Source organism: Nyctereutes procyonoides, unplaced genomic scaffold (genome assembly GCF_905146905.1).
Source record: "Nyctereutes procyonoides isolate TBG_1078 unplaced genomic scaffold, NYPRO_anot_genome, whole genome shotgun sequence".
In the NCBI taxonomy this organism is placed as follows: domain Eukaryota; kingdom Metazoa; phylum Chordata; class Mammalia; order Carnivora; family Canidae; genus Nyctereutes; species Nyctereutes procyonoides.
Window position 1 is genome coordinate 70,989,631 of NW_026575146.1, and position 72,089 is coordinate 71,061,719.

The 72,089-nt window shown below is 41.4% G+C and overlaps 3 protein-coding genes across 3 annotated transcripts in view; 2 read left to right on the forward strand and 1 right to left on the reverse strand.

Annotated features, from left to right (window-relative positions):
• Positions 1–343, forward strand: part of LOC129500207 (proteasome maturation protein) — a 598-nt gene extending 255 nt beyond the window's left edge. The window contains exon 1 of the mRNA XM_055310387.1: positions 1–343. This exon is cut by the window's left edge and continues 255 nt beyond it. Within this exon, the coding sequence (XP_055166362.1) occupies positions 1–228 (228 nt within the window). The 3' untranslated portion in view covers positions 229–343.
• Positions 344–6,233: 5,890 nt separating this feature from the next.
• On the reverse strand, positions 6,234–21,839 carry LOC129500200 (zinc finger protein 347-like). Its single transcript, XM_055310377.1, has 4 exons — positions 21,804–21,839; positions 13,041–13,113; positions 11,424–11,550; positions 6,234–7,820 (listed from the first exon to the last, which is right to left on the reverse strand). The coding sequence occupies exons 2-4, from the start codon at positions 13,053–13,055 to the stop codon at positions 6,307–6,309; spliced, it is 1,656 nt and encodes a 551-aa protein (XP_055166352.1). The 5' UTR covers positions 13,056–13,113; positions 21,804–21,839; the 3' UTR covers positions 6,234–6,306.
• A 3,946-nt stretch (positions 21,840–25,785) lies between these two features.
• Positions 25,786–48,185, forward strand: LOC129500202 (zinc finger protein 677-like). The gene is made up of 4 exons (XM_055310378.1): positions 25,786–26,147; positions 36,517–36,586; positions 39,832–39,958; positions 45,857–48,185. The coding sequence occupies exons 2-4, from the start codon at positions 36,572–36,574 to the stop codon at positions 47,332–47,334; spliced, it is 1,620 nt and encodes a 539-aa protein (XP_055166353.1). The 5' UTR covers positions 25,786–26,147; positions 36,517–36,571; the 3' UTR covers positions 47,335–48,185.
• The last annotated feature ends 23,904 nt before the right edge of the window (positions 48,186–72,089 follow it).

Here is a 72,089-nt window from a genome sequence, read left to right on the forward strand (position 1 = left end):
CTAAGAAACATCCAGGGTCTGTTTGCTCCACTAAAATTACAAATGGAATTCAAGGCAGTGCAGCAGGTTCAGCGTCTTCCATTTCTTCCAAGCTCAAACCTTTCATTGGATATTTTAAGGGGTAATGATGAGACTATTGGATTTGAAGATATTCTTAATGACCCGTCACAAAGTGAACTAATGGGAGAACCACACTTGATGGTGGAATATAAACTTGGTTTACTGTAATCTGTTGTGCTGTTCATGAAAATAGAGGGGCTGCATGTTGTTTATAGTCATCTTTTTACTATAATTTGATGTATACAACATTAAAAGTACTGACACATGAAAAAAATTATTTTAAAAAATCCTTTCTTGGAGAGAAAATGAGGGGGAAATATCAGTGAGGGTGACAGAACATGAGAGACTCCTAACTCTGGGAACCGAACAAGGGGTAGTGGAAAGGGAGGTGGACAGGGGGACGGGGGGACTGGGTGACAGGTACTGAGGGGGGCAGTTGACGGGATGAGGATGAGCACTGGGTGATATGCTATATGTTGGCAAATTGAACTCCAATAAAAAAAAAAATCTTTTAGAGATTCTAAAAGGTTCATTTTGCAACAATATCACAAACTTTCAAAAACCATAGGATATTTTATAATTAGATGTTTATCCTATGTCAAATAATAGTATATGGAAAACTATACTTTCAGAAATTTTTAAATATTAAAAACCTAAAAGATAGTCACTGTTTTGATAACTAGTTTTTGTATATGAAAAGACAAGAAAATTCTTGTACAAACTTGTGGTATTTATTTAATGAAAAAGTATTTAAAGGGAATAAGTTAGCCATAAATTTACATTAAAAATTACATACATCACTAGGCATTTTATGTTGTACAGGTCCAATTCAAGAGTTTTAAAAAAGATATAGTGTCAATCCAACAAAGGCAGAAATGAGAATTGTAGCAAATATAATGGAGTGTAGAAAAAGACATAAAACTAATGTCTTATCAAAATTGATATAATAGATCTTCTGAAATACTGTGCAGACACATGAATACTAAATAAGAGATTTTCAAAGCTTGTAGAAATTACTAAGAACTATATCTTAATTTGAAAATTGAGAATAATTTCCACAAATATAGATTGCTAAACTAGAATTTAAAAGAATTAGAAAAATGGGGGCACTTGGATGGCTTTGTCAGTTAAGCGTCTGCCTTCTGCTCAGGTCATGATCTCAGGGTCCTGGGATTGAGCCCCATGTTCAGCTCCCTGCTCAGCAGGGAGCCTACCTCTCCCCCTTCTCTCTCTCTGCTTGTGTGCGCTCTTCGTTAAATAAAATAAAATCTTTTAGAATGTTCAGAAAAACATAAATAACTTGAAAAATTTGAAATATTCAACACCTTACAAGAAACGTTCCCACTTCTTTGGAAGTATTGCCAGTTCTCTTCATTTACAGATTTTTTCAGTACAGAAGAAAACATGAAAGTTTTGTAGTATTGCTAGTATATCCCTCATAGACATAAAAAATAAAGCAGTTTGACTTCAGTTTTGATGCAAAATGAATCATTATATTATACAATATGACTAAGCAGGTTTTACTCCAGTAATGCCTATATTTTAATAGACTGTGGTGTAATACACTCTACTGTGATGTGATTAGAACATATCTCTATTATGCTAACATTTTTAGGAAAGCACTTTAAATATTTCAACACTCCATTATATTTAAAATAGAAATGTATGCTCAGTACATAGGATGAGGAAGAAAGTTAATCTGATCTATAGATTAACTGCAATGAACATAGGGCCTTCTGTTATTGGCCAAATGTTATAAGTATTTCTGTTAAGGTCAGGAATAAAGAATTGAGAAGTGATCCCTTATATCACTCCTTCTACCTCAAGAATATACTGGAATGTGTAGCTATTTAGAGTTAGTAGGTCAGAAGTACAGGAAGCCCAGGACTTGGGATTGGCATCTGAAGTGGAGTCAGTGTTGTGAGACCAAGTCCTTAATCTCTGGGATCTGTGCTAATTCCAAGCAGTTGGTTTCAGAATTGAATTATATGACACCCACCTGATGTCAGGAGAGCTGGAAAATTGGTGTAGAGAAAACCCCACACATTTGGTCTCAGTAGTGTTGTGGGTGAAACAGCTCACCCTACTGTTGATGATTAAAAATTATCTTAAGTGTGTTGGTAGCTAAATATAAATGGAGAGGCACCTGGCTGGCTCTGTTGGTAGAGCATACAACTTCATCTCAGGGTCATGAGTTCAAGCCCCACATTGGGCATAGAAATTACTTTAGAAAAACAAATGAGCATGAAGAGAGGGGGTAGAGAGAAATGGCACCAAGGGAATTTTCTGATGGTTTGTTCATTCGCATTCACGACTTCTATTTTTGACACGTGGAGCAACCCGTGGACTTCCTAGGAATAGAAGACTTGGTGCTACAAGGAACTCTTAGAACATAGGTTATAACAACAGAAGCAACAAAAACCCTACAAATTCACTTACCAAATTTTAAGTTCTTTGTACTCCTTTATTTGCATCTAGGTGCCTGGCAATTGATGGGCAGGAGCAACCCCCCACCAACCCCATTCTAAGCAGTTCTGAGAAAGGACAACATAAGGATGAGGCAAACGGGAGGGGTGAGAGAGCCCAATTCCTTAAGGCTATTTTAGAGGGAAACTGGACTGATAATTCTCTATTAGGTCCTACAAGACCCCAGCTAGACAGGGGAGAAATAATCTCACATATTTACAGCCAACCGATCTGCAAAACTGGTGCCAAAACACACACCAGGGAAAAGATAATCTCTTTGATAAATGGTGCAGGAGGAATTGGATTCTTTATCCACATGCAGAAGTTGAAAATGGACCTTTATCTCACCATACATAAAATCAACTAGAAAAAGTATCAAAAATGTAAAGTGCAAGACCTGAAAACTGTAAAACTCCTAGAAAAAAAATGGGAAAAATTTCTTGACATTGGCCTGTGGAATAATTCTTGAATTTGACACCAAAAGCACAGGGAGAAACAAGCTAAAATGGATGGGTGTGACCACAATGAACTATGAAGTTTCTGCACAGGGGTGCATGGGTAGCTCATTCAGTTAAGTGTCTGCTTTGGCTCAGGTTATGATTTCAGGGTCCTGGGATGGAGCCCTGTGTCGAGCACTGAGTTGGACATCCTACTCAGCAGGGAGTCTGCTTCTCCCTTTCACCACTTGTGGTTTCTCTCTGGTATGTTCTCTCCCTCTCTCAAATAAGTAAAAAAATAAAATAAACAATTCTTAAAAGTCTCTGCACAGCAGAAGAATCTATCAAGAACGAAAAGGCAGGGCTGTTCAAGTGGCTTAGTGGTTTACCACCGTCTTCAGCCCAGGGTGTGATCCTGGAGACCCGGGATTGAGTCCCATGTCGGGCTCCCTGCATGGAGCCTGCTTCTCCCTCTGCCTGTGTCTCTGCCTCTCTCTCTCTCTGTGTGTCTCATGAGTAAAAAAAAATCTTAAAAAAAAAATGAAAAGGCAATCTCTAGGCGAAAATATTTGCACACTATATATCTAGGGTGTTAATATTCAAACTATACAAGGAACTCAACCTATAGAGGGAAACTTCCTCCACTCAATAAAGAACAGCTATAAAACCTTATTGTACAGTGAACATCAGGCTTAATGGTGAAAGACTGAGTAATTCCTCCACAGAGATTGGGGATAAGGTGTCAATGTCCTGTTATCACTGCTAGTCAATATAAGCTAAAGCCAATTAAATTAAGGACAGAAAAGTGGAGACCAGAAAGTAAGGTGTAATAGCGTACCCATTCATGGAAGGTTATGTGGTTGCAGTAGGATGAATGTACCCCACCCCCCAACACACACAAAAGATAGGTATATCATCTCTGTAAACGGTGAGGATTACATTCTTTGTCAAAAGGGAGTTTGCAAATGTGCCCTAGTTAAGGATCTTGAGGTGGGAGATGATCCTGGATTATCTGATAGACATGATATAATCAGGATGTGACAAAGATGCCAGTTGGAATTGGAGACTTAGAGAAGTTGTTGCTCTGACAGAACCAGGATGGACAGATATCAAGATACTACCTTGGTAGAAGTAGGCCATGAGGCAAAGCATATAAGCAGTTTCCAGAACTTGGAAAGTGCAAGAAAACATATTCTTTGCTGGAATATCAAGAAGTTTAACAGTGCTGTGGATCCATTTTAGAGGTCTTAAATTGAATAGTGTAAGAGAATTTTATTGTTTTTTTTTTTAATACTTTTTTTTAATTTTTATTTATTTATGATAGTCACAGAGAGAGAGAGAGGCAGAGACACAGGCAGAGGGAGAAGCAGGCTCCATGCACCGGAAGCCCGATGTGGGATTCGATCCCGGGTCTCCAGGATCGCGCCCTGAGCCAAAGGCAGGCGCCAAACCGCTGCGCCACCCAGGGATCCCGAGAATTTTATTGTTTTAATCCATTTAGTTTGTGGTAATTTCTTACAGTCACATTAGGAAACTAATGAAACAGTATACATAGAAAAGCCCAAAGAACCTATAAATCTATAAAGTGACATTAGTCAATTCTTTTTTTTAAAGTTTATTTTTTTAGTGAGCTCTACACCCAATGCGGTACTTGAACTCATGACCCAGAGATCAAGCATTGCATGCTCTTCCAACTGAGCTAGCCAGGTGCCCTGTGAAATGAGTAAATTCTGAGGACACAAGACCAACATTAAAAAAAATTCTACCTTGGGGTGCCGGGGTGGCTCAGTTGCTTAAATGTCTGACTCTTGATTTTGGCTTAGGTCATGATCTCATGACTAAGCATGACATGGGGTGACACTAAGCCCCATTTCAGGCTCTATGCTCAGTGCAGTCTGCTTGAGATTGTCTTTCTTCCCTTCCCTATGCCCCTCTCTCCATCCATGCTCTCTTTAAATAAATAAACAAATAAATAAAATCTTTTAAAATTCTTATTGCTTCACAGTAGCAATTAACACATGGAAACAAATCAAAAACACAATGTGTGTGATTGCTCAAAAAGGGAAAAGTACAAACATAGGTTAATTTAAAAAAACACCGGCAGGATCTTGATGCTAAAAATCTACAAAAGATCACACAAATAGAGATATACCACAGTCATTGGAAGATAAAACATAGAAATGATGTCAAATGATTGCAAATTGACACACAGGTTTAATGCAATTTCTACCAAGATATAGAGAGAAACAAGATTATTCTAAAATTTATAAGGAAAGGCAAAGGAACTACAATAGCGAAAACATCTGAAAAAGAATAAGGTCGCTGGAATCATTCAATATTTCTAATATAGTGAAGTCAAGACTACATTGTATTTGTGGGGTAAGAAACATATGGATCAATGTAAAAGAATAGAGAACCCAGAAATAACCCCACACAAGTACTTCCAACTGAGCTTTGTCAAAGATACCAAGGAAATTAAATGAAGAGAGAAAAAAAAAAAAAAGATGTGGGACCAGTTGATTTCCCATACGGGGGGGGGGGGGGAGAATCTCTGCAAAAACTTTACACCTGTACAAATATTAGCTCAAAAATGATCACAGCTTTACATGTAAAATGTAAAACAATACTTTAAACTAGAAGAGACTTAGAAAAGATACCATGGAATAATATCTTCGGGATCTATATATCTTTGCTATATATGTATCTTTCTTCCCATCAGGCATTTTAATCCATTTTAGCTTTATTCTGTGGTATGCTGTATTAAAAAAAAACCTGCAGTATGTACTATCTCAGGTTAAATTGAGAGAACTTGAGACTTAGTCATTTTATTCCTCAAAAGAATTCTCTGATGTGGATTGTTGTGAAACTCATGGAAGAAATATAAAAATATTCATTACATTTGTAAGACTTCTTCCTATTATGAATTATTTGTTCTATTATGAATTGGTGAATCCCCAGGATATACTGTTGCTTTAAAGGCCTTTATATGTTCAGTAATTTTGTAGGTTTTCCTCTAGTATAAATATTTGCATGATATCAAAGGCATGAATATTTGACAAAAAGCCTTCATATTCATTACATTGTAAGGTTACTCTCCAGTATGAGTCCTGTAATGTTCTGATTCATGCAGAATCAGTTTTGATTCATGGGTAAAAGCCTTAGCATGCACATTACATTAATGTGGTTTCATCAAAGATGTATATTCCGATGTCTAATGAGTTGTGAGCCTATGTAAGTTCTTTGCCACATATGTTACATTTATGATTTCTCTTCAGTGTAGACTCTCTAATGTCAATTCATGCTTGAAATTATAATAAAGGCTTTGTCACATTCACTACATTTGTTACTCCCCAGTATGAATTCTCAGATGACTTGCAAGGCTTGAATTTTGAGTGAAGACTTTCCCACATACATTACATTTATATGGTTTCTCTCCAGTATGAATCATCTGATGTCTAGTGAGGTTTGAGCGTTGAATAAATGATCTGCCACACTGATTACATTTGTATGGTTTCTCTCCAGTATGAATTCTCCGATGACTAGGAAGGCTTGAACTCTGACTGAAGACCTTGCCACATTCATTACATTTGTAAGGTTTCTCTCTAGTGTGGATTACCTGATGATAAGTAAGGCTTGAATACATACTAAAGGCTCTGCCACACTCATTACACTGGTAAGGTTTCTCTCCAGAATGAATCCTGCGATGACGTGCAAGGTGTGAATCGTAACTAAAGACTTTCCCACATTCATCACACTTGTAATGTTTCTCTCCTGTGTGGATTATCTGATGTCTAGTGAGATGTGAGCTCTGATTAAAGGCTTTGCCACACTCATTACATTTGTAAGGTTTCACACCAGTATGGATTACCTGGTGGTTAGTGAGTTGTGAGCTATACGTAAAGGCTTTGCCACACTCATTACATTTGTACGGTTTCTCTCCAGTATGAATTCTTCGGTGACTTGCAAGGCCTGAACTCTGACTGAAGACCTTGCAACATTCATTACATTTGTAAGGTTTCTCTCCAGTATGGATTACTTGATGGTTAGTAAGACCTGAACACTCACTAAAGGCTTTGCCACACTCATTGCAGTGGTAAGGTTTCTCTCCAGTATGAATTTTGTGATGACGTACAAGGTGTGAATTGCGACTGAAAACCTTGCCACATTCAATGCATTTGTAAGGTTTCTCTCCAGTGTGGATTCTTCGATGACATGCAAGGTGTGAGTTGTGACTGAAGACTTTCCCACATACATCACATTTATATGGTTTCTCTCCTGTATGGATCATCTGAAGTCTACTGAGGTGTAAACTGGGATTAACTGCTTTGTCACACTCATCATGTTCATAAGGTTTTTCCTTAATGTGTGCTTTCTGGTCTGGTGTGAGTAATGCAGAATGCAAGAAATCATTCCCATGTTCATTAGAAATGTTGGTTTGGACACTAGGAATAATTCTTGGACGTAGTGAAATGGAAGAACCATTGCTGACAGACTTCTCAACTTGGTGACATTCATATATTTTCCCTTCAGTTTGAAGTACTTGCACTCCAGTCAGATGTGACTGGAAGCTTAGTCCAAACCTGTTTTCCATTGGCTTATTTCCTTCATCTCTTCTACCACATTGAACTCTTCCACCAGTGAGATTTTTGTTAAGGGTCACAAGCACTGCTTTGTAATTTCTATCACCATCTCTCCACTGACACTCAAAGTCATGAATATTTTTCTGGATTGCTCTGAAGATATAATCTTCCATGTCACAGCTTTTATGTCTTTCCAATATAACTGCCTGCAATACTTCCCCTATGTTACTGTTGTCTTTTGGTGGTAATTCCTTGATCATACATTTGGGAGTGATAGCTACAAGATATAAAGAACCACAGGTTTCCCATTAATTACAGAAAAATTCCATACTGAAAAACACATACCAAAAGTACTACATATTTTAATCAGTTATGAAATGGAATTGTGTTCTTCAATTTTTAGGAACACAAAAGAAATAGGATCCTTTAACATAAAAGGGTGATTACATGTAATTCAAATTAATTTTAGAGAAGCCTACTTTCAATAATCAATGGCCAAAAAAAAAAAAAAAAAAAGAATCAGTGTGCCAACTTATGCCAGCCCTGAAAGAAGGGGTATTTTTGGGCAGCCCTGGTGGCTCAGTGGGTTTTGCGCCGCCTCCAGCCCCGGGCGTGATCCCAGAGACCCCGGATCGAGTCCCACATCAGGCTCCCTGCATGGAGCCTGCTTCTCCCTCTGCCTGTGTCTCTGCCTCTCTCTCTGTGTAATTTAATAAATAAATTAAAAAAAAAAAAAGAAGGGGTATTTTTCTATCACATACCACTTCACAGAAAATATATGGCTATTTCATATTTGAAGAGATAAAAATACTATATATATTTACTGCATATTTATTGTGTACTCATGCTAAAGCATAGTATGACATACTCTAATGGTAAATAATCCCAAACAAATTTATCTAATGAGTAATCTAATAAATGGTAATTTGGAATTGGAGAACTGTAGCAGCACTGGGGAAGTGAGGAAGAATTTAATCCAACAATGTTAGAAATATATTTTTCTGAATACTGGTTATAAAACTATATTCACTTGGAATGGCCATTTTTTAACATTAACAAGTGGTGTTGCATTATACATTCAGAAAAATCATCGTCCACAAATCATGAAAATTAATATTCTAGTAACCTGTACTGAAACCAGGATAGAAATAATAAGTAACCACAATTATACAAAATTATAGTTTGTGTAATTCTTAACAAATCTCTTCTAAGAAAAAAAGGCTTCTATTCTAGAACCAGCACACAGTATTAGAACTGGAATTTGTATTAAGACCACTCACTTTTGAAGTATGAAGTCAGTTAAACACTTAACATTATAAAGAAGAGTAACTTGGGAAAGAGTCAGAAATCACAAGTATGATTTTTTTTTTTTAAGTGATCTTATTCTCAACGTGGGCCTTGAAACCATGACTCAAAGGCTCCACCGATTGAGCAAACCAGGCGCCCCATAAACCATAATTATGATTTTATGCCTGCAGTTATGTAACAGCAAAGCAATAGAGCAATTCTCTATCTATGCAGTGTTCTTTAATTTTCTAGTTCGTTGGACACAAACTATATGTAATAAAGAGCTTGTGCATGAAAACTTATTAACTAAGGTCAGATCAAACACTGGACAAAACTGCAGAATAAAAACATACAAAATATAATGAAGGCTGCATGCTCTGAAAACCTGTGTCCACCCCAATATGATGGTGTTGGAGGTGGGGTCTTTGCTGGTAAACAGGTCATGAGGGTGAAGTACTGTGAATGGAATTAGGGCTGTTATCAGAAGAGAGAGAGGTATTTGCTACCTCTCATTCTTTCCATCATGCAAAGACACAGCAAGACAGTGTTCTAAACCAGAAAGAGAATGCTCATCAGGAATTGAACTGACTAGCACTAATCCTGCCAGTCTCCAGGATTATGAGATATAAATTTCTACCAGTTAAGCCATCTGGTTTATGGTATTTGTTATGGCAGCCTGAGCCAAGACACAGGCAAAAGACCAACTGCTTAAAATCATGACAGAAGGTTGCTGTATCTTACTAAACAAAGGAATTTCTGAGACTTACTATAAAACATGGAATATTCTAAACCTTCTAATAGTGCTAACATGGTTAAAAGTCTCAAAGTAAGAGGCACCTGGTGGCTCAGCCAGTTAAGTGTCTGTCTTTGGCTCAGGTCATGATCCCCCGGGTCCTAGGATCAAGCCCCATGTTGCTATCAGGCTTCCTGCAGGGAGTCTACTTCTCCTTCTCCTTTTTCCCCTCCTTTCATTAGTGTGCTGTGTGTCTCTCTCTCAAATAAATAAAATCTTAAAAAAAAAAAAAAAAGCCTTGAGGTAAATTGTTGCTATTTTTTTTTTTTTTTAAAGCAGGCTCCATGCCCAGTGTGGAGCCCAATGCAGGGCTTGAACTCATGACTCTGAGATCAAGGCATGAGCCAAAATCAAGAGTTGGATCCTTAACTGACTGAAACACCCAGGCACCCCCAAATTATCACTATTTTTAAAATAGGGACAGTAGGCACACGGGGTTTCTGTTTCTAACCTCTATTTATAGAGAAAGTAAGTTAGAGAAACAGGATTGACCTGGGCCTGCAGGTTCAGACAATGTGTTCTTATGCAGGACTGCCTGTAAGTCACAGTAAAGATCATGAGCTCAGAAATAAATACTTCGATGGAGGCACCAGAGCTGTGTTATGTTGCTAAGAGTGTCACTCAGCCATCCTAAGTACCCTGTCACTCTCTGCATATATGGATTTCCGTACTGTCCTGAGACAGTGATACAATGAATAAACAGGGATCTTTCCTTATACAGTGAGAGTAGTGTGGCTGGTGAAGGGTCCTTTGGGAATCAGCGTGTTCAAGAGTACAAAATCAATATGCTAGTAAGCAATAGTGTCGTCCATCCAGATTGAGGAACCATGTAAAGAAAGACCACATGGAAGGAAGGTCAAGAGTGGAGGGCAGGAAGTAATGAGCAGATGAGAGAAGCAACTGTATGTGCCAATCTATGGGAAGATAAATGTACCAGGGCAGTTAGAATTCTGACCTTAGAAATAAAGAAGGAACTGACATGGCAAATACCATCAGGCTGTCCCAATCTTAACTGAAGGAATTATAGTACAGCTGTGGAGCAAAAAATGGAAGATATTTAGCAGGAAGGGAGCATGATGACAAGGGAAGGAGTCACGTTTAGAAACAAGGTAGGATGCATGGCTGTTGAGGGTGAGGCAGAGGGGAAATGCTAATAAAAGGGAACAAAATTTCAGCGATGTGGTGAATAAGGTCTGAAAAGCTAGTGAACAACTAGTAACTAGATTGATAATATAATTGAAATTTGCTAAGAGAATAGAACTTAAGTGTTCTCACCAAAAAAAAAAAAAAAGATGAAAGAAAAAGAAAACAAGTGAGGTAATGTGTGTTGACCTGATTATGGAAATCCTTGCACAATATATGTGTATTTAAATCATCATGGCGTAAACTTTATATTACAATTTTCTTCATCAATTATACCTCAGTAAAGCTGAAAAACAATTTCAAAAATTCATCCAGCCACTGAATATCCTCTGAATACTTAAAGAACAGTTTATATGAATGTTTTGATGTCCTCTGAGAACTAGTGAATCAATAGCACTGGGGGTAGAAAAAAATGGAACTGGATATTTTAAGTTTTTCATAAGGTTTTATGCATACATAAGCTCTGGCACCTGCCTGATTAAGTGCGCAGATCATCTGAAGAAAGTGTAAATGTAAAGTCCAGATGCCCCATTCATTTCTGTATCAACAAGGCTTCAATCTCAATCAAGCAGGGGAGGGGCTCCCATGAGGCAAACAAAGGAAAATGCAAAGATACCCAAGGGCAGATCCCCACTGCTGAAGGGACATTATCCTCACCCAGAGAGACCAGGTTCCTATAATTCTCCAACATCACGTCCCTGTACAAGGCCCTCTGAGCAGGGTCCAGGCACTCCCACTCCTCCTCAGAGAATTCTATGGCCACGTCCCTGAAGGTCAACCATCCCTGAAATGAGAACACATTTCACCAAGGAGCTATGGAGAGAGTTCTTATCTTCACATAAATGAAAAGAGGAGAGATGTATAAGGATCAATTCAGATGAAGTGGGTGTTCTCACAGATCCACATAAGGTATTCCTTTTTTTTTTTTTTTCAAGATTTTATTTATTTATTCCTGAGACACACACAGAGAGAGGCAGAGACCTAAGCAGAGAGAGAGAAGCAGGCTCCATGCAAGGAGCTTGATGTGGGACTCGATCCCAGGATTTTAGGATCATGCCCTGGGCTGAAGGCAGGCGCTCAACCACTGAGCCGCCCAGGTGTCCCAACACATAAGGTAGTCCTGAGCAAGTTATGTGACCCTTATTTTACTCTATTATACTTTTCCATAAGAGGTTAGGAAGGTCTCTCAATCAATATGGCTTTTTTCATTTTTGTGGACAATATAAAAAATATAAAAATACAAAATCAGGGGTGCCTGGCTGGCTCAGAGAAGCATGTGACTCTTGATTTTGGGGTTGAGTTTGAACCCCACATTGGGTATAGAAATTACTAAAAAAAAAATAAACTTTTAAAAAATAGAAAACCAATACATGATTATAAGAAGTGTTACTTATCATGTTGTACATAATAAATGATATCAATAAATGAGCTACAGCATGAGTAGTATCTTCAGAGATGACAAGGTCCACATGGCTTTAGAGGCCAGAATCTAGAAACTGTGATAATGATAGCAACAGTAATGAATAAGAGTCCTGAATACTTCCCATGTGGTAGGCATTATGCTAAATGCTTTACAGGGACTAAATGTAACAGCATCAATTGTTAAAAACAGATCTGTTCCCATCTTCCTGAGGAGACCCCTGTGATTCCTGGAAACCCACCCAAGGTCAAATGTTAAGAAATGGCAGAACAAGCATCTGAACCTAGATGTTTAGGCTCTGGAATGAACCTAAACCATTAAACATCTATAACAGCATCAAAAGTAAACTGACAGAGGGCTCCCTGAGACAATTTGAAACAAGTTTAAGGCTAACAACATAGAGGTCATTATATATGCATACATGTGCACATAAAAGTCACTCTTCTTATACTATTTAACTCGTGTTAGTGTAGAAAAAATGTATAGCCATGGAAAATTTGTAAGAAAATTCTTCAACAATAATTTACTTATGAAGTAATAATAATGTCTCTTTAAAAACTATGGGCTTGCACATCCATGCATTCATGCACACACATATATACACACTTAAACGTACTGAAATAAGAGGATTCGTCTCTCCATGACAGAAAAGGGCCTCCTCACAGGCTCTACATCACTGGGGCACCATGAGATGGAATCTATGTGGAGAGGAGAGGGACTGAGGGAAGGCCTGGGGAGTGTGGACACAAACAGCTCAGGTGGACACGTCAGAGTCAGAGAAGATGAATGAGTCCAAGAAGAGATGGGCACAGTAGGAGGGAGAGATGGAAAAACAACCAACAATATGACTTTACCTGACAAACAGCCATGCCTGACTCCTCCCTTCCTCCTTCTTCCTCAGACAAGATCAGTCTTGAGAATTCAGTCCTGAGGGTCAAGAATATGCAGCTGAATGCTTAGAATCAATCTCTGTCCTTCCTGTACCACAATCTCACACAGGAAGACCTCTCCCTGGGGAGACAACAGTCCCTGCTGCCACTGCCACAGGAGGAGACTCAGGGACCATGAACCCCTCCAGACACCAACACAAGTGTTCCCAGCACATTCTTCACAATTGCCCCTGCCCTAGGGAAGTCCTCCCCTCACTGCAGCAGTGGGGACCTGGGCTGGACCCACACTCCCTTCCAGGTCACAGACCCGTCCTGACCACACCCCACACAGAGCAGGGCCCCCTCCCCTCTCCCTGGATCAGGAGCTGCTGTCAGCCTCAGAAACGGAGGACCCAGGGCTTTGCTGCTCAATGCTGGAGACCCATCAGGAGCACCTGGGACACTTTACTAGAACTGAGGCTGGGCCCTATCCCCCCACACCCCTGACCAATGGAAGGGGAATCTCTGGGAGAGGGCACAAGAATGGTATCTGCAAAACGACTCAGCCATCCAGGGTGCAGCTGGGTGGAGCACACAGGCCAGCCCAGACACTTCCCACCTTCTGGCTCTGGTCTCCCTGGGAGCCTGCTGTCACCAGGGCCCAGACCTGGAAGGGGAAGGGGCAGAGGAAACAGGAAGGGAATCAAGGGGTATCAGAGAAGATAGTATCAGATCGAGGACTCGAGGGAGGATGCTGTTTGCCACCTGTATCTGAGGAGCCTCCCAGGCAGAGGAATAGGCCCTGGGAGGGCCCTGAGGCAGGAGCAAGCCTGGCCCCGAGGAAGGGAAGAGGCCAGCATGGCTGCAGCAGGGTAAGGAGGGGACCAGCAGGAGAGGAGGTCAGAGAGGCAGCTGGGGTAGCAGATGGGGAAGGGCTCGGTCTTCCAACATTTGCCTCTCACATCTTGAAAGAAGTTTAGAAAACATGTATTCCTCCTCTCACTTTAAGCAAACATCAAACTTTTTTCATCTTATACATTAAAACATTTACAAATAATATAGTATCTTATACTTAGAATCACGCCAAGATGTGCACCTAGGCCTCAGGAAGTACAGGGTCACCCTTAACCTGGATGTGGGGGGTGCAGGAGGGTGACTGGGGGAGCTTGAGCCAGTTCTGCACAAATAAGATGGACATGCCCCAGATGTTCCAGCAGAGATGTAGAAGCAGCTGGACATGGGATGGAGTTTAGGGCAGAAGTCTGGAGGAGAGGGGAAACTGGGACATATGCAGGTGATGTTGAGAGCCAGGAGATGAGGTGATGAGGAAAGGCAGGGGGTAGACAGAGAAGAGGTACAAGGATTAAGCTGTGGGGTGCCCCACACTCAGAGACCAGGCAGTTCAGCAGATACCAGCAGGGAAGGTGAGAGGTGATCAGGAAAACCAAAAGGTAGGTAGAGTAGTCAAGGTTAGTGGGATGTCCTTAAACCAAGGAAAAACGTGTCAAGGAAGAGAGAGTGGTCTCATGTGCCACCTCCTTCTGACAGGAAAAGCAGGATGATGCCAGGAGATTCAATCCTGGGCTGAGAAATGGGGTCCCTGGTGATTCTGAAAGAGAAAGTCTCAGGGGCATAGTGATTGTTGAAGGCTTGACCGGATGGGGTTCCTATGACAAGTGGAGACAAGATATGAAGACAGTAAAAGCCAACTTTTAGCGGCTTGGGTTCTGGAAGGGAGCAGAAGGTGGGGAGGGAATGGGCTAAATTAAATGGATGATGGGGATCTAGGAGGGCACTTATGAGGGGCACTGGGTGTTGTATGTAAGAGATGAGTCACTATTCTACTCCTGAAACTAATACTCCACTGTAGGTGGAGTTAACCTAACACTATAGGTTAACTAACTAGAATTTAAATAAAAACTTGAAACATTAAAAAAAAAAAAAGGAAATGGATTACGGAAAAGAGTTTTAACTAGCAGTGAAATTAGTTAACAGAATGTTTTGTTTTAGAGATGCAAGAAGACAGTGAGTACAAAGCTTTGAGGGAGGTGCATGCGCATGTGAAAGATGGGCAAAATCTCCCTCTGTGTATATGGACTGAGATGATTCCTGAGATGTACAAATTGAAGATGCAGTGGAGGAAGGATGCCATATGGTCCTGAGATGTTGAATGGGGCTGGCAACTGGGGAACAATCTCAGGCCCACAGTGGTGTTGGTACATCCTCTGGCGTGGCCTTCTTATGGGGGACTGAAATATGCATGGGTTTTGTTTGCCCTTGGAATAGTCTTCATCATGAGGGTAGGGGGAGCTGACCAGGAGCAAAGGGGGGAGTGGGAAGCCATGAGTCCAGGGCACCAGGCCGGCTCAGTCAGGAGAACATGTGACTCTTGGTCTCAGGGTTGTAAATTCAAGCTGCATGTTGGGCATAAAGCTTACATGAAAAAAAAAAAGGAAAGGAAAGGAAAGGAAAAAGGAAAGGAAAGGAAAAAGGAAAGGAAAGGAAAGGAAAGGAAAGGAAAGGAAAGGAAAGGAAAGGAAAGGAAAGGGGAAAGGAAAAAGGAAAGGAAAGGGAAAAGGGAAGAAAAGGAAAAAAAGAAAGAAAAGAAAGACAGACAGACATCCAGCCAGCCTAGAGTCCTTCATTCAGACCACTCTCCTCCCTTTCAACAGATGTCTACAAGGATGCACATACCCCAACAAGACCTCGACATCTTCCAAAAACACTGCAAATTCTCATTTAGATTTCCCAAAACAGATATGAATCATTCTTAACTTGCAACGCAAAATAATCCAAAATAGCAAAGTCATCCCCTGAAGGTTCTCTGAGACCTTTTCTCCAAATCCTCTGAATTGGACAATGATTCTTGCAAAAAGTCAATGAATAATTCTTGCAAAGACCCCACAGAGGTCATTATGTGGAGTGGATGCTGGGTGGCACCTCCTGGGTCCACGCACTCAGGACCAAGGTGCCATCTGCTGTGGCCAGTCCTCCCTCTGAACGCAGCATAGAGTAATGTGTCTCTAAGCCCACTCCCATCATGCTCCCTTGGGTGCCATGTTGAGTCTCCCAGTTAAATCCAGCAGGCAAATCTCAGTCTCAGCTTCTGTGTCCCAGGGAACCTGAGCTGTGACAACGGCACCCTGAATGGACCCATACAGCCCCCCCAAATACCTATAAGCCCTCTTCTGGGTGCTCCCGCTAGAACTGAGACACCCCTCCCAAAGTTTCACACATCCTTCGATCCTACAACTGAGCCTGGGACATGTGCACACACCATTCACTGGGCCATCTGGAGGCCCACACTTGCTCCCACATGGCTCCTGCAGACCCTCTAGGCCACTTCCATCTTCTCATCTTCCTGCACACGAGTGAACTGGGCTAAGGCACAGGGACCAATGGACACAGGCTCTGCAGCATTAATGGACACAAGTGCACACTGAGGGCCACTGGGCCTCCAGTATGGAGATCAAGAGGTTGGCCCTGCTGGGAACACTTGTGAGCAACTGGGGACAATATGGGAGTCCAATGAGGATGTCAGAGAAAGAAGCCCATAGATCTCCTAACAGAGGCCACCAGGTCTCCTCCTCTCCCCACTCACAGCAAATTACAAGAATCTCTAGTTCTTCAGCCTGTCTATTTTGTGCCCTCTTAGGCTCCTGACCTTGTCCTCACCTTTCCTGAAGGGAAATTAGGATCCTCGACCCTGAGCAGATCAACTGCTGGAAGGCAAAGCCCTCACCCAGGATGCAGCTGCTCCCTGTGATGTGCTCAGCAAGGACAACCCAGGAACTGGCAGAGGGCAGTGATACCACAGGTAAAATACTGGGGACCTGTGGTCCACAGGGCTTTCCAGGCTTCAGTACATCCTTTTGCTCTTATGTTGAGTAAAATAAGCAGCCACAGGAGGTTTAGATCAATGTGTTAAATTTTCCAGAACAAATATGGGCACTGTCCTCATCACCTGCCCTAGCTCCTTGGTCTTCCTGAGGACTACTCAGCCCAATCCACAGCCCTAGTATCTAAACACAACCCCAAGAGAAGGTGAGGCAGCCAACTTGTGTGCCCTCCAGTGGAAGGAAAACAGGAAAGACTTCAAACAGTCAAAGGAGGAGAGCTTTTCTCATATTGGGTGATTGACATGGAGACAATTCAACCTGCAGAACATGGAAGCTGGCCAGGGAAGGGCACTGCAGAGGATGGGTGGGAGAGGCTAGACACACATTGCTGAGCCTAAACCTACATGAGGAGAAAGGGCCAGAGCCAAGATGATTTAGAGACAGAAGGGAAGGGCAGGGATGAGGTCCTGTGACAGAAAAGGCTGGTATTTGGGAACAGAGAGAAGGTGAATGTGACTGGGGCAGAGTGAGCTGTGTGCACTGTGAAGTTCCCAGGATGAGGCTGGAGACCCTGATCATCATACAGGGCTGTGTAGCGATAGTGAGGAATCTGCATTTTGTCCTGATGATAACAGGAGGCCTGTAGAGGGTTCAGTGCCAGCAAGTGACATCGTCTGCCTACAGATTTACTCCTGCTGCAGAGATAGACACATAATGATGGTCTAGGACTCGGAGGCTATGTCTCTGCCTCCATACTAATGTTTTATGTTTCACTTTTGGAGGACTGGGACCCATTTAAAATTCTTTTTTTTTAAGATTTATTTACTCATTTGAGAGAGAGAGAGAGAGAGAGAGAGAGAGAACAGGCATGCATGTACACAGGGGAGGGGACAGGGGAGAGAATCTCAAGCAGACTCCACATCGAGTTGGGAACCCACTGTGGGGCTCCATCTCACAATCCTGAGATCATAACCTGACCCCAAATCAAGAATTAGATGCTTAGGGCAGCCCAGGTGGCTCAGCGGTTTAGTGCCGCCTTCAGCCCAGGGCGTGACCCCGGGGTCCCGGGATCGAGTCTCACGTCGAGCTCCCTGCATGGAGCCTGCTTCTCCCTCTGCCTGTGTCTCTGCCTCTCTCTCTCTCTCTCTCTCTATCATGAATAAATAAATAAAATTTAAAAAAAAAAAAGAATTAGATGCTTAACTGAGCTCCCCAGGCACATACTGCCCCCTATTTAAAATTCTAATGACAACTGGGCACTCCATCCAAGAACTGCTACACAAAGATATGCATTGAATTTGCTAAACAATTAAGTGTTGTTCAAAATCCGTTTCTGTGTAGTCCATCATCTCATGTTGGAGTGGGCTCATGGAGGCCTACAAGGGAGTCATTTCATAAAGTTATCCTGAGAAGGTTGGCGCTGGGTAAGCAGAACTTGATGTAACTGAATTCTCATATGGTGGCCTGATGGGGCCAGTGGGCAGGGGGTTTGCCTGCATCACTTTTCTTAAAAATTCTAGGACCATCTTTCACATGTCTCAACAAAGGAGACACCTATTTCTTTTCTCTTCTTCTTCTTCTTCTTCTTCTTTTTTTTAAAAGACTATTTATTTATTCATGAGAGACAGAGAGAGAGGCAAAGACATAGGCAGAGAGAGAAGCAGGCTGCCTGCTGGGAGGCTGATGCAGGACTCAATCCCAGGACCCTGGGATCATGACCTGAGCCAGAGGCACCCAGGTGCCCCACTTTTCTGTTCTTTAAGTAATCTCTAAACCCAACATGGGGCTCAAACTCATGATCCTGAGGTCAAGAGTTGCATGCTCTACCAACTGAGCCAGCCAGGCTTCCCTAGGAAACTTATTTCAAGATATGATCACAGTGATCTCAGGCAATAAATGTCTCTTTTCCAGAACATCACAGTAAAATATTTACAAAATACAGAATTTTGGACACCTAGGAATCACTGCTGTAAACACTGCAGGAGGGTCACCTACAGAAACAAGATAGTCACAAATTTCCTCATCAGATGGGTATGGTATGTTAGCTGATATTTCCAAATAAATCAGCCCATTCTTCAACATTTGCAAAGAGTGGACAAGAGGAACTTGAGAGGAATATCTACCTGGTCCACTCATGGCCCACTGTTTCAATAGATCAACACAAAACGAAAGAAAATTGAGTATCAGAGTAACAGTTTAAACCAGGTTCCACTTAGATAAAAGAATATTTACCACATATTTACCAAGGACACATTGGAAAAAATCTATAATTACTTACCAGATACCATAAAATGTTCTCAATATATACGACAAAGAGAGGAGAGCTGGCAGATCTCAGCCTGAACTAGACAAAATTAACTTAAAAGCAGAAAGTTAAAAAAAATTTTTTTTAAAGAAATATGAGATCAAAAATTTTAAAAATGGTAAGGTCATATTTAGAAAATGCCATCGACTGTTTATAGGATGGCTCCAAAGCTTACTTCAGAAGTAAATAATTTTTTATAGAAAAGTATAATTTAAATAACCAAGATTTATTTCAAGCTTCAAAAAGAAAAGTGATGTAAATATAAACGAATAAGGGAGAGTAAAGTATAGCACAGCTATTACAAAAAAGCAACACTTTAATGTTCCTGAAAGACACCGTGTAGGGGTGCCTGGGTGGCTCAGTCGGTTAAGTCTGCCTTCAGTTCAGGTCATGATCTCAGGGTCCTGGGATTGAGACCCACACTGGACTCCCTGCTCAGTGGGGATTCTGCTTCTCCCTCTGCCTCTGCTGCTCCCCCTGCTTGTGCTCTCTCTCTCTCTCAAATAAATAAATAAAATCTTTAAAAAAAGAAAAAGGCACCGTGTAGTGACAGTCATTTCTTGCCCCACTTTTCTGCTCTGAGCCCAGGCAAAGGGAGGAAGGTGACCCAAGTCTCTGCCCTCTTCACTGAACAAGGACTGCAAATAGAAGTTATTTTCTGATATAATTAATCAAATGCATAAGCCTTTTGTGCTTTCTCTGCTAATCTCCCTTTGTCCCCACTGTCAGGCACCCCCAGCTTGGTTGGCTTCTTCCCTCTGTTCCTGTAGCCCATTGCTCCCTCCTTTCCTCCAGCTCCACACTCTCTGTCTGCCATAACTCCTTTTTTGTTTTTTAAGATCACGTATTTTATTTATTAGAGACAGAGAGAGAGAGAGAGAGAGAAAGTGAGAGCGAGCAAGCACAAGCAAGGGAAGCGGCAGGTAGAGGAAGAGGGAGAAGCAGACTCCCCTGAGAGCAGGGAGCCCGATGTGGGGCTTGATCCATGACCTGAGGGGAAGGCAGATGGCCAACTGACTAAGCCACTCAGGTGCCCCAAGATGTATTTATTTTAGAGAGAGAGAGAGACAGACAGGGCGCAGGGTGGTGGTGGTGGGGTGCTGAGGGAGAGGGAGAATCCTGAAAGCCTCCCTTCTGAGCATGGAGCCGGACTTGAGGCTCCATCCAAAGTCCTTAAGATCATGACCTGAGAAGGTACCAAGAGTTTGATGCTTGACAACTCCGCCACACAGGCGCCCCTGCCAAGACTCCAACTCTTTTAACCTCTCCCCTCACTGCCTGTGAAGGGCCTCCCCCTTTGTTACCCATGCTCCTGTACATCAAGGGCTCTTCTCTACATTTTGCTCTTCATCATCTCCTTGGAAATTTCCTTCTTACTCTAAATTTCTCCATCTTCTCTTCTCCCACTGCTACTATTCCCAATGTCGTCTGTGGTTCTCCCTCATTCTTCTTTGTTCATTTTTCTATAATTCTCTCAGCAGGTCTTGTGAAAATAAATAAGGAAACCTCATTTAAAATGAAGCAGGGAGGGGCACCTGGGTGGCTCAGTGGTTGAGCATCTGCCTTCCGACCAGGTCGACCAGGTCGCCCAGGTCGTGATCCCAGGGTCCTGGGATGGAGTCCTGCATCGGGCTCCCTACAGGGAGCCTGCTTCTCCCTCTGCCTGTGTCTCTGTCTCTCTCTGTGTCTCTCATGAATAAATAAATAAAATCTCTAAAAATAAATAAATAAATAAATAAAATAGAATAGGGAAGCCCTGGAGTGGGAGCCAAGTACCACGCCCTGCAGCTTGCTTTACCAGCATGAAGAATTATTTTAACAAAGGAGGGCTTTTTTTTTTTTTTTTTACAGATTTTCTTCTGCTTGTACGAAAACGAAGATCCCATCCTGCTCAGCAACAAACGCACTAACCACCACTTGCAGCCACTGAAAAACCGCCACCAACTCTTGCTCTTCTCCAATTAAAGCAATCCTCCCCAATTTCCATCTAAAAATAAAAGGCTGACCTTCCTTTTCTCTCCCCACTCGCCTACGATGGTTCACCACTCCATGCACGTCCCGAACTGCAATTCCTCTGCTTCTTCCAGAATAAACTCATCTTGCTAGTAAAGTGACTGACTTTTGTTTTTTTACGGTGGACAGCTCCTCTCCTTCTCCGGGTTCCTCCCACCCAGGAGTGGGATGTAATACGATGCCCGCCTCCCACGAGAGCACGTTATCCACGGCGGGGTGCACGGTCTGTATCAAGACAGGCCCTTGTTAGTCACCTCGTCAACACAAGGTGGGCAGAGGCGGGGACCGACGCGGGGAGGCTGAGGAGGACGCGGGGTGAGGGAAGTGCGTGTGTCCCGGGAAGGGCTGGGCTCGCCAGAACCTCCCGGCCCAGCTGGGAGCCCGCTGCTGCGGAGGACCGGCCGGACCACCTCGCGGATTTCAAACCCTAAGAGAAGCACCGCCCCCCCCCCGCCCCCGGTCTCCCAGGGAGATGTCTGAATTTTCTTGGGCTGGAGGAGGTGGTGCAGGGATTTTACCTGCCCTCTGCACCCCGGAGATGAAGAAGCGGGACTGCGAGGCGCAGGTTTAAACAAGAAAAACGAGACTCACTCTCCACAGACGGGCCTCCGCTCCACGAAACCCGCTTCCGAGACTGTAGAGCACTGCGCACGCGCAGAGGGAAGAGGCAGGCCCGGGGCGGGGCACGGAACGAAAAGAGGCGTGCGCAGGGACCGCGGGTGGGGGAGGCGGGGCATCAGTGGCGGGTGGTAACCATAGAGATGAGGCGTTGGGGGAAATGACGCTAGACTGGGGCGGGGCTGGCGTGGGGGGCGGGGCCTGGGACTCTGCCAGGTGTTTAGGGTTTAGGCAAATTTGAGTCCTGTTTCTTCTGGGAAATAGCGTTGATTTCTTTCTTTTCTTTTCTTTTCTTTTCTTTTCTTTTCTTTTCTTTTCTTTTCTTTTCTTTTCTTTTCTTTTCTTTCTCTCTTTCTTTTTCTTTCTTTTCTTCCTTTCCTTTCCTTCTAATAGCGTTGATTTCTATTTTAAGTTAATGTTTTAAGGTGTTTTTTTTAAAGACTTTATTTGTTCATGAGAAACACACAGAGAGGCAGAGACATAGAGGGAGAAGCAGGCTCCCTATAGGGAGCCCCATGCAGGACTCAATCCCAGGACCTGGGATCACAACCTGAGTCAAAGGCCTTCAACTACTGAGCCACCCAGGAGCCCCTCTTTTTGCTCTTTTTAAATTAATCATGGGAAAAAAAATCTGAAGACAAGTCATGAGTTTTATAGTCCAGATTGGGCAATACAAATAGTATTTAAAAATCAGGGTCACTGGGAGGAGGCAGGACCTCAGCTGATCACGTCTTTGGGACTAGGCTTCTCCAGGGAATTTAGGGTCTTTGGGCACCAAGATGGGCCACAGAGATGCCAGGTGACACTTGGCATCCACACCTGTGATTCAGAAGGGGACCTCGGCGTGGCTCCTCCTCTTGTAGGACCAGAGTCTGCCCTCAGAAGTCATTCGCCACTGTGCCTGCACTGCTATAAGTTCTTGCCCAAGTTAAGCGCCTGTGCTCAAAAGAGTGTTTACCGTCCTTGCACCCCTTACCCAGGATCCAAACATGCAGCAACAAATTGGTCCCTCTACTGATTTGGAGCTCTCAACACTCAACCAGAATCCAATATGGCCCTAAGTGCACAAGAAGAAGCTGCAGTACTCAGCCCTGCCTGGACAGGAATATGTAGCACAAACCAGTCCTACCACCATCCCGTGCTGTCCCCTACTTGATTTCCCTTACTCTGCCTCTTTCTGCCTCTTCCTTCCTGTCCAAACCCTCCAGCATGCACAAACACCCAGGGAAGTGGACAGCCCCTCAGGGCCTGAGTACAGCATCCTCCACAATCCATGTGTCTCTAAACTGCACAGAGGCTGGCACTTGCTGCCCACAACTACCCCATGCTATCAAAAAGTAAGAAACCCTTACTAGCTAGAGGGTGCTAGCGAAAACTGCTCCTCTCAAAATTTCCTAGATTTCTATGTCACACCTCTGGCCTTACATAAGCGTTCACACAGAGCTCAGTTGCCTCCAGAATCTGCAGCCGGGAAGGCAGTCTCTTCTGCCAAGCTGGGGTCTCCAGGGTCTAACAGAATGGTCAGAACAGATATTCTCTCAGATAACCTCTTAGGTATGGAATTTGCCTCTTGCACTCCTCCCGTTCACTCCCATCCTGAGGTCCTACCTCCTGAGAACTGCTTAGAGAACTTAGTTCAAGGCAACTCCTCTGGCTGCCTATCCAGGACTGGCACTCACATTTTCTGGACACACAGATGCACATAAAAGGGAGCAAAAGTCCTAGATTTGATAAGTGAAAATTTGCTCTTTTGGTTTTAACCTATGCATAGGAAATTCCTCGAAGCACAGTGTCTCCAACTATTGGGGGCCCACTGGTTGCTCCACATGTTAACAAAATACATGAACACAAATGAACATCATTAAACCCCTCAGAACCACTAATCTCACCACTCCTTTGCTTTCTTTTCTTCTGTGAATATTGAGGTACAGTCATATGAAGACCATTTTAATGATCAGTCATAGGGAAAGGAAACAGAAGAGACAAGGAGAATCTCTACCCACAGAAAGGCAAAGCCCAGCACCTAAATCCTCCAGAGGAAAATTGATATATAAAACCCAATTCCTAAGGTATTACAAGAATTAACTCACATAATTTATGTGAGGTTCCCAGCACGGTTCTTGACACGTAGTGCACACATTCTTGTGAGCATGTCGCGGATGTTAAAAAAACAATATTGCTTTAGTGAATGAATGCATGTTGTTTCTGTAAGGAAAAATATAAACTAAAAATGAGAGACAGAAAGCAGGTCTCTCTTGAAAGAAGTGGGAAGGGCCTTCTCTTCCTCCTGTTTCCTAGAGCATTTCCCTTAGAAAACTTGTAAGTTCTTTGTCTTCCTGTTTGAAATGTATGTAAGTCTTTGAAAAGCTAAATAAGGCTCTTGCCAACTTTGTAACTCCGGAATGTTTGCTTTCGAGGATCTGTGAGTCATCCCTTTGAAATGTAAAAATCAGGGGATCCCTGGGTGGCTCAGCGGTTTAGCGCCTGCCTTTGGCCCAGGGCGCGATCCTGGAGTCCCCGGATCGAGTCCCACGTCGGGCTCCCGGCATGGAGCCTGCTTCTCCCTCCTCCGGTGTCTCTGCCTCTCTCTGTCATAAATAAATAAATAAATCATAAATAAATAAATCTTAAAAAAATGTAAACATCAAAGGAGAGAGGGAGGATAGGTGCCTAACTAAGCAGATGCCTTGCTCCAAGTTGCAAAACTCCCTCCTTTCATAAAGATATGAGAAGTTTGTTTTCCTTCTGGTTAAAGCCAATTAGCTAACACAAATGGCCACCCTGATTACCTGATGATGTTAGGATGAACTATGTGTGACAAATGGTGCTGTTATGTCTTCTTGAGGACTAGTTATGATCTATCTTGGGAACATGTATGTAATAGGTTGTATCTCCTGGTCCTTTGTGACAGGGTGAGATTCATCTTTGCAATCTCTCAAGATTGCCTGTGATGCACATCACGTTCTGGTTTAATGCTTATTCACTAATGAAAATGTTCTCTTTCTCTACTGCCTTTGTGGAGAGGATTGCTGGGATGGGAGACGATGTTGTTTTTAATTATATTCCAACACTGCCTGCTGGCAAAGAGCGCTTTGACTTAAACCGTTTTCAATTTAACAGGAAAACATCTTGGCTCTCACAACTCTCTCACAACTCTGGTCTTTCATTTTTTTTTTTTTTTTTTTTTTTTTTAATTTTTATTTATTTATGATAGTCACAGAGAGAGAGAGAGAGAGAGGCAGAGACACAGGCAGAGGGAGAAGCAGGCTCCATGCACCGGGAGCCCGACGTGGGATCCGATCCCGGGTCTCCAGGATCGCGCCCTGGGCCAAAGGCAGGCGCCAAACCGCTGCGCCACCCAGGGATCCCTGGTCTTTCATTTTAAGTCGTTTGAAATATTAATTTAAAATAGCCAGGAGACTGTTCGGTCCGTGAGACACCAAAGAAATTAAAAGAAATTCAAAAGCGGAAAGTACGGTATTATTGGGCTGAAAGGGCGGGAAACGTCCGGAGGCTGCGCGGAGGTCCAGACCCCGCCCCTAAGCTTGGCCACGTCCCTTCAGCTGCGCACTTTTTGCCCAGTCCAGGCCACCGTCGCGGCTTGTCCCCGCCCCCCCCCCCAAGCTGCACACGCGCACTCTCCTGCAGAGACCCGGAAGCGGAGCGAAGGGCACCATCAGGTAAGTGGTGTCAGATTTTCTGGTTCTTCAGTGGTCTCTGCGGGACGCTCCCCCCGCCCCCGGCTCCGAGCCGCAGCACCCGGGATTCCGGGGTCTCCACGTACGTTAAAATGCCTTCGCCCGCTTGTCCCGGCAGCACCGTCAGACACTCCAGGCTTGGGAGCTCCACTGCGGATCCAGGGGTCCAAGTCTGTTTCGAGTTAAAATCGCTGAGGCGCGTTCCCGCCCCCCAGCCTTTCCGCCTTCCGTCCAGGTAGACAGCGCCTGCCGGGTCTCTTTCCTGCTGAAAACCCTTCCCGGACTCCCGCACCTCCGGCCCTTCCCCTCTCCGCCACGCTGTGTAAAGTCTTTCCTCGCTGGCCCCCAGGGCGGACGCGATCGTGCAGACCTCGACCCCACATCTCCATGGCCTTGGGGTTCTGCAGGCACACCTCTCTCTCCTGACGCCGCCTCCATCTGCACCAACTCCGGAGCCCGCCCTCCGCCTTAGCACTGCACTTTGTACTACTCCCCGCCTTAGGAGTGCCTTCCGCACAACCTGCATGCCACTGGCCGTGCGTGTCACGGTGTGTGTGCGTTCCTGAAGCCCTCCTGGAAAGTGTTCTTCCCGGGCAAAGGACGTCTGCAGTCCGTACCTGTGAGTGTGAGGGTGCGGGGCGAAGCAGAGAGTCTGAGGGAGAATAAGAAAGACTACGTGTGAGAGGAAGGAAGGAAGAAAGAGAGGGTGGATGTGGAGAGACCGTAAGAGTGGAGCGAGCCAGAGAAAAGTGGAAGTAGGAAAAAAAAAATAGAGGAATCTAGATTAAAATATATCTCCAGGGCGGTGAAGGATAGCACATTGGACGAGAGCGGCCTTAACTGGTGATAGGAGTGGGGCAGCAAGGAGCAGATTCATCTTCTGAGACAATGGGGGAGGAATAGAAGAATTGGGACCTTGGTAGACAGGTGATGCGGGGACGGCAGGAGGGGCGAAGGGTGACGGAGGTCGCAGACGGACTAACAGAGCAGGGAGGGCGTCCCCTGGCTGTAATCCCTTCATTGGCTTCCTGTTGCCCTCAGGAAAAAATCCAGACTCCATTGTAAGGCTGAGGGCTCCGCTGGGAGCTCCGGAGGTGGGGTGACTTTCCGGAGTTGGTCCAATTTGAGGGAAGGAGCAGGCTTTTCTTTCCGGCACTGACCAGACATCGGACACTGGCTGCCCAGCCGGCTGCTGTGATGAAGAGGCTGCTGCTCCGTGTAGCTGAGTCAGTTTACAAGGACCAGCCCTGGGGCAGTTTGTGCCTGAATCCCCAGGGGGTGGATTCAGGACACGCCCTCTGGTGTTTACCTGGTTGACTTCGCTGGGGTTTCTTAGGACCCATAAGGGGTTGAAGAGAAAATGTCACCACTTGGGGGGCAATCTGTAGTGGTTTTGGTGGAGGATCTCATTATTAAGGGCAAAACATTACTGAAGGTATGGTGTTTTGTGGGATACAAACGACATACTGGGACGTTGCATTAGACAATACTTGAGTCTTAGAGTATGTAGATCGTGACAGACGTTACTTTTATGTTATGACATTGTGGAGGTGCCTGACTTTTGGGTACAGACTCCAAAATAGGAGCATATCAGATCCTGGGTTGCTGTGTGTCTTTTTGCCAAAACCAAAGATTGATGTAAGGAACAGTTTGGGATTCTTCAACAGTGTATAGATGATTCAGAGGTTCTGTCCTGTAGTAGTGTGGGGTGTCCACTGGGAATGCAGAACAAACACCATGGAAACTTGCAGGAGTGTCTGAGTCAAGAAGGCAAAAAGTGGGGGACTGGGGCCCAGGTGGTGGGGGTTTTCACTGGGGCAGGCTTGCTGGAGGTGGGTCTCTGTGAACAGCTGCAGAAGGGCCGTAATGTACAACAGTACAACAGTCTCAGGATCCTTTAGACCCTGCCACTGCTCATCAATTCCTACCTTACCTTTAGGCAGTTACTTTGTTCACCATATACATGTGGTGGTATTGCCCCATCTTTTTTTTTTTTTTTTGTATATGTTTTTATTGGAGTTCGATTTGCCATCCCTCAACCCCCTACTCATCTCCCTTTCCACCACCCCTTGGTCGGTTCCCAGAGTAGGAGTCTCTCATGTTCTGTCACCCTCACTGATATTTCCCACTCATTTTCTTCCTTTCCCTTTTAATCCCTTTCACTATTTTTTATATTCCACGAATAAATGAGACCATATAATGTTTGTCCTTCTCCGACTGACTGACTTCACTCAATATAATACCCTCCAGTTCTATCCACATTGAAGCAAATGGTAGATATTTGTCGTTTCTGATGGCTAATATTCCATTGTATACATAAACCACATCTTTATCCATTCGTCTTTTGATGGACACCGAGGCTCCTTCCACAGTTTGGCTATTGCGGACATTGCTGCTATAAACATTGCGGTGCAGGTGTCCAGTGTTTCACTGCATCTGTATCTTTGGCGTAAGTCCCGAGTAGTGCAATTGCTGGGTCGTAGGGCAGTTCTATTTTTAACTCTTTGAGGAACCTCCACACAGTTTTCCAGAGTGGCTGTACCAGTTCACATTCCCACCAACAGTGTAAGAGGGTTCCCCTTTCTTCACATCCTCTCCAACATTTGTTGTTTCCTGCCTTGTTAATTTTCCCCATTCTCACTGGTGTGAGGTGGTATCTCATTGTGGTTTTGATTTGTATTTCCCTGATGGCAGGTGATGCAGAGCAGTTTCTCATGTGCTTGTTGGCCAAGAGTATGTCTTCCTCTGGAAATTTCTGTTCATGTCTTTGGCCCATTTCATAATTGAATTGTTTCTTTGCCGTTGAGTTTAATAAGTTCTTTATAGATCTTGGATAGTAGCCCTTTATCTGATATATCATTTGCAAATATCTTTTCCCATTCTGTAGGTTGTCTTTTAGTTTTGTTGACTGTTTCTTTGGTTGTGCAGAAGCTTTTTATCTTGATGAAGTCCCAATAGTTCATTTTTGCTTTTGTTTCCTTGCCTTCATGGATGTATCTTGCAAGAAGTTCCTGTGGCCAAGTTCAAAAAAGGTGTTGCCTATGTTCTTCTCTAGGATTCTGATGGGTTCTTGTCTCACATTTAGATCTTTCATCCATTTTGAGTTTATCTTTGTGTATGGTGTAAGAGAGTGGTCCAGTTTCATTCTTCTGCATGTGGATGTCCAATTTTCCCAGCACCATTTATTGAAGAGACTGTCCTTTTTCCAGTGGATAGTCTTTCCAGCTTTGTCGAATATTAGTTGACCAAGGAGTTGAGGGCACATTTCTGGATTCTCTATTCTATTCCATTGATCTATGTGTCTCTTTTTGTGCCAGTGCCATACTGTCTTGATTATCACAGCTTCGTAGTACAACTTGAAATCTGGCATTGTGATACCCCTGGCTCTGGTTTTCTTTTTCAATATGCCCCTGGCTATTCAGGGTCTTTTCTGATTCCACAAGATGATTTGTTCCAACTCTATGAAGAAAGTCCATGGTATTTTGATAGGGATTGCATTAAACATGTAAATTGCCCTGGGTAGCATTGACATTTTCACAATATTAATTCTTCCAATCCATGAGCATGGAATATTTTTCCATCTCTTTGTGTCTTCCTCAGTTTCTTTCAGAAGTGTTCTGTAGTTTGTAGGGTATAGATCTTTTACTTCTTTGGTTAGGTTTATTCCTAGGTATCTTATGCTTTTGGGTGCAATTGTAAATGGGATTGACTCCTTAATTTCTCTTTCTTCAGTCTCATTGTCAGTGTATAGAAATGCCACTGACTTCTGGGCATTGATTTTGTATCCTGCCACACTGCCAAATTGCTGTATGAGTTCTAGCAATCTTGGGGTGGAGTCTTTTGGGTTTCCTATGTAGAGTATCATGTCATCGGCGAAGAGGGAGAGTTTGACTTCTTCTTTGCCAATTTGAATGCCTTTAATGTCTTTTTGTTGTCTGATTGCAGAGGCTAGGACTTCTAGTACTATGTTGAATAGCAGTGGTGAGAGTGCACATCCCTATCGTGTTCCTGATCTTAGGGGAAAGGCTCCCAGTGCTTCCCCATTGAGAATGATATTTGCTGTGGGCTTTTCATAGATGGCTTTTAAGACACTGAGGAATGTTCCCTATCCCTACACTCTGAAGAGTTTTGATCAGGAATGGATGCTGTATTTTGTCAAATGCTTTCTCTGCATCTGAAGAGGATCATATGATTCTTGTTTTTCTCTTGATGATATGATCTGTCATGTTGATTGCTTTATGAGTGTTGAACCAGGCTTGCATCCCCGGGATAAATCCCACTTGGTCATGATGAATAATCTTAATGTACTGTTGTATCCTATTGGCTAGTATCTTGTTGAGAATTTTTGCATGTTCATCAGGGATATTGGTCTATAATTCTCCTTTTTGGTGGGGTCTTTGTCTGGTAATGGAATCAAGGTGATGCTGGCCTCATAGAATGAGTTTAGAAGTACTCCGTCTCTTTCTGTCTTTCCAAACAGCTTTAGTAGAATAGGTATGATTTCTTCTTTAAACGTTTGATAGAAATCCCCTGGGAAGCCATCTGGCGCTGGACTTTTGTGTCTTGGGAGGTTTTTGATGACTGCTTCAATTTCCTCCCTGGTTATTGGCCTGTTCAGGTTTTTTATTTCTTCCTGTTCCAGTTTTGGTAGTTTGTGGGTTTCCAGAAATGCATCAATTTCTTCTAGATTGCCTAATTTATTGGCATATAGCTGCTCATAAAATGTTTTTAAAATCGTTTGTATTTCCTCGGTATTGGTTGTGATCTCTCCTTTTTGATTCTTGAATTATTAACTTGAGCCCTTTTTTTAATTTTTTTTTTTATTTATTTATGATAGTCACAGAGAGAGAGAGAGAGAGGCGCAGAGACACAGGCAGAGGGAGAAGCAGGCTCCACGTACTGGGAGCCCGACGTGGGACTCGATCCCGGGTCTCCAGGACCGCGCCCTGGGCCAAAGGCAGGCGCCAAACCGCTGCGCCACCCAGGGATCCCCCCCCCTTTTTTTTTTAAGAAGTCTGGCTAATGGTTTATGTATCTTATTAATTCTTTCAAAGAAGCAACTCCTGGTTTTGTTGATCTGTTCTACAGTTCTTCTGGTCTCTATTTCATTGAGTTCTGCTTGAATCTTTATTAATTCTCTTCTGCTTGTTGTAGGTTTTATTTGCTGTTCTTTCTCCAATTCCTTTAGGTGCAAGGTTAGCTTGTGTACTTGAATTTTTTCCAATTTTTTTGAGGGATGCTTGTATTGTGATATATTTCCCTCTTAGGACTGCTTTTGCTGTCCCAAAGATTTTAAACAGTTGTATCTTCATTTTCATTAGTTTCCATGAATCTTTTTTTTCAAGAGAATATTAAATCGTTTATTGATTACACATGATAATGGACGATACACAAGATTTCCCATGAATCTTTTTAATTCTTCTCTAATTTCGTAGTTGACCCATTCATATTTTAGCAGTATGCTCTTTAACCTCCACATGTTTGAGTTTCCTCCAAGTTTCTTCTTGTGATTGAGTTCAAGTTTCGAAGGATTGTGGTCTGAAAATATGCAGGGGACAATCCCAATCTTTTGGTGTTGGTTGAGACCCAATTTGTGACCCAGTATGTGGTCTATTCTTGAGAAATTTCCATGTGCACTTGAGAAGAATGTTTATTCAGTAGCATTTGGATGTAAAGTTCTGTAAATATCTGTGAAATCCATCTGGTTCAGTGCATCATTTAAAGCTCTTCTTTCTTTGGAGATGTTGTGCTTAGAATATCTGTCATTTGCAGAGAGTGCCGTGTTGAAGTCTCCCAGTATTAGTGTATTATTATCTAAATGTGTCTTTACTTTGCTTATTAATTGATTGATATACTTGTCAGCTTCCACATTAGGGCATAAATATTCATGATTGTTAGGTCTTCTTGTTGGATAGACCCTTTAAGTATGATATACTGTCCCTCTTCATTTCTTACTACAGTCTTTAGGATAAACTTTAATTTATCTGATATGTGGATTGCTATCCCTGCTTTCTTTTGAGAACCATTTGAATGGTAAATGGTTCTCCAACCTTTTATTTTCAGGCTGTAGGTGTCCTTAGGTCTAAAATGAGTCTCTTATAGAGAGCGAGTAGATGGGTCTTGCTTTTTTTATCCAGTCTGAAACCCTATGTCTTTTGATGGGATCATTAAGCCCATTCAGGTTCAGAGTAACTGTTGAAAGATATGAATTTAGTGTCATTGTAATACCTATTCAGTCCCTGTTTTTGTGGGTTCTTTGGGCTTGCTCTTTCTTTTACAGAGCCCCCCTTAACATTTCTTGCAGAGCTGGTTTGGTGGTCACATATTCTTTCAGTTTCGGCCTATCTTGGAAGCTCTTTATCTCTCCTTCTATTCCGAATGAGAGCCTTGCTGAATAGAGCATTCTTGGCTGCATGTTCTTCTCATTCAGGACCCTGAATATATCCTTCCAGCCCTTTCTGGCCTGCCAGTCTCTGTGGAGAGGTTTGCTGTTAATCTGATATTTCTCCCCATATAAGATAGGGATCTCTTGTCTCTCACTGCCATAAGGATATTCTCTTTATCTTTGGAATTTGCAGGTTTCACTATTAAATGTTAAATGTCGAGGTGTTGAACAAGTTTTTGTTTTTTGTTTTTTTTTTGGGGGGGGGGGCGGGGGGACCTGTATATCTCCTGGATCTGAATGCCTGTTTCCCTCCCCAAATTAGGGAAGTTCTCAGCTATGATTTGTTCAAATATGCTTTCTGGCCCTCTGGCCCTCTCGGCACCCTCTGGAACCCCAATTAAACATTTTTTCCTTCTGCGGCTGTCATTTATTTCCCCTAACCTTTCCTCTTGGTCTCTTAATTGTTTTTCTCTTTTTCCTCAGCTTCCTTCCTTGACATCAATTTGTCTCCTATGTCACTCACTCTTTCTTCTACCTCATTAACCCTCATTGTTTGGACCTCCAGTTTAGATTGCATCTCATTTAATTGATTTTTAATTTTGGCCTGATTCAATCTAAATTCTGCAGTCATGAAATCTCTTGAATCCTTTATGCTTTTTTCCAGAGCCACCAGTAGCTTTATAATTGTGCTTCTGAATTGGCTTTCTGACATCAAATTGTAATCCAAATTCTGTAACTCTGTGGGAGAGAGTACTGTTTCTGATTCTTTCTTTTGTGATGAGTTCCTTCTTTCTAGTCATTTTGCTCAGTGCAGAGTGGCTGTATGAGCAGGCCGAGTCAAGAATATCAACGATGACCTAGGTAAATTTCACCTTGATGATTCTGCCAAGGTCAGAAACCAGAAATTGAAAACAAAGATCAGAAGTAATAAAACAAAAGGCGCTACAGTGAAAAACAAGTTTTAAAACAAAGTAGTAAAAAAATAAAGGGCCTTCCTAAAGAAGAGGGAAAAAAAGTAGAAAGAAATGGGAGTGGGCCCGGGAGATGGTGGTGGTGACGAAGTTGTAGTGGAGGGAGAATGTAGTCTACCTGAGGCATTCTAGAGGGTGATCCTCTTGTTTCTGAGTATATTAAGTTCTGTATATTAGATGCTCAGTCCCTAATTTCTATAAACCAGAAATAGTTGTAGAGAGCCCCAACATTGACCACCAAAACATAAGTGAGATAAAAGATGGGGGCAGAATTAGTATTAGGAATCTCACAGAATGAGGGGGATCCCTGGGTGGCTCAGTGGTTTAGCGCCTGCCTTTGGCCCGGGTGCGATCATGGGGTCCTGGGATCGAGTCCTGCGAATGGCTCCTGGCGTGGAGCCTGCTTCCTCTGCCTGTGTCTCTGCCTCTCTCTCTCTCTGTCTCTATCATGAATAAATAAATAAAATCTTAAAAAAAAAAAGGAATCTCACAGAATGAACCACATGGTATATCACTTGGTTCTGGGTGCATGCTGTGGTCATGTTTTAGAAGGTATTAACCTCTGCCATTGTCGAACAAAATGAGGCAGATAAAACAAAAAAACACAAAAGAAAACATATCTTGTATGTCTCCCAAAATTAAGTTGTGTATGTTGAACGGAATCTAGAAGTGGAAAATATATCTAGGACCTGTAATTGTAGAAATATGAGAGTCAAAAAGGAAAAATCTTAAAAATGAAGAGGTGGTAAAATTTTGTGGTTAAGGTGGGAAAAGAGAAAAAAATTGGAAATTTACAGTCTGATAAAAAAAAATGAGTTGTACTGGAGAAAGGAAGAAAAAAAATAGGAGGGGTACTGTCTGGTTCTATATATTGTAAATCCCTTGACTTCCCTTGGAGCTTTGCAGCGCTGCTTGATCAAGAATTTGCTCTTCCCCCTGTTCTTCCAGTGGGTCTTCTGGGGGAGTGGCCTGCTGTGCTAATTCTCAGGTGTGTGCACCTGGGGGAGCTGCCCTACCCTGTGCCAGGTGCGCGGCTCAGTGGGAGCTGTTTACCCCGTGAGGCCCCTGTTCCCTGGCGGCTAGCTCTGTCCCAGGAAGAACGACAGCACCAGCGGCAGCCAGGTGTCCAGCTCTGGAGTCAGCTCCCGCAGTAACTACCGGGGTCTCACTGTCTGCACTGGCCTGGATGCTCCAGGGCTGGGGGTGCCCGGTGGCTGGAGAGTCCTTGCTGTCTGATGCCCTACCCACCTCCGCCTGTCCCGGGGGGAGTACAGGATCGTGGGCTGTGTCTCCCCCCGGCCCCCGCGCCTTGGGGCCTGCGCTGCTGGGATCGTGCTCCTAAGGCCGCAGCTCCCGAAGGCTTCAGGGCGCAGCCCTCTCCGTCCCAAGCCGCCACTTGAGCTGCTCCTGAGACCCCGCCAGCTGCGTGCCCCAGCCCTTTACCGAGATCCGCCCACAATCTGTGGCATGCTTCCTCTGTTAGTGACCCCGGGAACCTGGAGGCTCCACTGCCCCTCTTATGATTCTGCCCGAGTTCCCTGCTAAGCGCCTTTCAGTCTGGGAAGAATCCGGTGCGGATTTTTAGAGTTCCTGGTTCTCTGGGGCAGGGCTTTCCTGTCCAGGAGGCTCCCCCCACCCTCCCCGCAGGCCTAAGCCTGGCTCCTCCCCCACTTGATTCTTTTTTATTTTTTTCCGCCTTCCTTTTTAGAAGCGAAAACCCTTCTCTCTGTAGCGTTCCAGCTGTTTTCTCTTTAAATTTCAGGTCGAATTCTTAGGTTTTCAGGGTGATTTGAAAGTTATCTAGGTCAATTGGTGGGGACAGGTGACTTGGGCACCCTACTCCTCCGCCATCTTGCCCTGCCCCTATATCGCCCCATCTTTAAAACAATCCACAGAAAGGCCTTTTACTACATTCTCCTCCCTTTAAAATAAAAAAAACCTTTATTAGCTACATTTTCCACTCTGGTAAGTGCCCTTTCTTATGCTCCATTTCAGAGCAGAACACACTAAACACGTGTTTATACTCTGATTTATGTGTTGCTTCCAGTTCTCACTTTTTTAAAGAACAATTTTATTTATTAGAGAGAGAGGAGAATGCATGAGCAGAGGGGAGGAAGGAGAGGGAGAAGCAGACTCTTGGCTGAGCAGGGAGCCTGACTCAGGGCTTAATCCCAGGACCCTGAAGTGATGAGCTGAAGGCAGATGCTTAACTGACTGGGCCACCCTTGTACCCCCAGTTTTCACTTTCATATCTACTATGCCAGTGAGCCTTTCCCTGTCTGAGTCACCAGGGACCTCCCCACTTCTCAGTCCAGGCATGTTTGCAGAGTATACAAGACATTACTTTTTTTAAAAGACTTTATTTTATTTATTCATGAGAGAGAGAGAGAGAGAGAGAGAGGCAGAGGGAGAAGCAGGCTCCATGCAGGGAGCCCGATGTGGGACTCGATCCCGGGTCTCCAGGACCATGCCCTGGGCCGAAGGCAGGCACTAAACCGCTAAGCCATCCAGGGATCCCCTGACATTACTTGTTAATGTTTTAACTTAGGACAAAAGAAATAAAAATTAGATGTTTACTCAAAATGGATAAGGGAATACATGGTTTCCAAAAAGCCTTCTGACATATGGGGGGAAAGTTTGAAAAATTCAGCCCACTCTGATCTGTTTTGTTTAATATCTCTGATCTTAGCTCCTCCTTATCTCTTCCACTCACCCCACTCCAGCCATACAGGGCTCCCTTGACCTTTCTGGAGCCCAGAATGCCACTACCCCAGGGTCTTCATATAGGCATCCTTCTGCCTAGAATTTTCTGGCCCCTCATATGCAGGTGGCAAAATCTCTTCCTCCCTTCCTCCCTCAGGTCTTTGTTCTGATATAACCTTTCAGTGGTGCCTGCTCTGTCTTGTGTCCCCCCCCCCCCAGCTCCCACTTGTTTTAACATCCAGCTACTCCCTAACCCCCAGTTCTGGTGCCTCTTGCCTGCTCTGCATGTCTCTCTCTGCTCCTTCCCTTTCTACTCTTGACTGCTCATGATAGCAATGCCGCCCCAGGGGAGAGCAGAGCCAGAAGGCAGGAGGTGTGCTGGGTTGGCCTCCTGTGAGTGTGCTCCACCCAGCTGCACCCTGGATGGCTGAGACATTTTGCAGATTTAGCTCTTGTGCTCCCTCCCAGAGATTCCCCTTCCAGTAGTCTGGGGGGATAAGGCCCAGCGTCAGTGCTAGTGAAGTATCCCAGGTGCTCCTGATGGGTCTCCAGCATTGAGCAGCAAAGCCCTAGGTCCTCCGTTTCTGAGGCTGACAGCAGCTCCTGATCCAGGGAGAGGGGAGGGGGCCCTGCTCTGTGTGGGGTGTGGTCAGGACGGGTCTGTGACCTGGAGGGGAGTGTGGGACCAGCCCAGGTCCCCACTGCTGTAGTGAGGGGGGGACTTCCCCAAGGCGGGGGCCAGTTCTTAAGAATGCGCTGGGAACAATCATTTCTGTTGGTGTCTGGAGGGGTTCATGGTCCCTGAGTCTCCTGTGGCAGTGGCAGCAGGGACGGTTGTCTCCCCAGGGAGAGGTCTTCCCGTGTGAGGTTGTGGTACAGGAAGGACGGAGATGATTCTAAGCATTCAGCTGCATATTCTTGACCCTCAGGACTGAATTCTCAAGACTGATCTTGTCTGAGGAAGGAGGAAGGAAGGAGTCAGGCATGGCTGTTTGTCAGGTAAAGTCATATTGTTGGTTGTTTTTCCATCTCTCCCTCTTGCTGTGCCCTTCTTGGACTCGCTCATCTTCTCTGACTCTGACTTGTCCACGTGAGCTGTGTGTGTCCACCACACTCCCCGGGCCTTCCTTCAGTCCCTCTCCTCTTCACATAGATTCCATCTCACGGTGCACCAGTGATGTAGAACCTGTGAGGAGGCTGCCCCCCAGGCGTGTGCTGCTGGCCTTCATAGCAGGTGTGGGTTGGAGATGAGTGTGGGCCCCATGGTGTCAGGACAGTTGGGCAGCAGGGTTTGTTTTAGGGGCTGCCTCTTCATGCATTGTTAGCTCTCTGTATACTAGGATCAAAGGACCTACATGTAGAAGTCATGTATTAGTGTGTACGAATAGTTGGAAAATTCTAGAAAAGAAGTATAACAAGAGTAGATGGGTTCTGCCTGGCTTTTGCATTCAGTGCTAAACAAGCAAACCATGGTGTTTCTGATTCTAAAATACTAATGATGTAGAATAAAGTTCAGAAACATATCAGTAGAGGATGTTTTATTCCATAATTGGTTTTAAAATATGGAATCAACCTAAATAACCAATGATAAGGTCAGCACATCTATCCGACAGAGACCATGGTATTCCCACAGCAACTCTTGTGTAGCAGATGTTTTAGGTGAAAATGATGGTAAGGTAGCCAAGATGTACATAGAACTTTATCTTCACCATCAGACTGTAGCCAAATTCTGGTTTTACCATTATTTTTAAGTATTATATCTGTTTTATTTTCAACATCACATGAGTGAGTCATATATGTATGGATGTATTGATTGATTAAACTCCAAACAAAGAAGGAGCTTAGGCACTAAGATATAGGGGTGTCCCTTCCTGTCATGTTCTCCATTGTTCATGTCTCAGTGGGGAACCACTGTTGTCATTTCTGTGACAAGAGTCAGTTCAAACTTTATAAAAGATGCTTTTACACAAATATAAAATTTTAGAAAAAACTCCTCAATGAAGTTTGTTGTAACATTTTATTCTGCACGTTAAAAAAAACATACACAGCGTGTCTAGACATTATTTTCATGTTAATAAACACAGCCACAGCTTGCTTTTTGACCCTCACTAGAGCATTTTCTTAAGATGCATGGGATGTTTACTATTTTTCACTGAAAGAAGGAATGCCACAGTGGCTGTGTATGAGCAGACTGACCTCTCTGCAGATGTCTGAGGAGTTCTCTGGGTTGGGCAACTCGACTTGTGATTACTGGGTCAAGGATGGTGCATTTCATATGAGGACAGATTCTGTCTGGCACGTCTCCTAAAGCTGCAGAGTACAGCATCGTGCAACAACATGTGAGATTGCCCCCTGATGTAAGCAAAACTTGGTAGTGTAATCTCTTTGTGTTTTGAAAATTGGAGGTAAAAGGACAATCCCTTGTATTTCCTTTTTCTACCTACTTGTAACTTTCATTATTTTTGTGGAATAAAACATAGATTTTCATACTTTGCTGTTTTCCTTTGATATATTTTCAGGAGCTATCTTATATTTTGTAGTTTAATTCTTTACATACATGCTTGCGTCTTTCTTATTTTATCAGTGTTTTGCAGTGAAACGTAAATCTTTCCTTCTTGCTCTCTGGTTTCTGATCTTGCTTTGGGAGACTTCACCTAGTGTAATCTCAAAGTACTGTGTCCCATTTAGCACTCTCTTTGTTTAAAATTACTTTTAAGGGCAGCCCTGGTGGCTCAGCGGTTTAGCGCCGCCTTCAGCCCAGGCAGGGCCTGATCCTGGAGACCCGGGATTGAGTCCCACGTTGGGCTCCCTGCTTGGAGCCTGCTTTTCCCTCTGCCTGTGTCTCTGTCTCTGTGTGTCTCTCTCTCTCTCTGTCTCTCATGAATAAATGAAATCTTTTAAAAAAATAAAATTAAATTAATTTGGCTTTTTAGTGTAAAAAGCTTGTAGCTATTCATTTCATTGAAAAGTTTCATGTAACACACATACAATAATAGGTTCATGTGTTGTTTGCAAGGCTCTCCATGTTTTCTTTTCAAGATTATTTCTCCTCAACATAATGGAGACTGTTCTTTGTTTTTTTAATCCCAAGTTTCTTCTGAATTTGAATTGCTCTGAATTTCTAAATCCCTGAGGTCTTTCTTTACGTCACCACATCTTCCAGTAAGAATTAGGTTTATCAGTCTTTGATCATGTCTTTGTTCTGTCTTTCAGTGAAGTTTTTTCTTTCTTTCTTTTTTTTTTTTTCTCAAGACTTTATTTCTTTATTAGAGTGCACAAGCAGGAGGAGTGTCAGGCAGTGGGAGAGGGAGAAGCAGGATCCCCACTGAATAGGGAGCTCAACGTGGGGCTCAATCCCAGAACCCTGGGATCATGACCTGAGCCAAAGGCAGATGCTTAACTGACTGAGCCACCCAAGTGCCCCTCAGTAAAGTTTTCTAATTTCTTCACATGCGTTGGGAAATGCTTCAAATAGATGTCCTGGTACAGCTGCTAATGGGAATGGGTGGTTCCTATGGTACCACCGCCGTCAGGCCTCTCGCATACCACGCAGTAGTGACTGGCAGGGGCCTAGCTGGCCTACATGCCTCAGCCTCACCTGTGTTGGAAATGCTTCCAGTGCTTAACTGTGGATTGTGATGCTTAGTGGAATGGTCTTGCTCAATAGTAGCTTTTTTTAAATGTGTTTGGCATGATTTCTAATCATCCATTATTTCTTCAAAGATCTGCTGTGATTAACTTGTGTTCTACTTAATCTGTTAAATTAATGTATGACATTTTTTGTTGTCGTTGTTAATGGAATAAACTCCATAATGTTAAATGCCTGACTTTACTGGCATTTAAATTTATATTTTATGTTTTTGCATATAATTTGTCACACCTGAAGATACCTCTTGTGCTCTAGATCCTCTAAGTGTGCAGAACTCTCACTAGTGTAGAGAACATAATATGTACCATGTCCATCTAAACAACGGCACATTGGATATTTTTCTTTTACATAGTTCCTTTATTTTCCACAGAAGTAGGAAATCTACAGTGATTTAGTGGATTTGATATCCTCTGATGGAAAAACATAATAAGAAAAGTTAGGGACATATAAATTTCTCACAATTATCTATTCATGCTCAAAATGGAGTCAGAACATTAATTTTAGTTGAACTGATCCTGTCTCTTTCCTGGTCACATTTTGTGTGAACATGAGAACTCTACTCAAGGTTCCTTGATGAAATGTGTTTTCATTTCAGGAACAGTTGACATTCAAGGATGTGGCCATAAAATTCTCTGAGGAGGAGTGGGAGTGCCTGGACTCTGCTCAGAGGGCCTTGTACAGGGACGTGATGTTGGAGAACTACAGGAACCTGGTCTCCCTGGGTGAGGATAATATTCCTCTAGAAGTTGGGATCTGCCCTGCTTGACCTAGATTGAGGCTGAGTACCTTCTGAAATGAAAATCTTCATGAGGCAGCATCTAACTTTCACCTCCTCTTTTCTTCATATGATCTCTCCATTCTCCCTAGATTAATGGTGTTTCCAGAAGCTGAGTAAGAACAAAACTATATGGCCAGCTTCAAAAAATATCTGATTCTGGACCCACTTTTATCCCTGTACATTTTGACTCAGTAGTTTGTGAAGAGAGCTGGATATCTGTTTTAAAAATATCAATATCCCTTAAGCATTCAGGAATGGACAAGTTTGTGAAGAAATTTTTCTAGACACATCTGTAACATCCTCTTCTCCTCAGCTGAACAAAGGGCTAAATTGTATTCTGGAAAAGACACAGCATATCATTTTCCTTTCTTATTGTCCCTCTTTCTGACCTGAATAACATTTTTATTTTGAAGTAAAGTGAAAACAGTGAAGAAACCAAATGGGTGGGAACACAGGGAAGAGCTCAAAAGGGCAGAGAGGGGATCACATCATTAATAGTGTTTGGGCAGTTTTCTCCTACTGGGAGAGTTCTGTGGGAAACAGAAGTTTCCTTCTTGTGAGCTCTTGGAGGAAAGTTTACTTCCCTTCCCTTTGTCACTCCTTTCTTCAGACATGTGGCAGTGCATCCTCCCAACTGCTAGCTCATGCAAAGACCAAGGCAGGATCTTTATAATGACTTATAGCCTCTATTATATGCCCCTATGACCCCCCCCCCTTTTTTAAGATTTTATTTTTAAGTAATCTCCACAACCAATGTGGGGCTTGAACTTAAACTAACCCAGAGATCAAGAGTCACATGCTCTACAGGCTGAGACAGCTGGGAGCTCCCTTAAGACTCCTTTGGTCCTCTGACCCCAAGGAGTGCTGGGAGGCTGGTTTTCAGGGGTCCTCTTTCTTTCTTGGCTTCATCCCATTCTTGTTCCCAGTCCACATGAATAGGAGCTGAGGCCTCCCCAGTCCCGGCACCAGGCCTTTTCCATGATCCATCCCATTCTGTGTACTGGGAAGACCTACTCCTGGGGTGGGAAAACATCAGCATCTGGGACCCCAGAGCTCTATGCCTCTTGAGGCTGCCTCCCACCCCTCAACTGTTTCTTTAGTTCTGCTTTTGCCACACATCAGAGAGCGTGTCTCACAGAGAAATGGGGTGGGTCTTTTCAATCCAGTAGTAAAATTGTTCACTCAGCAGGCATATAAGCATGTCCACACCACACCATGCCATAAGTTTGCTGTGTTGTGGTTTTGTTTCTTTTCTCTCAAAGTATTTTCTAATTTCCCTTGTGACTCCTTCTTTGACCCTTTGGTTTTTTTGAGTGTTTAAAATTTTTCATGTATTTTTGAGCTTTCCAGTTTTCTTTCAGTTATTCATTTCTAGCTTTGTTCTTTTGTGGTTGGAGAAAATAATTTGTATGGTTTCACTCTTTTTCAATTTATTGAGACTTGCTTCATGGACCGATTTATGGTCTATCCTGGAGAATTTTCCACATACATGTAGAGTAGAATGTATTTTGCTCTTACTGGGTGGAGTGCTTTCTATGCATCTGTCAGTACTCCTTGGTCCGTAGTCTGCCTAAAATCATCTGTGTCCTTACTGATCTTCTGTCTGGGTATATGCTCCACTTTTGAAAGGTCTGCAAGTCTCCAAATACTGTTCTGGAACTATTTTTATTTCTCTCTTCAATTCTATAAATGTTTGTTTCACTCTATTTTAGGGTTCTCTTATATATATGTTCATATTTGTTATAATTCCTTAATGAATTATCCTTTTTAAAATATACATATTGCCCTTTGTCTCCTAAAAATTTTTACTGAAGGTATATTTTTTCTGATAGTATAGCCATTGGGAAATGAAAAAACTCATTAAATTCACTATGTTGTATTGCTCTAGACCCAAACCCATAGTATCTCCAAGGTATACCTGTATATGGAAACTTAACTCCTCTATATCCTGTCCTTCTTTCCTCTGGTATTGTCATAGATTATATCTCTATATGTTGTGTGACCACCAATGTAGATTTAGAATTAGTTTTTTTTTAATCAATAGGGAAAAAGAGGAGTGACAAACCAAAAATACATTAATACTAACTGCATTCATTCCCTTTACCATTTTTTGTTGAACTGGTCTACTAGCAAAGGACTCCCAGTTTTTGTTTTTCTGGCAATGTCTTAAGTTATCCTCTATTTTGGAGGATAGTTTTGAAATATATAGAATTCTTTGTAGAGAATTACTTTTCTTTAGCACTGTGAAAATATCATTCCATTGCCTTCTAGCCCATATAGTTTCTGTGTAAAATCAATGAGTACTTTTATTGAAGATCTCTTTCAGCAAAGGAACTGCCTACTACTGCTTTCAGGATTCTGTGTGTTTGGATCTTAACAGTTTGATTAGGAAGTGTTTCACTGTGGGCTTATTTTAGTTTATCTCACTCAGTGCTTGCCAGACTCCTTGGATACATAGATTTATGTATTTTATCAAATTTGGGAATTTTTCTGCCTTATTACTTCAAATATTTTTTTCTGTCCTCTTCATTCTGTCCTTTCTAGGATTCTCATTATCTTTGTTGGTACACTTGAAGGTGTCCCACAGGTCTCTGGTTCTCCTTCATTTTTCTTTCTGCTGCTGAGATTGGATAATCTCAGCTGACTTAGTCTTCAAGTTTGGTAGTTCTTTCTTCTGCATGTTCAGTTCAGTGTTAAGCTCCTTTAGGGCTTTTTCCATTTTAGTTTTTGTACTCTTCAGCTCCAGAATTTCTCTTTTGGTTCCTTTTTATAATTTCTGTCTCTATTGATTCTCTATTTTGGGAAATATTGTTTTCATTGTTTCCTTTGGTTCTTTGCACATGGTTTCATTTTAGTTCTTTCAATATATTCAAAACAGTGGCTTTTTGTCTAGCAAAGTCTGATGTCTGGGCTTCCTCACGGACAATTTTTATTAAATTGTCTTTTTTCCTATATATGGGTTATACATCATTGTTAGTTTGCATGCCTTATAATTTTTTTTTAAAAGCTAAACATTTTGAATATTCTGACAGCTCTGGAAGTCACATTCTCCCCCACCCACACCCTCACCCTAGCATTGGATGTTGCTGCTTATTGTAGCTGCTATTGTTTGTTTAGTAATTTTTCTGAATTGATTTGTGAAGTCTGTATTCTTTGTCATGTGTGGCCACTCAAGTCTGTGGTCGGCTTAGTGGTCAGCTAATGATTTAACGCAGAACTTCTCAAATACCTGGAAGCAAAAAACCTAAAAAGCAAAAAACTCCTAGTCTTTGGAAACAAACTCTGTATGTTTGTTTGGGAATACCTGAAAATCAGGGATCCCTGGGTGGTGCAGCGGTTTGGCACCTGCCTTTGGCCCAGGGCGCCATCCTGGAGACCCGGGATCGAATCCCACATCGGGCTCCCAGTGCATGGAGCCTGCTTCTCCCTCTGCCTGTGTCTCTGCCTCTCTCTCTCTCTGTGACTATCATAAATAAATAAAAAAAATAATAAAAAAAATAAATAAATATTTGGGAATACCTGAAAATCAGCTTGGCAGTTTACAATGGTGCCTTAGCCTTTACCTTGTGCTTTTGACTGAGCATGAAGGTTGACAGAGGCAGCATAGGGCTGCCTCATGTGATTTCTGAGTACTGACCCAGCCCTGGGCATGTGCATGACTTAGATTCCTAGGAATATGTTGCAGCTTTTCAAAGCCCTTATTTCCCAAAGCATTTCACCCTCTAATCCTTATTATCTAGCTTTCAGTTTGTCTGCTCTGTGCCCCAACTGTCATCTGCTAATACATTTGCCTTTAAGTATGTTTTTTAACTGCCCCCCTCATAACACCTCTTAAATTAATAAGCAAAGTAAAGGCAAAACTTTTTGAGTGAGTTTTTCAGTGACCCTCTAGGCAGGTCAAAGGAAAATCACAATTCATTGAGACTCAAGCCTGTTCTGCCACTCTCAGTAAGAGGGACCTGTACCAGGAATGTGGGCTGCTCTTATATTGGATTGGGTCAGGAGAAGTTAAAATGTCAAAAGCTCTCCAACTGAGATAGTTGCCTCTTTCTTAAGTATCTACATGTTTGATGTAAACCTTTGTTTAGTTTCCAGAATGCTGATAAAGTTGATACTGACAGTTTTTGCCAACTTACTTACTGTTTTTATGGAGAGATGCACTTATAATATTCTATGATTTTTATCCTGATACTTTTACCCAGTTCTTTATAATACTATCTGAAAACTGGTATTTCAGAAGTAAGTGGGCATGTATGTAACTTAGACTGCTAAAAATATGTGGGAGCTTTTCTCATCATATTTTTCAATTCTCATCTTGTGTGCATTTTCTGGAATATAAGTTCTTTCTCTTGTTCTTAAGAGAGAAATCATTAGGATTCCATAGTCTATAATTTTGTATAATTATAGTTACTTATTATTTACCTTTTGGACTTATTTTGGTTTAATTAAAACATTTTATTTAATAACTTGTCATTTATAGATTATGGATTTTAGCATCTAGTTTGGAATATGACTGCAATTTATCAATTGTTAATGTTCCAAAATGCCTATTCTGCATAGAGTATGGATAGCTTTAGAGTAGATATTAAGAATATTTTGTTATTCTAGTGATATACTAAATTCTTCCTGATTTTCATATAACCCTTTTAGTTTTACAATTAATAATTTCCATGTTTTTATCTTATTCATTAATTTTTTAAGAAGATTTTAAGTAATCTCTATACCTAAAATGGGGCTCAAACTTACAACCCTGATATGTCACCTGCTCTACTGACTTATTAATTTTTAATTTTTTTATTTATTTTTATTTTTTTCTTATTAATTTTTTTTAAAGATTTTATTTACTTATTCATGATAGTCACAGAGAGAGAGAGAGAGAGAGGCAGAGACACAGGCAGAGGGAGAAGCAGGCTCCACGCAGGGAGCCCGACGTGGGATTCGATCCTGGGTCTCCAGGATCGTGCCCCAGGCCAAAGGCAGGCACTAAACTGCTGCGCCACCCAGGGATCCCTCTTATTAATTTTTAAGTGGATTATTTGCCCCCAAAAAATCTATTCCTTCATATAGAGCTGTGCTTCAGCATTTATTTGCATATAATAATTATGCTGTAAATATACATTTGTATAATATGTTTCTTTTTTTAAAGATTTATTTACTTTAGAGAAAGAAATGGGGGAGGGATAGAGGGAGAGGGAGAGAAAAACCCAAGCAGTCTCAGTGCTGAGCCTGACATTGGGCTCAATCTCAGAACCCTGAGATCATGACGAGCTGAAATCAAGAGTCAGGCACTTAACTGACTGTACCACACAAATCCCCCAATATCTGTTTCTTTTCAATATGAGACACTCATTTGTCTACTGCCAGTTGGTGTGTGTTTTGGTATGGTGGTCAAAGAATACACTTTCTTTCAGAACTTATGTAAATTTACATAGTTTGAACAATTTGGTCATAGAACATTTGAAAACAGGTTTTCAGGGGCACCTCGATGGCTCAGTTAAGTGTCTGACTCTTGATTTTGGCTAAAGTCATGATTTCAGGGTTGTGAGATGGAGCCCCACATTGGGCTTTGTCTGGGGTGTGGAGCCTGCTTAATACTCTATCCCTCTCCTTCTGCCCCTCCCTCTTTTTTTTTTTAAGAAAAAAAAAAGACAGAAAGGTTTCCCTTAAAATAATTTGAAATACATGTCATCTTTTACTAAAGGATTCTATTCACTTTGCATTCTTAAACATTTGTAGACTTTGGTTGAGAAGCTTTTATCTCTTCAATAAGTATTATTTTTAGTGTAATATCCATTTTGCAACTCTAGTTAATGTGAAGACTATCTTTTTTTATATCTTTCAGATAGCTCTGCTGGCTTCATGATCAGGGAATTATTACCAAAGAAAGAAATTAATAACAGAAAATTATGCCAACCTGTGGTTTTGGGAAGACAGGAAAGCCATGACCTTGAAGATTTTGATTTAAGGGAAATTTGGGGAAATATGTATGAATTTGAGAATAAGTGTGGACATGAAGAAAGAAATTCCAGGGGAGTGCTCATGACAGATACTGTAAGTCTCACTGGTAGAAAAGAAAAACAAGACAGCAAATCCAGAACTAACTTACCTTTAAAGCAGAGTGTTTCTTTAAGAAAAGGTACATATCAATATTTTAAACAAGGGAAGTCATTAGTGAAGAATTCGTTAAAAATAAAAAATAATATGGTCTATGCAAGAAGCAAATATACAAATTGTTTGGAAAATCGAATTGGATTAAACTTTCAGTCACAACTGCCTGAAATGCAGAGATTTCAAACTGAGGAGAAAATGAATGAATGTAATCAAGTTGAAAAGCCTGTCAAAACTTGTTCTCCAATTGTGCCACTTCAGAGATTTCCTCCTAGTATCAAAACCAACCTTTGTAATAAATATGGAAGAGTTTCTATGTATCCTTCGTTGCTCACACAGCACCAGAAAACAAAAATTAGAGAAAAATCATACAAATGTAATGAATGTGGAAAGACTTTTAGCCATCATTCAGTCCTTACAAGTCATCAGAGAATTCATTCGGAGCAGAGGCCTTACAAATGTAATGAGTGTGGTAAAGCCTTTAAGCAGTTCTCAAACCTCACAAGACATCAGAGAATCCATACGGGAGAGAAACCATATAAATGTAATATCTGTGACAAGGTCTTTAATCAAAATTCTCACCTTACAAATCATTGGAGAATTCACACTGGAGAAAAACCACACAAGTGTCATGAATGTGGTAAGGCTTTTATCAAATGTTCAGACCTCTCGTGTCATGAGAGAATTCATACTGGAGAGAAACCTTACAAATGTAATGAGTGTGGTAAGGGTTTCACCAAACGTTCGTATCTTTGGGATCATGAGAGAATTCATACTGGAGAGAAACCATACAAATGTATCGAATGTGGCAAGGTTTTTAGACAGTGGTCTACCCTCAGGATTCACCGAAGAATCCATACTGGAGAGAAACCATATAAATGTAATGTGTGTGGCAAGGCCTTTAGTCAAAACTCAAACCTTACAATTCATCAGAGAATTCATACTGGAGAGAAACCTTACAAGTGTAATGAGTGTGGCAAAACCTTTAAGCAATATTCAAGCCTCATAAGACATCAAAATATACATCCCGGAGAGAAACCATACAAATGTATTGTGTGTGGTAAGGCTTTTATCAAACGTTCACATCTTTGGGGTCATGAGAGAACGCATCCTGGAGAAAAGCCATACAAATGTATTGAATGTGGCAAGTCCTTTAGACAATGTTCTGACCTCAGGATTCACCAAAGAATTCATGCTGGAGAGGAACCTTAGAAATGTAACAAATGGGACATAAATCATTTAACTATTTTTCACAATACACTTTATATCAGAGAATTTACACTAGGGAGGACTAAGTCTCTAGTCCAAGATTAATCAACCTTGGATGTTAAATTCTTCACAGTAAGTAAAAGTCAAAATCATTTTAAGACTCATGAAACATGAGATGAGTGTCAGTCGAGCAAGAAGAGCTTAGGAATGTAGCATTTCCTTTAAAAATACTTTGATTACATGAGGTTTCTTGAAAGGCCTACATCAATCATGATTCATGTCTTTTGACCTGAAGTCTGAATTTGTTAATGTTACATCTTCATTATATGTTTTTCATGTGTTACCATTGATGGGCTCTGGGAGCAGATCAGTAAGATAAAAGGGCCTACTTTATTAAATGGGAGTCATTCACATCCATGTATCCTGAAGGAATGCTGAATTTTAACATAGAGTGTTTTGTGGAATTAAATGAATACATGGGTTGGGCAGAGAATATATGTAAAACAATGATGTAAATAATATGTTCAGGATCCTTTCTACAGGATCCTGTAACAGAGGGCCACTGGATTATCAGAAACCATTGCTCTCCCAGAGGAGTGTGAAACAGCAGGTTTTGAGACTGACAGACTGAGATTTTCATGATGTGTTAGTAGGGACTGCTTATGTGATAGAAATAATGGAGAAATAATGGTCATTTCTCCCTTTAATGAAAATAGTGGTTGTATATCAAAGATGAGTGAAAAGTTATTCTTATTTTGGGGAACTAAAAAGAGCAATTATGAGGAAAACTTAAAATAACCAGAATACAGTGTACAGGTATAGGATCTGTGTTTAACCACTACACTGATGCTGCTTTATTCAGAATGTATTATACTTATGTTTTAATTAATAAAATTTAATCATTTTTTTCAAAATTCTAAATGAATCATGTTTTTTTTCTATCAGATCAAGTCTATATTGTCTCATTATGGTACTTCATAACAAAGACTAACAGTACATCTTCAGGCTGTCAAGGCTAAAAGGCATCGCAACAATTTTTTTCCATGATGGAATCAACATACAATTTTATGAATATATGGTCATAATTTACTGAGCTCTTCTCTCCGTCATCTGCTCCTTGGATATTTGTCACTTGTGACTGTGATTTAAAAACCACAGCATTGCAACTTTAGATTCTCCCTCTAAACATTTGAAGTGCAATTCATGAATGTGCATCTGATAATATTTCTACATGCCTTTTTTTATGCCTACATGAGACCCATGATTTGCAGTGGCCTTGATTTACATGAGAACATGTGTCTGTGTGTGTAATTTTTTTAAAAAAAGATTTTAGTAAGTAATTTCTACACCTAGGGACTTGAACTCACAACCCCAAGATCAAGAATCACATGCTAGCTCTAATGACTGAGCCATCCAGGTGCCCAGAGGCAAATGTATTAAGCATATGAAAAATGTTAGGGAATAAGAAAATTTCAGGAATAGAGACAGGATATGAGAAGAGTTTACTCACCCCTTCCCCCTTCTTGGAGCCTTCATTGGAGTAATTTGGAAAGATCATTGATCATGAGTTTCCCCTTAAGAATGAACATATATGCCAGGAGATACACTGGTTTTTATTTGTAGGCCAACTAAGAACTATACATATTAGTTCCCTCAAAAATAGTTAATTTGTACTTTAAGATAGCCCACAGACACAAGATGAACCCCTATGCAAAATTTAGTCTTGGGTGTTAAGATTGATAATCCTAGACCCCAAAAGGAATGAAAACGTTTAATGCATAATGAGACTTTCTGGGGAGAACAGAGCAGGTTTCCAAAGTTGCTAGAAAAATGGCTTGAGAGAGCAAGAAAGGGAGACTCATTTTATGAGGTGGGTCCTGCAAATGGTTTGATCTTCCTGTGGGCACCAAAGGAGAACCTGGGCTTCTAAGTTTGACCACCTGTGGAGTAGGAGGGAAGTGGGAGGATGCACTGAATATGTGGTTTTGGTTTTTTTGGAGGGAGGGGTTGTTTCTTTTTTTCATATATTATACCTCAAACTGTACCAGGAACAACAGGGAAAGCAGTTGAGAGAGTTGAGGCTTAAAAGGTGTCCATGGTCAAATATCAAAATAATAATAAGGAGATTCTAATATAATGCAAAATGTTTACTCTCAAACCTCCTGACTGCTTGGTTAGGAAAGACCAGTTTTTTTCATACTAATAACTTCTTGCACATCCTTTCTTGCTACATACATAGGACCCTTAACCCAGTATAATTGTTGAAAGTGAAATACTGCAATACTAAAAAAAAAAAAAAAATACTGCAATACTATTTAGATAAACTGCCTAAGATGCTTTTACACTAGTTTCATAATCATTAACGTGTGGAAGTGTTTATCAGGCAATAGATAGGATTCAATGATCTTACTAGAAGAGTCTTTTAAAAGCTATTAAAAAAAATCTCAATTTGTGATTATTCTATTAAGCATTACATGATTTCTTTCAACTCTAGAAAAATTCCTTTTTATTTAGAAATGTTTCCATAACCTACTTCATATATATTTAGTTTACACATTTTCCCTGTGTTACTACATTGAAGTTTTTTGAAAAATAATGCATGAGTTAAAGATTCTTTTTAGAGTTTATAACATGAAAATGAACCCAGGACAGTACGTGGTACAAAGTAAATGCTCTATGGATATGAAGAATAAGAGTCCTTTTATACCTTTAGTTCAGTGAAAGAAGTAAGACCATATGAAATTGTAAACTGGGATCTAATAAGATGGAGCTAGGACACCTTTTTTAAAAAAAATATTTATTTATTCATGAGACAGAGAAAGGCAGAGACACAGGCAGAGGGAGAAGCAGGTGCCATGCAGGGAGCCCTGCATGGGACTCGATCCTGGAGTCCTGGGATCATGCCTTGAGCCAAAGGCAGACGCTCAACTGCTGAGCCACCCAGGTGTCCTGTGGGAGACTTTATGTTAACCCATCAATCTAATACTGGGATTTGGGGAATAGAGTATGTTCATTGTACCTTAAAATCACTTCCAATTCTTAACAAAAAAACAAAAACCATCTCCAATTCTTCTAATAGCTGTAAGACTAATCATCTCTGTCCTACATTATAGCAATGATACTGGACCTTTATGTGTAGTACAGGGTCAGGCTATCAGATTTTTTTTATAAGTTCAGTGCGAAGCTATTAGATGTTTTTACTTGATGATTTTAATAAGATATACCATAAAATCCACTCTTAAAATGTACAATTTATTAAATAAAGTGGCAAAGATGTCCTCTCTCACCATTCTTGTTCAACACTGTACTGGAAGTCTTAGCTAATGCAATAAGAAAAAGAAGTACACAGGACAGTCATTAGGAAACAAACATGTCTTGTTCACAGATCATATTGTCTATGTAGATACTCCAAAGAATCAACAAAAACACTTGGAACTAAAAAGTGATTATAGCAAAACTGAAGGACACAAGGTTAATACATGTACTGTTTGTGTTAGCCACTTAAATTTCACATGGTGCAATTCTAACCCATATGTGGTATGTGGAAGTGTCACTTTTGGGAGGTAATTACTGCATAAAAGTGGAACCCTCATGAATGAGATTAGCGACCTTCTACAAGGAATCTCAGGGAGCTCTCTTACTCTCCACCATATGAGAATCCAACAAGACAGCCTTTTGCAGCCAAGAATAGGGCTCTCACCAATGCCTAATTAGCCAGCACATTGATCTTGGCCTTTCCAGCCTCCAGAACTGTTAGAAACAGCTATTGTTTATAAACCACCTAGTCTATGTTACTTTTTTAAAAAAAGATTTATTTATTCATGAAAGACACAGAGAGAGGCAGAGACATAGGCCAAGGGAGAGGCAGGCTCCCTGCAGGGAGCCCGTTTTAGGACTCGATCCCAGAACCCCGGGATCATGACCTGATCCAAAGGCCACCCAGGGATCCCATCTAGTTACTTTTTAATAACAGCTCAAACTGACTAAGGCAGTACACAAATGAGCAATGAACAAGTGGAATTTGAAATTAATCACACAGTAACTTTATACTGACACTAGAAAATACCTTATACTTAGACATAAGTCTAACATAGTATGTACAGGATCTACATGAGGAAAGCTTGATTTCAGTTGATTAACAAAATCAAAGAACTAAATAGATGAAGAGATTATCCATGTACATGGACAAGAAGACTCAATAAGGTTTCAGTTCTTCCCAATTTGACTTACAGATTCAATGCTATCCCAAACTAAATAGCAAGTTATTCTGTGGATACCAACAAGTTGATCCTGAAGTTTTTATGGAGTGTCAAAAGATGCATAGTAGCAAACAAAATATTTTTTAAAAATTTTATTTACTTATTCATGAGATACACAGAGAGAGGCAGAGAGAGAGGCAGAGACAGGAGAAGGAGGCTCCATGCAAGGAACCTGATATGGGACTCGATCACGGGACTTAAGGATCACGCCCAAAGCCGAAAGCAGACGCTCAACTCTTGAGCCACACAGGCGTCCCGCCAACAAAATATTGAAGTAAATGAACAAAGTCAGAGGACCGACATTACTTGATTCAAGGCTTCCTATAAATATACAGTAATGAAAATAGTGTAGTATTGGCAAGCTGATACACAAATAGATCAAAGGAACATAATGAGAGCTCAGAAATGGACCCACACAAATAGAGTCAACTGATCTTTGGCAAAGAAGCAAAGGCAATATGGTAGAGAAAAGTGGTCTTTTCAACAGATGTGCTGAAGCAACTGGACATCAGCCTTCCAAAATATTACATGTAGACATAGATTCCTTATTCCTTTCACAAAATTCAACTCACAATGAATCTGATGTAAATATGAAATGCATAACTATAAAATTCTTAGAAGATGACACAGGAGAAAATCTAGATGACCTTGGTTTCATGATGAATTTTTTTGACACAACACCAAAGGAAAATTCCATGAAGGTAATAATATTTTGGATTTCATTTTCATTCTGCAAAACACACAAAAGAGAATGAGAAAACAAGCCACAGGTTGAAATAAAATATTTGTAAAGCACATTTCTAAATGGACTGTTATCCAGAATACACAAAGAACATTCTCAAAGCACAAAAATAAGAAAACAAAAAACATAATTTAAATATGGGAAGACAGGACTAAATACCTCACTAAAAAAGATACACTGATGGCAAATTAAGCATTTGAACGTAAGTTCCACATCTTCTATCATTTGACAACTGAAAAGTAAAGCATTAAGTTACCACTATGCATCTATTACACTGGCCAAAATCTAAACGAGTGACACCGCCAAATGTAATATGGATGCTGAGCAACAGATACTATCATTCACTGCTTCTGAGAGTGCTAGAACTACTTTGGAAGGCAATTTAACAATTTCTTACAAAACTAAAAATGCTCTTACCATATAATCCAATACTCACACTCCTTGGTATTTATACAAAGTAATTGAAAATTTATGTCTATGGAAAACCCTGTATTTGAGTATTTATAGGAACTTATGCCTAACTGTCAAAACTTGGAAGCAACCAAGATGTGTTTCAGTAGGTGAATGGTTAAATAAGCTGTAATATATCCAGAAAATGGAATATTATTTGTTGCTTAAAAAATGAAATATTGGGATGCCTGGGTGGCTCAGAGGTTGAGTATCTGTCTTGGGCTCAAGGCATTGTCCTGGAGTCCTGGGATCAAGTCCCATATCCGGCTCCCTGCACTGGGTCTGCTTCTCCCTCTGCCTATGTCTCTGCCTCTCTCTGTGTGTCTCTCATGAATAAATAAATAAAATCTTTTAAAAAATGAAATGTTAAGCCAGGAAAAGACATGGAAGACCTTAAAAGTATACTACTAGGTGAAAGAATCCTATCTGCAAAGGCAGAATATATGTCTAAGTATATGTGACATTCTGGAAAAGGCAAAAGTATTGACATGTAAAACATTTGGCAAAACTATGGATGGGCAAAACACTTTCCCATGTAAGCCATTCAATCAACCACTTTATTAATCTGACTAGGACCCAATCTATTGATGAGCTAGGACCCAATCTATTACATTTTACCCAAGCAACATTTGATTAACTTTACAATCTACAGGATACTATATATCAGGATGAGGCCAAGCTGCTTTATTCATCTCCACTACAAGAATGTAGGTTCCAAGTTCAACCAGCTGAAGAAAGCCCAATACTCATTAGGGTATAATTTAAAAAGACATGGCATTGCTCCATCACTTTCTGAATTGAATTTTTGATGGTGATGACTAAATTAAGAATGAAACATGGTACAAAAACATTCACTTTACATACTTCTAATAAGATTAGGAAATTTAATATACATTATCCAGGCAACACAAGGTCTGGGTAGAGTAGAATCCTGGCTCATAAGCAGAAAGGTGATGACAGTTGGAAAAACACACAGACATGATGGCAGCCACATTTACCATCCACCAGTTGGAATTATAAATAAGAGCAATATAGGCATGAAAGGAGGAGTAGTAAAAAGACACAAAGGTGCTCACCAGGACAAGGATGGAGGATCTGAGGGAGATATTATTAGGCCTTTGAATGTGTTGTACCTGCTGCCTGTTCCTGGGTAGGATGAAGACCATGGAACTGCTGGCCCAGACTGTGAGCACACAAAATGAAACTTCAGGGAATACTATCAATGCTGCATATACAGAAACTGTGATTGTATCATGATCTACAGCAAGACAGTACTCCAAATCTCCTTTCTTTGTGAAGTTTTTCATTCTTCATTTGCTAATCACAGTAACACACAGGAAAAATAAAATTTAAAAACATGTACATGATCTAGCAAAGGGAGATGGAGAAATTAACACACTTTGGAGTTTTGACTTCAAGATTCTTCCAACAGGAGTTCATGGGGTGGTCTAGAAGACACTCAAGAGGCAAGTGCTACTCCTGGACACTTCCCTGCCCACTCTCTGAACATACAAAAATTTGCATACAAATTTATTGAAAACAGTTTTCAACCCTTCCATAGTCTGGAGGACTCCCTCTGTACTCAGTGTGGTAAAGGAAAAGGTAATGGTAAACAAAAGAGAAATTGCCCACAATTCTGTCATCTGTGACAAGAAGATTATTTCTATTGTCAAATCCCTGCAGGCCATTCTTTCATTCAACACGTCTCCCTTTAAATTATGGCAACAACCATTCCTCTGAGCAAAAGTCCCACTGAAGCTTTCTGACACCAAAAGTGACTTCATTACATGCTCCTGTCTCACTGCCAAGACTTCAGAAGACTGGAAGAATAGGAGGGATACCTAGTATATGTCGGGAGCGGTCCCGCGGTGTGAGGCAAGGTTCCATGTTGAGCCAAAGCTCCTTGTTGTCCCTAGCCAACCCGCAGTCCTGCGGTGCGAGGCAGGGTTCCAGGTTGAGCAAAGGCTCCTTGTCATACCTGGCCAACCCGCTGGGACTGCACCTAGCTCTTCCCCCTTATGGAAGTAAAAGTACATATTTGCTTCTCCTTTAAAATATTATTGGGACAAGTTCCCATAAAGTAAGCAAGGAAGTGGCTTGACATATGACTGCCTTGGTAGTCATTACTTAATGAACAAACCTCATTGTTTATTCTAAATGTGGCATTCATGCTCTACTGCTTAAAAACAAGTGACAGGAATTTGCGGTGTTCTAGCTATTGTTAGTTTTAAAGACAATGTATGTTCGTCCACGAGATGTATTTCTCCTTAGAGAAATAGGTCACCTGCTTATAGAGGCTATATAAACTATACATGTAAAAATAAAGCTTGTCCATTGTAGCCATCAGCTGCATGGAACCTCCTATCCCATGAACTTTTAGTCTCTTGTTTATTTCTCATCCCCTTGCCCTCGGTTCCTGAATCCGGACCTTCTCGCGCCGGCCGTGACAAGTATATTTCACTGCAAAGTCAGCACTAATGATGAAGTGATGTTAGTCTGGGGGAAACAGTGACAAGCAAGAGCAAATGGAACAAAAGCAAATATCACATTTTCAGATGAGGATGAGATTCGTATCTGATGGGTGGTGGGAGGGAAACACCATCACTACCCATTTCATAAAACAAAACTCTAAATGGATTGCATATCTAAATTTTAAAGAAAAATGATAATGTATTTTTTAAAATTTTATTTATTTATTCATGAAACACACACACACAGAGGTACAGACACAGGCAGAGGGAGAAGCAGGCTCCATTCCATGCAGGGAGCCTGATGTGGAACTGGATCCCGGGTCTCCAGGACCACACCTGGGACTGAAGGTAGCACTAAGCCACTGAGCCACCCGGGCTGCCCAATAATAATGTATTTTTAAGTAAATCAAATTTTTTTTTAGAAAGTAAAATTTTTAAACAGCACAGAACATATTAATTATATGGGTAAAATGACTTTTGCTTATGTTAAAATTAAGGGCTAGTTCTCAACACACACACACACACACACACACACGATCTGTAACCAGTCTAAAGAACAACTACAAATCACACAATAAACAATGGGCATAGCATTCCAACAGAAATTTTAAAAAGAAGGTATTCAGTGGGTAATACATGTGTGGAAGTATTTAATGTCCTTAGTAATCAGGAAAATTAAAATGTAACCACTACCTAAATATAATGTCAAACACCAATGAAAAATCTAAAATGGAAATGACAGAAATAGCAAAAATGTAGGCGGTGTTAAAACTGGTACAACATTTGGAAAACTGTGTGGTATCCACTTCAGCTGTCCAGATATAATCTTACGTTTCAACAATTCCACTTCTGTGAATACATTCAACAAAATCTGTATATTTATCACCAAAAGACTAATTACAGGGTTTAGATGCCAGCACTACTCATTACTCATAATAGCTCCAAACTAAAACCTATCCACCTTCTCATTAATAGAATGCATAAATTAATTGACTTATATTCAAACAATGGCATCCTATAATGCAGTGCTAATGAATGTTAGCAGTAATATACAGCAATACAAATAAATTCACAAAATCATATAGAATGGGGAAAAACACCAACAATATGAGAGAGCCCATGCTGTCTGGTTCCATTTATGTAAAGTAGAAAGGAGGCAAAAGGAACTACTCTGTTAAATGTTGCAGTAGATGTAAACCTATGTCCCAAGATTCCACTCCCACAAATATATGCAATAGAATTATATCCTTGGGTGTAGTAACTTAGGACCCATGGGAGGGTTTCTGAAGAACTACAGCAGCATTATTTTCTTGATCTAGGTGTTGCACACAGAGGTGTGGTCAATCGTAAATTCCAGTGAGCTCTGTGCTTATAACTTGTATACTGTCTCTGTAACTATTGAAAATGTTTAACACCAAGAGAATATTTGTAAGCAGCTGGGAGATGTCCTATGAATGCTGATGGAGTCTGTGGCAGGGTGAAACTCATTAATCTGCAGGTTCAGATCTGAACCCAACAATGAAACATCAGGGAATAGTAACGGTATCAAGTTTGTGAATTCATCAAGAAATTCAGCAGAGCAGAATCCTAAATCTCTGTTCTTTGTTATGGGTTTGTTGCTCCATCTGGAAACCTTATACCTAGAAAAGTGATCCTTCCCAGCATATAAAGAAACCAACAGAGAAAAATGGAAGTTCCAATATCCTAGGGAGGCTTTAATTTCCAACAACCCCTGGGGCTTCTCCTGATGACTGGAGACACAGAAGAGGCAACTGGTGTCAACAGACACACCCTGCCAGCTCTGTGAGGACAGAAAACAAATCTGTATTCAAAAGTCACTGAACTTATTTCACTCAGCATAATTCCCTCCAGTTCCATCCACGTTGAAGCAAATGGTGGGTATTTGTCGTTTCTAATGGCTGAGTAATATTCCATTGTATACATAAACCACATAAGTCAATCAGAGAAGGACAAACATATGGTCTCATTCATTTGGGGAATATAAAAAATAGTGAAAGGGAATAAAGGGGAAAGGAGAAAAAAATGAGTGGGAAATATCAGAAAGGGAGACAGAACATGAAAGACTCCTAACTCTGGGAAATGAACTAGGGGTGGTGGAAGGGGAGGTAGGCGGGGGGTGGGTGACTGGGTGATGGGCACTGAGGTGGGCACTTGATGGGATGAGCACTGGGTGTTATTCTATATGTTGGCAAATTGAACACCAATAAAAAATAAATTTATAAAAAAAAAAGTCACTGGAGCCCTACACCAGGCAGGGGGCTGAGCAGCTCCCCCAAGTGCTAACACCTGAAAATCAGCACAGCAGGCCCCTCCCCCAGAAGACCAGCTAGACCCACAGGGAAAAGCACATTATTAACCAAGCAGAACTGGAAAGTTCCAGGGGAAGTCGAGGGATTTACAGTATAGAGAATCAGAGGATACTCCCCCTTGTTTTTTATTTTTTGATTTCTGTTTGCTTCCCCCCCTTTTTCTTTTTTCTTTTCTTCTCTTTTTTTCTTTTTTCTTTTTTATTTTTCTTTTCTTCTTTCTCTTCTCTCTTCTTCTCCTTTTCCCAATACAACTTGTTTTTTGGCCACTCTGCACTGAGCAAAATGACTAGAAGGAAAACCTCACCTCAAAAGAAAGAATCAGAAACAGTCCTCTCTCCCACAGAGTTACAAAATTTGAATTACAATTCAATGTCAGAAAGCCAATTCAGAAGCACTATTATAAAGCTACTGGTGGTTCTAGAAAAAAGCATAAAGGACTCAAGAGACTTCATGACTGCAGAATTTAGATCTAATCAGCCAGAAATTAAAAATCAATTAAATGAGATGCAATCCAAACTAGAGGTCCTAACGATGAGAGTTAACGAGGTGGAAGAACGAGTGAGTGACATAGAAGAGAAGTTGATGGCAAAGAGGAAACTGAGGAAAAAAGAGACAAAAGATCATGAGGATAGATTAAGGGAAATAAATAACAGCCTGAGGAAGAAAAATCTACGTTTAATTGGGGTTCCCGAGGGTGCTGAAAGGGACAGAGGTCCAGAATATGTATTTGAACAAATCATAGCTGAAAACTTTCCTAATCTGGGAAGGGAAACAGGCATTCAGATCCAGGAAATAGAGAGATCCCCCCCCAAAATCAATAAAAACCGCTCAACACCTCGACATTTAATAGTGAAGCTTGCAAATTCCAAAGATAAAGAGAAGATCCTTAAAGCAGCAAGAGATAAGAAATCTCTAACTTTTATGGGGAGAAATATTAGATGAACAGCAGACCTCTCCACAGAGACCTGGCAAGCCAGAAAGGGCTGGCAGGATATATTCAGGGTCCTAAATGAGAAGAACATGCAACCAAGAATACTTTATCCAGCAAGGCTTTCATTCAGAATAGAAGGAGAGATAAGGAGCTCCCAAGATAGGCAGGAACTGAAAGAATATGTGACTACCAAAACAGCTCTGCAAAAAATTTTAAGGGGGACTCTTAAAATTCCTCTTTAAGAAGAAGCCCAATGGAACAATCCACAAAAACAGGGACTGAATAGGTATCATGATGACACTAAACTCATATCTTTCAATAGTAACTCTGAATGTGAATGGGCTTAATGACCCCATCAAAAGGTGCGGGTTTCAGACTGGATAAAAAAGTAGAACCCACCTATTTGCTGTCTACAAGAGACTCATTTTAGACATAAGGACACCTACAGCCTGAAAATAAAAGGTTGGAGAACCATTTACCATTCAAATGGTCCTCAAAAGAAAGCAGGGGTAGCCATCTTATATTAGATAAACTAAAATTTATCCCGAAGACTGTAGTGAGAGATGAAGAGGGACACTATATCATACTTAAAGGATCTATCCAAGAAGAGGACTTTACAATCATCAATATATGCCCCAAATGTGGGAGTTTCAAAATATATCAATTAATAACCAAAGGTAAGACATACTTAGATAATAATACACTTACACTTGGTGGCTTCAATCTAGTGCTTTCTACACTCGATAGGTCTTCTAAGCACTACATCTCCAAAGAAACAAGAGCTTTAAATGATACACTGGACCAGATGGATTTCACAGATATCTACAGAACTTTCCATCCAAACGCAACTGAATACACATTCTTCTCACGTGCACATGGAACTTTCTCCAGAATAGACCACATACTGGGTCACAAATCGGGTCTGAACCGATACCAAAAGATCGGGATCGTCCCCTGCATATTCTCAGATCATAATGCCTTGAAATTAGAACTAAATCACAAGAAGTTTGGAAGGATTTCAAACACGTGGAGGTTAAGGACCATCCTGCTAAAAGATGAAAGGGTCAACCAGGAAATTAAGGAAGAATGGAAACTAATGAGACTGAAGATACAACCGTTCAAAATCTTTGGGATGCAGCAAAAGCAGTCCTGAGGGGGGAAATACATCGCAATACAAGCATCCATCCAAAAACTGGAAAGAACTCAAATACAAAAGCTAACCTTACACCTAAAGGAGCTAGAGAAAAAACAGCAAATAGATCCTACACCCAGCAGAATAAGAGTTAATAAAGATTCGAGCAGAACTCAACGAACTCAAGACCAGAAAAACTGTGGAACAGATCAACAAAACCAGGAGTTGGTTCTTTGAAAGAATTAATAAGATAGATAAACCATTAGCCAGACTTCTTAAAAAAAAGGGGGGGGCTCAAGTTAATAATTCACGAATCAAAAAGGAGAGATCACAACCAATACCAAGGAAATACAAACGATTTTAAAAACATTTTATGAGCAGCTATATGCCAATAAATTAGGCAATCTAGAAGAAATGGATGCATTTCTGGAAACCCACAAACTACCAAAACTGGAACAGGAAGAAATAAAAAACCTGAACAGGCCAATAACCAGGGAGGAAATTGAAGCAGTCATCAAAAACCTCCCAAGACACAAAAGTCCAGGGGCAGATGGCTTCCCTGGGGAATTCTATCAAACGTTTAAAGAAGAAACCATACCTATTCTACTAAAGCTGTTTGGAAAGATAGAAAGAGATGGAGTACTTCCAAATTCGTTCTATGAGGCCAGCATTACCTTAATTCCAAAACCAGACAAAGACCCCATCAAAAAGGAGAATTATAGACCAATATCCCTGATGAACATGGATGCAAAAATTCTCAACAAGATACTAACCAATAGGATACAATACATTAAAAAGATTATTCATCATGACCAAGTAGGATTTATCCCTGGGATGCAAGCCTGGTTCAACACTCCTAAAACAATCAATGTGATTCATCATATCAGGAAGAGAAAAAACAAGAACCAGATGATCCTCTCAACAGATGCAGGGAAGCATTTGACAAAATACAGCATCCATTCCTGATCAAAACTCTTCAGAGTGTAGGGATAGAGGGAACATTCCTCAACATCTTAAAAGCCATCTACAAAAAGCCCACAGCAAGTATCATTCTCAATGGGGAAGCACTGGGAGCCTTTCCCCTAAAATCAGGAACAAGGCAGGGATGTGTACTCTCACCACTGCTATTCAACATAGTACTAGAAGTCCTAGCCTCTGCAATCAGACAACAAAAAGACATTAAAGGCATTCAAATTAGCAAAGAAGAAGTCAAACTCTCCCTCTTTGCCGATGACATGATTGATACTCTACATAGAAAACCCAAAAGACTCCTCCCCAAGATTGCTAGAACTCATACAGCAATTTGGCAGTGTGGCAGGATACAAAATCAATGCCCAGAAGTCAGTGGCATTTCTATACACTGACAATGAGACTGAAGAAAGAGAAATTAAGGAGTCAATCCCATTTACAATTGCACCCAAAAGCATAAGATACCTAGGAATAAACCTAAACAAAGAGGTAAAGGATCTATACCCTAAAAACTATAGAACACTTCTGAAAAAAATGGAGGAAGACACAAAGAGATGGAAAAATATTCCATGCTCATGGATTGGAAGAATTAATATTGTGAAAATGTCCATGTTACCCAGGGCAATTTACACGTTTAATGCAATCCCTATCAAAATACCATGGACTTTCTTCAGAGAGTTAGAACAAATTATTTTAAGATTTGTGTGGAATCAGAAAAGACCCCGAATAGCCAGGGGAATATTAAAAAAGAAAACCATAGCTGGGGGCATCACAATGCCAGATTTCAGGTTGTACTACAAAGCTGTGGTCATCAAGACAGTGTGATACTGGCACAAAAACAGACACATAGATCAATGGAACAGAATAGAGAATCCAGAAGTGGACCCTGAACTTTTTTTTTGACCCTGAACTTTATGGTCAACTAATATTCGACAAAGGAGGAAAGACTATCCACTGGAAAAAAGACAGTCTCTTCAATAAATGGTGCTGGGAAAATGACATCCACCACTCTCTTGCACCATACACAAAGATAAACTCATAATGGATGAAACATCTCAATGTGAGACAAGATTCCATCAAAATCCTAGAGGAGAACACAGGCAACACCCTTTTTGAACTTAGCCACAGTAACTTCTTGCAAGATTCATTCATGAAGGCAAGAGAAACAAAAGCAAAAATGAACTATTGGGACTTCGTCAAGATAAGAAGCTTTTGCACAGCAAAATATACCATCAACAAAACCCAAAGACAACCTACAGAATGGAGAAGATATTTGCAAATGACGTATCAGATAAAGGGCTAGTTTCCAAGAACTATAAAGAACTTATCAAACTCAACACCCAGGAAACAAACAATCCAATCATGAAATGGGCAAAAGACATGAACAGAAATCTCACAGAGGAAGACATAGACATGGCCAACAAGCACATGAGGAAATGCTCCGCATCACTTGCCATCAGGGAAATACAAATCAAAACCACAATGAGATACCACCTCACACCAGTGAGAATGGGGAAAATTAACAAAGCAGGAAACCACAAATGTTGGAGAGGATGTGGAGAAAAGGGAACCCTCGTGCACTGTTGATGGGAATGTGAACTGGTACAGCCACTCTGGAAAACTGTGTAGAGGTTCCTCAAAGAGTTAAAAATTGATCTGCCCTCAGACCCAGCAATTGCACTGTTGGGGATTTACCCCAAAGATACAGATGCAATGAAACACCGGGACACCTGCACCCCGATGTTTATAGTAGCAATGTCCACAAAAGCCAAACTGTGGAAGGAGCCTCGGTGCCCATCGAAAGATGAATGGATAAAGAATATGTGGTCTATGTATACAGTGGAATATTCCTCAGCCATTAGAAATGACAAATACCCACCATTTGCTTCGACATGGATGGAACTGGAGGGTATTATGCTGAGTGAAATAAGTCAATCGGAGAACAAACATTATATGATCTCATTCATTTGAGGAATATAAAAAATATTGAAAGGGAATAGAGGGGAAAGGAGAAAAAATGAGCGGGAAATATCAGAAAGGGAGACAGAATATGAAAGACTCCTAACTCTGGGAAAGAACTAGGGGTGGTGGAAGGGGAGGTGGGCGAGGGGTGGGTGACGGGCACTGAAATGGGCACTTGACGGGATGAGCACTGGGCATAATTCTATATGTTGGCAAATTGAACACCAATAAAAAATAAATTTATAAAAATAAAAAAAGAAAAAAAAGTATATTTTAAATATTACACCAAAAAAATCTAAAAAAAAAAAAGTCACTGGAGAAATATTTCACCTAAAGCCTGCCATTGGCTTGGGGTCACCTGTAAATGGCATGACCAAGAAACGACTACAATCATGTACTTTATTATTTTTTAAAAAGATTTATTTATTTATTTATTTATTTATTTACCCAGGAGACATAGACTGCAGTGAGCAGGAGGGTGGGCAGAGGGAGAGAGAATCCCAATCTCCTCAGTGGGGAGTCGGATGCCAGGCTCAATCCTATGACCCTGAGATCACAACCTAAACCAAAATCAGAGTCTGAGATCCTGACTCATTGTGCCCCCAATCACGCATTTTATTTTTATTTTTTTATTTTTATTATGATAGTCACACACAGAGAGAGAGAGAGAGGCAGAGACACAGGCAGAGGGAGAAGCAGGCTCCATGCACCGGGAGCCCAACGTGGGATTCGATCCCGCGTCTCCAGGATCGCGCCCTGGGCCAAAGGCAGGCTCCAAACCGCTGCGCCACCCAGGGATCCCCAATCACGCATTTTAGAACCACATCTGTGAACCTCAACCTTCATCTTGTATAATAAAGTAACAGATGACAATAATGAAGAGAAAATGCCCAGGATTCCAACAGTAATCTCAGAGAAAGAGACCATTCTTATTGTTAAAAATCTGGGGGCAGCTGGGGTGCTGGGGTGGCTTAGTCAGTTAAGTGTCCAACTCTTGATTTTGGCTCAGGTCATGATCTTAGGGTCTTGAGATCAAGTCCTGTAATGGGTGCTGCACTGGGTGTGGAGTCTGCTTGAGATTCTCTCTCCTTCTCTTTTGCTCCTCCCCGTGCTTGTGTGTTATCTCTCTCTCTCTCTCTCTCTCTCTCTCTCTCTCTCTCTCTCTCAAATAAATAAATAAATCTTCAAAAAACAATCTGGGGGCCAGTTGCCAGTGACTGATATTTGTCTTCAGAGCCAGACTATACTGCATTGGATGATATCTTGTGGGCTACATTGATCATATCAACTTAAATCTAATATACTGTCTGCGATATATTTCTTCAATTTACTTTTGTTAAGAGGCTTCCAAGAATGGAATACATAACCTTTATGCAGCACTTAAAATGCACAAATCACTCTTATACTGCCATATATGGCATCTTTTAAAAATTTTCCTCACTGCATGAAGGACTCACTGATATCATTTTCATTGTAAAGATAAGGAGAACTCAGGGAGGAAGAAGTTAAATAACATATCTAAATTCACATGCTCATTAGGGTCTGAGTGGTGACTGGAATCTGGTAGGTTAGTGTCAAGACAGTGCCTGAACTGCCATGATCCATGAATTAACCATGTTGGCTGTGCTGCCAATAATTTATCTTAGAAATATGGGACTCATTTTTATAACTAAATACAAGTTACAAGTTAAACTGGAACTTATGATATGCAAGGTTTCTAGGAAAAGAACAGTTTAAAAATATTTAACCCAAACAGTGATATGGATTGGAAACAGAAATATCCACAGAAGAAAGAGTGCTGCATATAAAACTATCCCTCACAAATAAATGTACTGGGATCCAGTGGTTTAACAGACAAAACCTACCAATCTTTAATTATCAGATAAGCCATGCTACTTTCTCAATTCAACAGCATTGGAAGATCTTCTGTGTGGGATGCCTGGGTGGCTCAGTGGTTGAGGTCTGCCTTCAGCTCAGGGCATGATCCCAGAATCTGGGATCGAGTCCCACATCGGGCTCCTAGCATGGAGCCTGCTTCTCCCTCTGCCTGTGTCTCTGCCTCTCTATCTCTCATGAAAAATAAATAAAATCTTAAAAAAATAAAGATACTTTTGTGGAATTTTTGTAGGAGCACTCACTGGTTATGAAATTAAAGATAAGATATTTAAGAGCCAAAAGTCACAGCTTTGAATTTTCCAACAGACAAATCCACTATTTAAAGAAGATCCACTATACCTTATTAACCTTGTGAGAGTACTTAGTCCAGATGGGAAGTCAAAGGAACCACAGTCCACCTGAGACCACACCCACTTCTCACACTACCTGCAAGTTTTTCAGTTCTCAAAACCTTGCTGAGTTTTCATAGTTCTCTGGAAGGATTCACAGATGTTACTGAGAACTGTTCTACTTATTGCTTGGTATATGACAGCAGTGCATACAGATGAACATCAGATAAGGAGAGAGATGAATTTGGCAAAATCTAAAAACAGTGCCAAAAGCAGAGCTCCGGTTGTCTACAATGCATAAAATAAAGGATGTATGTATTAATTTCCTGGCACTGATCTTTAACCAAAGCTCATGGAGTAATACCAACCAAGCCTTACTGCTCAGATGTTTTACTCAGGCTCAATTACATACCATCTTGCTGGCTGATCTTTAGCCTCTAATTCTTCTGAAAGTCTACCTTTAGTGTGTGGCTCCTCCAGAGGCCAACCTGATTCTGCATGGCACAAGGTCTCATCATAAATCATACCTTGAGGGACTGTCTGGTGGCCATGTCCTCAGGCAAACAAAGACACCTCTGAGCATGACATTCCAAAGGCTGAGAGAGTACCTTCCAGTAGGCAAGGGCAAAGGCTGGGCATCACTTTGGGCGACGTTCATTCTTCTCTACACAGGACACCTCTGGTCTCTGGCCAAAGGTCTAATAAAGTGTAGTGAACATACTTTCCTGGGCATCTGCATTTGGGCATTTAGAGAACAGATAATAGTATCAATGTGAGGTAGGATTAGATGTAATGAAACAGTGACTCTGTCCTATAAAGCCAGGATATACGTTTTCATATTTTTCTACTGGCATCATTATTTATTTCCCCTTGCTCCACTGACTTCACTTTGGGTGAAGTAAATGTTTCACTATACATGTCCTCTATTGCCAAGACAGAGAATGGAGCAATGCATACTCTAAACACACATACACAACACATACTGACACACTCAGACAAATGTGCAAGGACACAGTACACATACAGACTCAAACATATGCAAGCACTTGAGCACACTTACACAGGCGCTCCCATACACTCAGTCCATGCTCATACTCAGACACACACTCATGACAACTGCATCCACACTCATAGCGCACACACCCATGAAAATGACACAGCCCAGTTATGGCCACATAATCATTCATATAGTCACGAGGCCCGTATTTCAATCATGTGTTTGTGTCTGGAAAACTTTGCATGTCTCCTGCCCCTGAATGTCAGAAAGAGGCAGAAATGTGTGCCCTTTAAAACCCTTCCACCTTCTACAGCCCAGAGACAATATTTTGGATGTGCAGAGTTAAAAGTACTATGAGCTTTGCCATGAGGTGGGGCAGGGGGGCCTAACATGGAAAGAGAGGACATAGGGAAAGTGGCTGGAGTGAGGTGGAGCTGCAGAGAGAATGGGGGCTTAGGGGGTACAGAGTGCTGGAGGGGAAAGTTCAGTGGATAAATGCACACAAGGGTTAAAAGGTGCCATATATTTAAATTGCACTGCAAGTTCTGAAAACATGGTGACAATGTGTGCATAACTGTTAAGGGTGGAACATATATTGGGCCCTATATGATTCACCCTACAGCAGTCATGGGAACCAAGCAGGTAATGGGGACAGGACAGAGGGTAGAAGTGAAAAAGGGCAGGGCTAGGCAAAAGCACAGGCAAGTTCATGTCCACAAGGGATAAGCCACACAGGGGAGGAGGGACCTACATTTTAAAAGGTTTCAAGATTCCTTTGATGGCACAACGTGACATTGACATCTGGATATAAGGAAGAATCCTTTTTTACTTATGGCTCCACAGAAGAGAACGATACCAGGCAGGCCTCATGGAGGGTTATACCCAGGGACAAGGTAAACAATCTGGAGCTGCATGGGACGGTTTATGTATAGTTAGCATGATGGAGCTGGCTAGAGACCACAAGCACCTGGTACACTGGATAATTTGAATAATTTCACGGGCTCAGGGGCATAGAGTTGGTCTCGAGTTTCTGGAATCTGACTGGGACAATCTGGGTGGGTGACAATAGCCTAGAGTGTATGAGCCCAACTGGAAAAGTGTTCTGGGTGTGGACTTAGCTACTCAAGAAGGGAACCTGACCAACCTCTAGCCATGGCCTCAATACCGGGTCAAGAGACCATTTAACAAGACAAGCAAATTTATTGCAATCTAATGCTGGTTTGTAAATGTCCTGTGGGTGGGTAGTGCTCCAGGACAGAAACAGAGGTGGGACAGGAAGCCTCACAGGGGAAAGATGGGTTCAGGAGGACCAGGCATTATAGAAGTTGAGGTCACCCGGGGAGGGGAGACGGCTTGAGGAGGCTACAGGACCCAGAGGAGATGAGCAAATATAAGAGCTGGTAGCACCCAATGTTTGAGGGCTGGGGAGCTGAGAGAGGACAAGAGGACATGAGCCCTGGGCTAAATTCACTGGAATGGGGGCATAGTTCATGAGGGAGGGAGGATATGGAGGTGATAGAAATTGAGGGGTATTGGGATGAGCTCTCTGCAAGTTTGAGGAGGACACGGTTGACAAAGGATGGAATGAAAGCAAGTGAGGATGGAGGTGGACAATTGGGGTGTAGGTGCTGGCTGCATGTGGGTGGAGAGGAGAAGGCCTAGGTGTTGGAGGGTGATGGTGCTAGATTAAGGGAAGGTTGAGGATCTAAAAGCAAGGTGAAATGGAACTCATAGAGACCACAGTAGCCATATGAAGATAAAGCGGGTGGAGGTGGCAGGGCAAATGGGAGGTCATCAACTCACTCCTACATTCAGTATGCCCTCGTTTACCCAGGCTTTCCACTTGCTCCTTTCCCCTTTAGTCCATGTGTGAAAATTGCCCCTGGAAAACCTATAGGACCACAGGTAGAATTCTGAGTGAACAACCTACCACTGTCTCTCTTCTAGAAAATTCCAGGCAGATGGTGTGACCACAGTGAGTCTGGCAGCAGCACCTGCTTACTGGTATTCAGTGTAGGCAAGAGGTATGGCCCCTCCAACTACATATGGGTAAAGAATTCATATGACCCAAACTGACTAGTCCACAGTCCCTTATTTACTGTATTTCTGAAATGTAGTACATGCTTTATGTAAAAAATAAAACAAAACAGAATTGGATATCTTAAGTCACACATTGTCTTTGTATTAAACCACCCTAAAAAAGAAAGTCAATAAATACATAAATTCATAAATACAATACAAACCATCCTAAGAGGTAATTTTTAGTAATAGTTCATAGATTTGATAATAAGTAAAGAATTGTTTTCATTATGGGGTACCTGCGTGGCTCAGTTGGTTAAACGTCTGCCTTCAGCTCAGGTCATGATGCCAGGGTCCTAGGATCAAACCCTGTGTCTGGTTTCCTGCTCAGTGGGGATGAGCAGGGAGTCTGCTTCTGCCTCTCCCTCTGCCATTCCCTCTGCTACTCCCCCTCTTTGTGCTCTCTCACTCTCACTCTCTCTCACAAATAAATAGAAAAAATATTATCTAAAAGAATTATTTTCGTTACAAAATATCCTGTGGTCTTATACTGAAGTAAGCAGATCTCCACTGCCTGCAGTTACTCCCTTGGTTATATTACATCACATGGCAAAAGGGATTTGAATTTAATTCGGGTTACTAATTATTGGACTTTAAGGTAGGGAGAGGTTTGGGGATGGATTACTGTGTGTCCCCCATGCCTCTGTTCATACATGCAATGTTAACTAACTGCTACTATGGTGATGGTATTGGGGTGGGGCCTCAGGGGGTAGTATCATGTGGTGGAGCCCTCATAAAGGTGAATAGTGCCCTTATAAGAACTCTCTCTCTCTCTCTCTGTAGCACATGTGATGGCCACCAGCAAACCAGGAAGGCTCCCTCACTAGAAACCATCTCTGCCAGTACCTGACCTTGGACTTCTCAGCCTCTAGAACAGTGGGAGATAAATGTTTGTGGTTTAAGCCACTTAGACTGTGCTCTTCTTGTTACAGCAGCCCTAACCAACTAGGATAGGGAAATTTCCTGGTTTACTGAGTTGGGTACAAGGAAACCACGTGAATATTAAAGAAGAGAAGTCAATGAGATACAATCAAAGGGAAAGAGACTAAAGAAAAGAGGGAGATTTAATTTGCTAGTGCTGACTTTCAAGATGGAGAGAGCCACATGAAAGTCAAAAATAGAAAGGGATTCTGCCCACAACATCCATCAGCCTGGAAGCACTTCTCTCCCTCCAGGCTCTAGTTAAGAGACTAGGACTGCCCACGTAGGTAGGGGAGAAAGCTGAAGAAACAAATGGGTGTTGCCCTCAGCTGCTACATTCATGGAAATCTATTACAGCAACAGTGGAAATGCAATACACATAGAAATACATTTGGGGGAAAATATTTAAACAGTGAATTACTCCACAGCAGATACCATTTTGATCTTCCCTTGTAACATTTTCTTCAGCTTTAGATTTATCTTCCTCTAGGTGTGGTTTGTATCTGATACTGCACTGTAACTACACAAACAGTACACACACCCTGCATTAAGATTTTCTGCTCTAGGTTCCACACGTTTACACATGTAGTGTCAGTCTGGACTTATAACCAATCCAGTTGGTTTCCTCAATCAGTCATCAATGAAGGACACATTGTCATGCTAGTAAAAAGAGATGTATCACATGCATTAAAATGCCACAAATTTTCCATGAAGATGATTAACTCATCATCTCTATTGAAACACTCCATGTTGGGGTAAATACCCAATAGTGTAATTGCTGGATCCTAGGGTAGCTCTATTTTTAACTTCTTGAGGAACCTCCATTCTGTTTTTCAGAGTGGCTGCACTAGCTTGCATTCCCACCAACAGTGTAAGAGAACAGTATGCAGGTTTCTCGAAAAGTTGAAAATAGAGCTACCCTATGACCCAACAATTGCACTACTGGGTATTTACCCCAAAGATACAGATGTAGTAAAACAAGGGGACACCTACCCCAATGTTTATAGCAGAAATGTTCACAATAGCCAAACTGTGGAAGAAGCCACAATGTCCTTCAACAGATGAATGGTAAAGAAGCTGTATGTATACACATATATATATGTATATATACACAATGGAATATTACTCAGCCATCAGAAAGAACGAATATTTACCATTTGCTTTGATGTAGATGGAACTGGAGGGTATTAAGCTGAATGAAATAAGTCAATCAGAGAAAGACAATCATCATATGGTTTTGCTCATATGTGGAATATAACAAATAGTGAAAAGAGACTATATAAGGGAAAGGAAGGAAGCTGAGTGGGGGAAAATTAGAAAAGGAGACAAACCATGAGAGACTCCTAACTCTGGGAAACAAACAAAGGTTTTCAGAAGGGAATGAGGTAACTGGGTGATGGGCATTAAGGAAGGCACTTGATGGGATGAGCACTGGGTGTTACTATATGTTGGCAAAGTGAATTTAAATAAAATATTTTAAAAAGAGGGTTCACCTTTCTCTGCCTCCTTGCCAACAACCGTCATTTCCTGACTTGTTACTTTTAGCCATTCTGACTGGTGTATCTCATTGTGGTTTTGATTTTTATTTCCCCAATGCCAAGTGATGTTGAGCATTTTTTCATGTGTCTGTTGGGCACTTGTAGGTCTTTTGGAGAAATGCCTGTCTGTGTCTTCTGCTCATTTCTTGATTGGATTATCTGTTCTTTGGGTGTTGAGGTTGATAAGTTCTTTATAGATTTTGAATACAAGCCCTTTAACTGATGTGTCATTCACAAATATCTTTTCCCATTCTGCAGGTCACCTTTTGATTTTGTCAGACTGTTACCTTTACTACTCAAAAGCGTTTTATCTTGAGAAAGTCCCAATACTTCATTTAAAAAAATATTTTATTTATTCATTCATGAGACACACACCCACCCACACACACACACACACACACAGAGAGAGAGAGAGAGAGAGAGAGAGAGAGAGAGAGAGGCAGAGACATGGGCAGAGGGAAAAGCAGGCTCCCCGCAGGAAGCCCAACATGGGACTCCATCCCGGGACTCTGGGATCATGCTCTAAGCCAAAGGCAGATGCTCAACCACTGAGCCACCCAGGCATGCCCCAATAGTTCATTTTTGCCTTTGTTTCCCTTGCCCTTGGAGACATGTCTAGCAAGAAGTTGCTGCGGCTGAGGTCAACAAGGTTGCTGCCTGTGTTCTCTGCTAGGATTTTGATGAATTCCCGTCTTACATTTAGGTCTTTCATCCATTTTGAGTCTATTTTTGTATATGGTGTGAGGAAATGGTCCAGTTTCATGTTTCATTCTTCTGCATGTTGCTGTCCAGTGTTCCTTAACACCATTTGTTAGATTGTCTTTTTGCCATTGAATATTCTTTCCTACTTTGTCGAAGTTTAGTTGACCAGAGAGTTGAGGGTCCATTTCTAGGTGCTCTATTCCATTCCGTTGATCTATGTGTCTGTTTTGTGCCAGTACCATACTGCCTTGATGACTACAACTTTGTAATATAGCTTGAAGTCCAGAATTGGAATGTCTCCAGTTTTGTTTTTCTTTTTCAGTATTGCTATGGCTGTTCAGGGTATTCTGCAGTTCTACACAAATTTTAGGATTGTTTGTTCTAGCTTTGTAAGAAATGCTAGTGGTATTTTGATAGGGATTGCATTAAATATGCAGATTGGTTTAGGTAGCATAGACATTTTAACAATGTTTGTTCTTCCAACTCATGAGAATGGAATGCTTTTCCATTTCTTCGTGTCCTCTACAATTTCCTTCTTTTCTCTCTTCCCTTTCCCTTAGATTTATTTCTAGATATCTTATTGTTTTTGGTGCAATTAGAAATGGGATCGAGTCCTTGATTTTTTTTGCTGCTGCTTTATTATTTGTGTATAGAAATGGATCATATTTCTGTACATTGATTCTATATCCTGCAACTCTGCTGAATTCATGTATTATTTGTGGCAATTTTTTGGTGGAGTCTTTCAGGTTTTCTATATAGAGCATCACGTTGTCTGCAAATAGTGAAAGTTTGATTTCTCTTTGTCAAAATGGATGCCTTTTATTTCTTTCTGTTGTCTAACTGCTGAGGCTAAGACTTCCAGTACTACATTAAATAATAGTGGTGAGAATGGACACCCCTGTCTTGTTCCTGACCATAGAGGAACAAGAAACTAGAACAAAGAAGCTCTCAGTTTTTCCTCAGTGAGGATAATATTAGTTTTGGGTCTTTTGTATATAGACTTTATGAAGTTTAGGTATGTTTCATCCATCCCTACTTTGTTGAGGGTTT

What these genes read in the sequence shown, in the direction of transcription:
- LOC129500202 (XM_055310378.1), top strand. An exon ending in CAGGAACCTGGTCTCCCTGG is followed by an intron (nt 39,959 to 45,856) that starts GTGAGGATAATA and finishes TATATCTTTCAG; the next exon opens with ATAGCTCTGCTGGCTTCATG.
- LOC129500200 (XM_055310377.1), bottom strand. An exon ending in TAGGAACCTGGTCTCTCTGG is followed by an intron (nt 7,821 to 11,423) that starts GTGAGGATAATG and finishes TATATCTTGTAG; the next exon opens with CTATCACTCCCAAATGTATG.